The sequence below is a fragment of the Dipodomys merriami genome, unplaced genomic scaffold (assembly GCF_024711535.1).
Source record: "Dipodomys merriami isolate MVZ:Mamm:240054 unplaced genomic scaffold, mDipMer1.0.p SCAF_1811, whole genome shotgun sequence".
NCBI classification, from domain to species: Eukaryota; Metazoa; Chordata; class Mammalia; order Rodentia; family Heteromyidae; genus Dipodomys; species Dipodomys merriami.
The window spans coordinates 30,066-102,154 of record NW_027203173.1 but is presented as its reverse complement, the minus strand read 5'-3'; the positions used below and the strand labels follow the sequence as shown (position 1 = coordinate 102,154).

General features: G+C 51.1%; 1 protein-coding gene, 2 long non-coding RNA genes and 1 pseudogene across 4 annotated transcripts; 3 read left to right on the top strand and 1 right to left on the bottom strand.

The window, feature by feature from the left end:
- Window positions 1-20,079: 20,079 nt before the first annotated feature.
- On the bottom strand, window positions 20,080-26,354 carry LOC138830064 (uncharacterized). Of its 2 annotated transcripts, none has more exons than XR_011372850.1 (3): window positions 26,193-26,354; window positions 21,871-22,140; window positions 20,080-20,365 (listed from the first exon to the last, which is right to left on the bottom strand). It is a non-coding gene; the product is annotated as an uncharacterized lncRNA (long non-coding RNA). The 2 variants fall into 2 exon arrangements; XR_011372849.1 differs by having other exon boundaries at window positions 21,905-22,140.
- Window positions 26,355-26,763: 409 nt separating this feature from the next.
- Window positions 26,764-29,863, top strand: LOC138830067 (uncharacterized). The gene is made up of 3 exons (XR_011372852.1): window positions 26,764-26,894; window positions 29,120-29,238; window positions 29,762-29,863. It is a non-coding gene; the product is annotated as an uncharacterized lncRNA (long non-coding RNA).
- Window positions 29,864-57,866: 28,003 nt separating this feature from the next.
- LOC138830065 (steryl-sulfatase-like) lies at window positions 57,867-61,296 on the top strand. The gene is made up of 4 exons (XM_070026494.1): window positions 57,867-57,879; window positions 58,888-59,052; window positions 60,467-60,588; window positions 61,211-61,296. Coding segments are annotated over exons 1-4 (297 nt in total). The 5' UTR covers window positions 57,867-57,877; the 3' UTR covers window positions 61,219-61,296.
- LOC138830066 (arylsulfatase L-like) lies at window positions 61,259-67,889 on the top strand (annotated as a pseudogene).
- The last annotated feature ends 4,200 nt before the right edge of the window (window positions 67,890-72,089 follow it).

Below are 72,089 nucleotides of genomic sequence, written 5' to 3'. Positions count from 1 at the left end.
ATATCTAAATGTTAATTTGTTAAATTGACCTCTGGAATTCAAATAATAAGAAATTTATTTTATTCTTAGATATATTATATCTGTGCTGAATATGAGTGTCTCAAGCTTCTAATCCTTGCTATTCTGGAAGCTGGACTTCAAAGCCAGCCTTGGCAAGAAAGTTTGTGAGACACATCTCAATTAATCACACACACACACACACACACACACACAGAAAGCCAGAAGTGGAGTTGTGGATCAAATGTTAGGGCACTATCCTTGAGTGAATAAAAGTAAAGGATAGGCCTTGAGTTCAAATCACAAGAACAAAACACTCACACACACACACACACACACACACACACACACTCTCTCTCTCTCTCTCTCACACACACACACAGACATGTACAATATTATGTCTAAATTCTTATTTTAGTTTGAAGAAATAAACAATGACATGAAAAGTAATATTTGTTACATATCCTGCATTTTTGTGAAGTGCTTTTTAGTGGTTTTTAGTTTTTTTGTTTTAAGATATAGCTTAGGTTATTAAAATTAATATTAATCTATTTAATAGTTATAATTCCTCATAACACATTGGAGTAAAACATTTGGTATTTTTTCTATAGTGTTAAGAAGTATTCTGAGTAAAAAAAAGAAATGAAGAATGGAAGAAAAAAGAAAGAAAGAAACAAAGAAACAAGAAAGAGAAAGAAAGAAGAGAGAAAGAGAGACGTAGCGATGGAGGGAAGGAGGGAGGAAGGAAAGAAGAAAAGAAGGAAGGAAGGAAGGAAGGGACAAAAACAATTTAATTTATAAAATCTGATATTTAGCAGAACATAAATTTCATGTATGTTAACTCTTTAGTAAATGCAAGGTTTCAATTGCCACTTCTCTGCATGTTCTCTATGCATGAATGAAACCAACAAATGAGGGATCATAAATAACCACCTGAATCTGTTTGCATCTGTAGTAAATATGTACACAAATCTTTTTCTCATTTTTTATACATCATTAAATAACTATTTGCAAACAATTTACATTTAGTTATAAATATTCTAAAAATTGATGTAACCAAAGGATGTCAATGTATTATATAATGTGAACTCTGGTATTTATAATGCTAATAATATTACATTCTTCATGTTATATTAATTATAACAATTACATTATGTATTTTTTCAGAGAAATTAGCATCCTCTAATTTTGGTGTCTGTGGGAGTCCTAATAGCAGACGGTAATTAAAATCAAAGGAGATCTGTATTTCTGAAAGCAATTAACTCATTGGAGATTGTTCAAATACATCAGAAGGGCCTTAGAAATATTGCACCATGTTTACATGATTACCTATGATGTGATTCAAGAGCCACTAAACAATCGTACTTCACTTTGCCATTACTATAATTATTCCCATTGTTAAGAAGAATCATTCACATAATTTACACGATATAGGTTTGTCCTTAAGTTATTATTTCTTATGAAATAATATCCAAATGATACACTACACTAAGAGTTAAAGCAAAAGTTGCAAAATATATTGGACGATGTAACTACTTCCAGATACACATCTTGAAATTGTATTCCCTGTCTGGTGACATTAGAATCAACTTTTCAGAGATGACCCTGAAATAATGATCCTGATAAAAGAAGCCCAATATAACTACTCTGCCATGTGAACGTCCAGCAAATAAATTATAATGAACCAGAAAGTAGACCCCCCATAAGACAAGGAATTGCTTTGAATAACCATTTTTATAACCAATGTTCAAGCTTCTAGAGTATGGGTAATATACTCCTGATGTTTTTAAGCCACTTACATTGAAGTATTCTCTTATAGCAGCCCAATAGCTGACAAAAAGCAAAGGAATTTTTATTTAAATTTCAAATTTTCAGAAAAAAGATTCATAATGTTTTATTATTGGAATTTGATTCTCCAAACCTCCAGGTTAAAAATATTTTTAAATGGGAATTGACTTGAGGTTAAACTCTCTATTCAACAATCATAATTAAATTTTTGAATATTTTAATATCTTTAACTACTTGTACAAAGGAGTTGCCATTCACTGAAACAGTTTATGGATACAGAGCATCTTGATCAATTTCACCCATTTCAACATTCTCATCCATCCCTCCCAATCAAGCCCAGTCTTTACGTATCTCAATATTATGTTATGTATGGAATTACTTGCCATTTAACAAAGCAGTTTATGTGTACAATGCACCTGGAAATGTGTTACCACTAGAACATCTTCACCCCAATTTCACACTACCCCTTGCTTTGTATATTTCAATTCTGGGAAGTATGCAATGGTTTCTTGCCTCTCCTTTTCCCCTTCAATTTCCTACCCCTCTCACATTGCCCCCCACTGTCCTCTCTTGCACTACACATTTACTGGCATTTATTTTGTTGGGCTTTGACTTAATCTTTTAAGAGAATGATATTTTCACACTACATAGACTCTGACACTTCAGATAATTCATTTGTATCTGTTTGCATACCATCCAGTATGTTTAATAAATGTTTATAAATTTACATTTAGAAGCAGCTGCTATCTACCACAAGTGAGGAAACCTAAGTTTCTCTGGGTGCAGTTAATTTCACTTAACATTATTATTTCTGCGTGTTTCATTTTCCTTAAGAATGGTACAATATTATTGTCTCTGATGGATGAATGGAATTTGAATATTTATGTGTATATATGTATGTATACATACATACATACATACTTGTAAATAGCGATTAATAAAAGTATATATGTCATATAAATATAATTGTTTTTTATCATTAAGTCAATTCAGGGATTAAGGTGTGATAACTTATAATGTTGCTTTCTATTTAATAATGCTCTTTATTTTAACATTAAAGTTGTAAGTAACACAATTCAAGTCCTAGTGAAATTTGTTTTTTTGTTTTTGTTTTTGTTTTTTTTTTGTCGGTCATGGGGCTTGAACTCTGGGCCTGGGCGCTGTCCCTCAGCTCTTCAGCTAAAGGCAAGCGCTCTACCATGTGAGCTACAGCACCACTTCCGGTTTTCTAGTGGTTTATTGGAGATAGGAGTCTCACGGTCTTTCCTGCCTGGGCTGGCTTTGAACCGCGATCCTCAGATCTCAGCTTCCTGAGTAGCTAGGATTACAAGCGTGAGCCACCAGTGCCCGGCGTCCTAGTGAAATTTGAAGGTTCAAATTTAAATTTAAAATTTCAAAATGTCTAATACTTCCACTTTGGCAACCAAAATGAAAAACAGGGATGTTTTATCCTCAAGAATGTAATTATTTCATGTGCAAAAAAATAAAATAAATGTAATATTAATTCAGTGGAAATAATATATCAAATACTTATGCAATGCATCAATTCCATAGATTATGAGATCTATTGATAAAATTAATAAAACTTGTAAAGTTGGTTTTTCGACATAACATCTTGTACATCTCATTGTTGCAATGGGTCCACCTGTATCCCTATTTAAACAATTTATTTTTCCCTTCCCCTCCACAAATTATACCAACGAGGAGATTGGAAGGAATGGGAAGGGGAAACAAAGGAGCAGGCAACAATGCTTGATATGAAATGTAGTCATTACCTTGCCCATGTAATTGTAACCCCTCTGTATGGTATTTTCACAATTTAAAAAATAATAAATAAAGAAAGAAAAATAAATAAAACCCAGGATTGGCAAAAATTTATTTTAAAAGAAAAAAATGATTAAAACTCGTATTAAGTAGATTACTTAAGACATGAACCGAGTGATAATTTTCTTTTCTAGGTGAAGTTGATATAGAAATCAAAATCTAAAGATTCCAGAGTTCTGTGTGCTTATACATGTCAATTTATACATATGCTTGACTCACCTCGACATTATATGAAGATAACTGAGAACAGGACTAGAATAAAAAAAAATCACTCAAATGTTTAGCTTTATTTTGTGACTAAATATGTATTTTTTATCTCTTTATTTTATTTGAAAAATCTGGTAATTTATTTAAGTCACATCAACAATAATGAGAAATACACAGCTCCTAGCTCCTTAAAAGACAATCAATAAGACAAAAAGAAAACAACAAAGAAAAAAATTGAACCTCATTTTGCATGTAGTCTTTGTATATTGTGGTGATTTGTAACTGTAGATTATGTGACTATCCCATGAATCTGGGCTCAAATCACTAGGGCTACTGGAAGAAAATTTCAAATTCTAGAGCAGCTAACACAGCTGTGCAGTTGTTTGTGGGTTTCACTGCAGTAGTAGCTGGGCCTGAACTGTACAAAGGAAATAATTTTAGTGCTTTGAAGGCAAAAATGTGATGAAAAGCATACTTTTATCTTCTTAGATGAAATAATAAGACCACACTTTAAAGCTTACTAAATGATCAGCCCTTTAAAGAACAGTGCCATTTTTAAGGAACTCTAGATCATTCAAGTCCTTCATTCCATCCACAAGCATTGTTGCCATTCACAAATCATTGTCAAAGTGAATTTCCAGTTCTTTTTGATATTTCAAATGGTTTAGGAGTAACATAAACAATAATTCAAGTTGTTGAGAAAATTTAATTTAGAATAAGCAAGCAAATCAGATTCAACTCCATAGCATAACCTTTAGGAAAAATGAACGGAGGAATATGGCATGTCCTTTGTAATTTAATATTAGACATTAGGGCAAAATGCCAGAAGCAGACTCTACAAGGAAACCGAAGTCTTTGATAATATATATAAAAGATTACCCAGGGAAAAGTAATTTTACTTACATTTCCTATTGTATGATAACATTTTTGTCTGCTAATGAGAGACTCAAAAATATTTTAATTATGATATGAAAAATGTATTGACATAAATGAATGAAATCAGGGCGTAGATGGTACAGGAGCTGGGTGATTCTTTAATTATTTTCATTATTTTGAATGATCTGGTATTTTGTATTGTGGAAGTATGAATGTGTAGAGAGCCCTGCAGGGAGTCTATCTGCATGATAGGCTTGACTATCTCACTGGAACATCAGGAGGCTGTTCACAGAATCCGGTCTTTTCATCCTGCCCCATACAAATACCAGTAGCTGCAAACAACCACCTTTTCACCCCCTAGTAGCTGCTAACGACCACCTTTTCACCCCCCATACAAACATCCAGTTGTTGCTAACAACCACCTTTTCACTGCCCTAAACAAGCATCCTGCAGCTGCTATGCCCAATGAAAAAGCTTCCTTATTCTAAACATATAAATACCCCAGTGTGAAAAAATAAAATTTGGCAGCTTGATCAGAATCCTTGTCTTGCTGTCCTTCTTCGTGTCTCTTGTCCCTTCATTCCTTCTCGCTTAGGTTCACTGCCCTCGTTGACGTCCTGCGGGTCGGGACATGAATGTATTTTATATCTGTGCAGGAAAGGTTGATTATTAGATAAGTGTCTGATACCCAATGTCAGGAATCTAACCTGAGTCAGAGTGGTAAATACATGTGTGTGTGTGTGTGTGTGTGTGTGTGTGTGTGTGTGTGTGTGCCTGCAAGCATGTATTTAGAAGGAAGAATCTTATTTTCCTCAAGGTATATACTTAATTGTATTAGTTATATTAAATTAATGACAGCAGATTAAGGTAATTAACATTTTGACACATATGTTTATATTCCTATGATTGCATGAACAAACTAAAAAGTTATTTTGGTGTATGAGTTTTGTGGAAGGTCAGCTGAAAGTATAAACATTTGGAATCTTGAGAAAGATACCAATGGCAATCATTTCAGTGTAGATCAGTTTTAGACAACACTTGCAAGGATATATAATCATATTTGAAAGTGCAACATTGGTTTATTTTCAAAAGCTACACTATTCTATAACTTTGTAGGAAATTTAAATTATGGAAACATAAAAGTAATGTGATTATTTATTGCATACAGTTTTACACTTTAGTTTTGTCAAATCAAAATACCATTTATTTCTACTGTATAGGAGGAAAACCCTAAATATTACAGTTTAAGCCATATTTCATTTTGGGAAGCCTTGTCTGTATGAATAAGTTTATTTCTTTTGTTTCTGCTTTCCTATTCATAATTCTGTTTCTCATAGTATTATTCTAAGGACAAGTTCTTTATCCCAATTTGGGGCTTGAATATAACTCATGCTCAGTTTGCTAACAGTAGTCAGTCTACCATTTGAACCATGTCTCCAGCCCAGAAATTTTTGAAGTTAATTGGAGATAGAACCTCATGAATTTTCCTACCATTCTGAAAACCATTATCCCCCAAGTCTCATCCTTCTTAATCATTAGGATTATAAATTTGAGTCATGGACCCCAAGAGTCAATGACTTTTCATGTCTTATAGATTCCACATGTTTGCTAGTAATTGTAATAATAAACTACCACAGATTGGGTAGCATTAACACTGTAAATACATTCCCTCTGAGTTGGTGGAACTAAAACTCCAAGATCAGAGTTGGCTCCTTCTGAGTCCTCTTTCCTTGGAATATTCAAGGCCTTCTGCTTCTCTTGGAGGAGAGTTCAACTTAAATGCTACCTTTGAGATTCTCTTTCCCAATGCAGTCACTTTCTAAGGCAATGGGTTTTTGGTCTTTAGTGTGATTTCAGTAGGACAGTATCCAACACATAATATATTACTTAATGGATAGGAGAAAATCTCTAATAGGAAATTATTTGGTTTGGGCATGGAAGTTATGCTATATTTAAAAAAAATAACAAAAGAGGCAAAGGTTTTATTAGAGCTTGTAAAATGAGTATGAAGTCTTGACCTCAGACATGCCAAATTCTTACCCTGACACACACTTAAATGCCTAGGAATACTGGATGATTGAACCCAAAATCCTATACTTGTGAAACAGCATCTCTTTTATTGCCATACCAGCAGATTGTAATTTGGTTGCTTATTTTGAGGTAGTATCACTATGCCTGGGCCTGCTTGGACTGCGGTCCTCCTAACACAAGCAAAACACATTGCACCCAGCAAATGGTTAGAGTTTCTGAAACTTCTTTTTTTTTTGTCTGGGCTTGCCTGGAACTGCAATACTCTAATCTCTGTTTTCTAAGTAGATAATATTGCAGGTTTGAGCCACTTTATCCAGTAAAAGTATACAATTTCAAGATATCTTGATATTGTGTATATTTGTGCTTGACATATATTGCTAACCTTAATTTAATTTTCTCCCTCTTTTGTTTAGTACTCTGAGTTGAAAATATTGACTTTCTTGATATACATGGCTTTGTTTTGGGTGGAATCCCATCACAATCCAAAAAATCTCCCAAAAAGTTTATGTCAAGAATCATGGAAAAAAGGCTTCAGGTTGAAAAAAAAAACACTGATCCTTAACTTATAATTGCAGTATATTTATAATGTTAGTCAATGCTTTCTGAAGTATGAGAAGAGAAGGAAGACAGAAATGTGAAAGGTGTCATCTCTGTAGAATTTCTGTAGTTGTCACTTCATGTTATCTTTCTTCCTTAAGGCTTGCTTTATTAAAACCCTCTGGGGACTGGGAAGGTGGCTAGTGGTAGAGCGCTTGCCTTGCATGCCTGAGGCCCTGGGTTCGATTGCTCAGCACCACATAAGTAAAAAGAAAAAAGCCAGAAGTGGTGCTGTGGTAGAGTGCTAGCCTTGAGCTGAAGAGCTGAGGGACAGCACCCAGACCCAGAATTCAGGCCCCACGACTAGACCCAAAAAATAATATAAACTGAATAACAACAACAACAGTAATAATAACAGGAATAACAATAGTAATAACAATAGCAACAACCACAGTAGTAATAATAGTAACAATAACAGCAATGACAGTAACAATAACAACAGTAACAATAACAATAATAACAACAATAGCAATAATAGCAACAATAACAACAACAGTAATAATAGCAATAACAGTAATAATAACAGCAGTAATAATAGTGTTAATAATAGCAACAACAACAATAATAGTCACAACAAGAGTAATAATAATAACAATAACAACCATAAAAGTAATAACAGTAGTAATAAGAGTAACAATAACAACAACAATAACAGTAATAATAGCAAGAACAATAGAAATAATAGCAACAACAACAATAACAGTAATAGCAATAGTAATAATAACAGTAATAACAATAGTAATAACAACAGTAATAATAACAATAGTAAAACAATAACAGTAATACTAGTACTAATATAGTAATAACAATAGTAACAACCACAGGCATAATAATAGTAACAATAACCGTAACAACAGTAACAATAACAGTAATAACAACAGTAATAACAATAGTGACAACAGTGATAGTAACAATAACAACAGTAATAATAATACTAACAAGAGCAATAACAATAGTAACACCAGTAACAATAACAACAACAATAATAACAGTAAAAACAACAGTAAAAACAATACTAATGATAACAGTAACAACTGTAATAACAATAGTTTTAATAATAGTAATAACAATAGCAACTACCCCAGTAGTAATAACAGTAACAATAACAACAATAACAATAATAGTAATAGTAATAACAACAGTAACAATAACAGTAATAATAACAGTAACAATAACAGTAATAATAATAGTAATAACAACAGTAAAAACAATAGTAATGACAACAGTAATAATAACAGTAACAATAGTAATAACAATAGTATCAATAATAGTAATAACAACAGTAACAACAATAGTAATAATCGTAACAATAACAGTAACAATAACGGTAACAACAGTAATAATAACAGTAATAATAGAAATAATAGTAATAACAACAGAAATAACAACAGTAATAACAACAGCAATAATAATAGTAACTAATAGTAATAACAGTAATAACAACAGTAACAATAGTAACAACAAGAGTAATAATAACAGTAATAACAATAATACTAATAATAGTAACAATAGCAACAATAGTAATAATAGAACTAACAGTGATAATAACAGTAATAACAACAGCATTAATAATAGTATTAATAATAGCAACAACAACAATAACAGTAACAACAACAATAGTAATAATAGAATTAATGGTAATAACAACACTAATAATAGTATTAATAATAGTAATAACAATAGTAATAACAGTAACAATAGGAACAACCACAGTAGTAACAGTAGTAATAACAACAATCATAATAGAAATAAGAGTAATAATAATAGCAATAACAGTAATAACAATAATAGCAACAGTAACAATAACAATAGTGATAATAGAAATAATAGTAATAACAACAGTAATAATAGTAAATAAAAATAGTATTAACAACAATAACAGAAATAATAGCAAGAACAATAGGAATAATAGTAACAATAACAACAAGAATAGTAATAATAGAAATAACAGTAATAACAAAAGTAATAACAATAGCAATAATAATAGTAAGAACAATAGTGACAACAACAATAGTAACAATAACAGTAACAACAACAACAACAACAGTAATAACAGTAATAAAAACAACAACAATAACAGTAATAGTAACAAGAACAACAATAGCAATAATAGAAATAACAGTAATATCAATAGCAATGTTAAGAGTAATAATAGCAATAACAATAGCAACGACCACAGTAGTAATAATAGTAACAATAATATCAATAATATCAATAATATCAATCATACAAATAATAGTACTAACAACAGTAATAACAATAGTAATAATACTACTAATAGTGGTAACAATAACAACTATAACAATAATAACAGTGATAACAATAATAATCTTAACAACAATAACAGTAACAATAACAATAGTGACAACAGTAATAGCAAAAAGAACAATGGTAATAATGAAATAACAGTAATAACAACAGTAATGATAATACTAATAACAATAGTAATAATAATAGTAACAATAGTATCAAAAACAACAATAGCAATACTAATAACAGCAATAACTATAGCAATGCCAATAACAATAATAGAAGTAATAATAGTAATAATAACAGTAATAACAGTACCAAGAGTAATAATAGTAAAACTGAGAGTAATAATAACAATAATGGCAATAATCGTAACAACAATGTAGACATAGGAGTAGGAACTATGTTCATAACCAAAACAATAGGAGTAATAACAATAGTAACAACAATAACAGTAAGAGTAATAAAAATAGTAACAATAGTAACAATAATAATAATAGTAATAATAGTAAAAACAATAGCAACGACAATAACAGTAACAGTAATAACAATATTAATAACAATAGTAACAACAGCAATAACAGTAACAACAACAACAATAGTAATAATACCAATAAGCATCATAGGAAAAATAGGAAGAGGAATAGGAAGTCAGGTGCCTGGTATCCAAGGAAACCACCAGGAAACCAGAAGTGGCACCATCTTGGTATCTCTATGGCTCCCAGGGGCCCAAGGCCCCACCCCAGGGACAGGAAACTCCATGAGGAAACTCTGAGCTCCACCAGCAAACCGGAAGTGGGGCCATCTTGGTCTCTGGGGCTCAGGGTCACTCAGGGGTCCAGAGAACCCAGGGTGCTGAATTCAAGAACCAAGAGAGCCTGCCCCCCTTCCCTACCCCCACCCCAATAACAAACAAGAGTGGATGGATGGATGGATGGATTGGGTTGATGGATGGGTTGATGGAGGGATGGATGGATGGGTGGATGGATGGATGGATGGATGGATGGGTGGATGGATGGATGGATGCATGCATGGATGGATGGGTGGATGGATGCATGGATGGATGGGTGGATGGATGCATGGATGGATGGGTGGATGGGTGGATGGATGGATGGATGGGTAGATGGATGGGTGGATGGATGGATGAATGGATGGATGGGTGGATGGATGAGTGGATGGATCGGTGGCTGGCTGGGGAGATGGATGGATGGATGGATGGATGGATGGATGGATGGATGGATGGATGGATGGATGGATGGATGGATGGATGGGTGGATGGATGGGTGGATGGGTGGATGGGTGGATGGGTGGGTGGATGGACGGGTGGATGGGTAGATGGATGGATGGATGGAAGGATGGATGGGTGGGTGGATGGATGGATGGATGGATTGACAGACAGATGGATGGATGGATGGGTAGATGGATGCATGGATGGATGGGTGGATGGATGGATGGATGGATGGATGGGTGCATGGGTGGATGGATGGGTGGATGGATGGATGGATGGGTGGGTGGATGCATGCATTGATGGATGCGTGGATGGATGGATGGGTGGATGGAAGGATGGATGGGAGGGTGGATGGATGGATGGATGGGTGGACAGATGGATGGATGGATGGGTGTATGGATGCATGCATTGGTGGATGGATGCATGGATGGATGGGTGGATGGGTGGGTGGATGGATGGATGGATGGGTGGATGGATGGGTGGGTGGATGCATGGATGGATGGGTGGATGGGTGGGTGGATGGATGAATGGATGCGTGGGCGAATGGAAGGATGGATGGATGGATGGATGGATGGATGGATGGATGGACGGATGGATGGATTGGTGGATGGATGGGTGGGTGGATGGATGGATGGATTGATGCGTGGGCAGATGTAAGGATGGATGGATGGATGGATGGATGGATGGATTGGTGGATGGATGGATGTGTAGATAGAAGGGTGCATGGATGGGTGGATGGATGGATGGATAGATGGATGGATGGATGCATGCATGGATGGATGGATGGGTGGATGGAAGGATGGATGGGTGGGTGGATGGATGGATGGGTGGATGGATGCATGCATGGATGGATGAGTGGATGGATGCATGGATGGGTGGATGGATGGCTGGTTAGACGGATGGGTGGATGGGTGGATGGATGTGTGGATGGATGCATGGATGGATGGGTAGATGGATGGGTGGATGGATGTGTGGATGGATGGGTGGTTGGGTGGATGGATGGGTGGATGGATGGATGGGTGGGTGGATGGGTGGATGGATGGATGGATGGGTGGGTGGATGGATGGGCGCATGGATGGATGGATGGAATGGTATTATTTTTGTTGTTACTGTTATTGTTCTTGTTACTATTGTTATTACTATTATGGTTATTGCTGTTGTTGGAATTGTAATTGTTAATACTTATTGTTATTGTTCTTATTGTTTGTTGTTAATGTTATTGTTATTATGACTATTATTACTGTGATTGCTGTTATTACTGCTATTATTATTATTGCTGTTATTGCTCTTACTTTTATGATTACTGTTATGGTTATTATTATTGTTACTATTGTTACTGTCATGGTGATTGATGTTGTCTTTGTTCTTATCACTATTGTTTTGCTGTTATTGTGATTCTTGCTGTAATTGTTATTATTGTTACTGTTATTGTTATTATTGCTATTGTTACAGTTATTGTTACTGTTATCATTATCGATGTTATTGAACTTATTATTGTTATTGTTATAGTTATTGTTATTATGGCTACTATTACTCTGGTTATTGCTATTATTGCTTCTATTGTTATTGTTACTCTTATTAATGTCATTGTTATTGTTATTTGGTTGTTATAATGGCTATTATTGTTATTGTTATTGCTATGATTGCTGTGATTGTTGTTGCTCCCATTGTTACTGTTCTTGTTATGGATGATGTGTGATTGTTATTCTTACAGTTATGATCGCTGTTATTGTTACTCATACTATGATTGTTGTTATTATTGCTATTGTTATTCATGTCATTGTTGTTGTTAATACTGTTATTGCTCTTATTCTCACCTTGACCCAGTTGATTCCCAGCCTTCAGCCCCACCCTGGCCTTGAAGAGCAAGAGACTAAGCTATTCTCAGCACAGCCTGATATTTTTAGACCCAAGGCTGATCACCCACCATCTGCAGCACCAGAGGACACAAAACCAAATGGAACAAATCCCACAGGCAGAGGGGGAGAGGAGGGGCCTGGGCAGGATATAACAGCCATCCATCCACCCACCCATCCATCACCCATCCACCCACCCATCCATCCATCCACCCATCCACCCACCCATCCATCCACCCATCCACCCACCCATCCACCCATCCATCCACCCATCCATCCAATCATCCACCCATCCATCCAATCATCCACCCATCCATCCACCCACCCATCCATCCATCCATCCATCCACCCATCCATCCACCCATCCATCAACTCATTAATCCACCTGCCACGCCGACCCCAGTAGAGTCTGCTTAGCATGGGAAACCATCTATCAGACCATGATAGGGGCCTCGAGACCCATCTCTGAGTTTTGGGACTTCACCGAAGTCTACCTCAGAGAATGGGGCTTTACAGAAACCTATCTCCAAGTTTTGGGACTTCACCGAAGTCTACCTCGGAGAATAGGGCTTCTAAGAGGCCTACTCCTGGGAAAAGGCTGGCAAAACCCCTGGAAAAGATGTGTTTCTGCCTATCTTTTCCTCATAAGAGTGCCTATTAATCTTTTACTGTTTCTACTGCTCATTGTACTTACTCATTGTCAACGTTCCCTTATTCAAAGCTCTTAAGAGTGTTTGACGACTCCAATATATGAGTGTCTTAAAAATATGACTAACTCACCAGAGTTCAGTGCTACCCTGAAACCCCTCTTATGGAGGCTAGTAGACAAGTTATAAGTAAATATAAAAGTATTGGGGGTTTCACAAAGTCACTCCAGAAGGAATTGTAAGATTTACAAAAAGTTGTAGGCGCGGCTAGAACAGAAAGAATGTATGGCAATTGCTGAGATAACTACTTAGGAGAAAGAACTTCCTCATTTACTAAGAGACTTGCTAAATCTAAGTCTCCTTGGTGCTTACTATTAAAGAAGGAACAGGAAAGATCTTAATGGGACAGTTAAGGCCTCTATAGAAAAAAGTAGTGGTTAATTGGTGACAATCATCAAAACCAATTGTATTTCTTAAAAATAGAGGTGAAGCCAGAAACAAGTGCTTATCAGGCGACCAGTTGGTGACCACCCAAGGACGAAGCCCTGCAGCAAGATTATGTAACCTTTTGCCCTTTCCTATGGAGACTTTTTGTTATAAAAGTTTGTTATCCACTGCATTAAATCGCACTCAGCACTCAGCACTCAGCATCCACTCCTAATGTGTGTGAGTTGTCTGTTTGCCATCTCCCCGTCCTATTCCAGGTTCCTCCCCTAGGTATCCTCCGTTGTCCCGACAGAACCCGGTCCGCGGCAGGTGGCGCCCAACGTGGGGCTCAGAGCGGGGCACGAAGCAGTTTCTTCAGTCAAGGAACCTTGGGAGGTAAGCATCTCTCTCTCTCTCTCTCTCTCTTTTCCTTTCACCTGGAATAGTAGTCAGAAGCTCGTTGGGGTGCTGCAGGCCCCTCAGTTGTGACTGAGAAAGATAACGAGTAAATCATGGGGAGTTCATCTTCTAAGAATAAGGATAGTTTGTCTCTATTTTAAAACATATACTCCACAGCAGCAGTGGGAGAACAAACTAATCCTTGGTTCCCGCAGGAAAAAGGAAACCATTGAAAAAGTGAATGTAATTCTAAGTTCCATAAAGACGGAACTCCTCCTTCGAGAGGAAACAAAAAACGGAAAAAGGGAACCATTGAAAAAGTGAATGTAAATCTAAGTTCCATAAAGACGGAACTCCTCCTTCGAGAGGAAACAAAAAACGGAAAAAGGGAACCATTGAAAAAGTGAATGTAAATCTAAGTTCCATAAAGAGGGAACTCCTCTTCAAGAGGAAACAAAAAACGGACAGAGGGGCAACCAGCCCCTCCCCAAGAGAATAAGAAACAGTTAGATCATTTGATACAATTTTCACATTTCAGGAATGGTGAAAGCCTGCAGGTGTGGTCTTGGGGCTGGCGGAGAGTCTTGGCGGACGCGCTATAAGACTGCCAGCGGGGCCAGTGGGAGACATCCCCTGGAACCCCTGTGTGGGGCTGTCCTCAAAATAGGGTAGAGGGGGTTCTAGTCCCCTGGTAAGTGGTGAGATGTCACCCCATTCACTGAGACCTGATTTTGTCTTTGTGGCCACTTGTTTGTCTTGTTTAGTGTGTGTGTTCGTTTTATGTTTTCTGAGGTAGGGAAGATTTGGGTGAGTGTGACAGGCTCACTCTGCAGACTCTGGATTCAGTTTGCTGAATGAGAACAGCACAGAGATTCAAAAGACTAATTAGTGAATTGCCTTGCTAGATAAGCAAGCTCTGGGAAAATTAAGCCCAGCAAAGGTACCTATTTTAAAAGAACTACTGTCTTAAATTTTTGTTTAAAAACTTTAAATAATGTACGTACAACTGATTTTTATTTTTGCGCGCTTTAAGATCTGTGTGTTTTGTGTGTGTTTGTGAACGTGTTCAAAGATAAAAAATTGTCAGCATGCTGTAACAATTGCGTGAGTTTAAATTTAAAAAATTCAAAAGGTTATGAGGTTTGGACATTACCAAAAAATTTTAAAAAATCTTCACATTGTTTTAAATGGCTTTTTAAAAGGTTCTTTAACTTGCAAATTAGAAAATCTGGTATTTTAAAATGCATAAGACTGTTTATACTGTAATCAAGTTATCTGGCTTAACAAAAATGCATTGGCTGTTTGGGGTCTAATTCCCTTGGCTAAAATTTGGGGATAAATATTAGAAATTTAAATGTAAAGGTTAGTTTAACACTGTCAAAGATGTTACCTGTTCTGTCTATCTAAAACTGTATTTCATTTGAGAACCAAGAGAAGAGACAGGGAAAAACTTAGAAACCAACAGAAGACCTATCTTTAGAGGTGAAGGGTGAACAAGCAGAAGTGCAGTTCAGCTGGTCATGCAGTGGGACAGGCCCTGGGAGGAGTCCACCCATGGTGAGGCAAGCTGGCACAAACGCAGTTCATCTAACCCTAAAGAGTCAGATTGAGTGTGTGGCCATTCCATAGGAGGGGCCAAGTGGCCCATCGTTATTCTGTCTCTTTTCCCTGCAGATAGACACTGAAAACATGATGGTTAAAATGAGTGGTGTGATGATCTGATTAGTACTGGAAAAACTTTCCCTTGGATGTGTTAACATTAAAATTAGGAAGGCCTTAAAAAGAGGGCAAAAAGTTATTTGTATAATGTGGCTTACTTTCAATTATGTTCTACAATTAGGATGTTTTTAAAAGTTATAAAGATGTTAAATCTAGCTTTGTGGTATAGTAAAGGTGACTGTAATTCTTGCATTAAGGAAAATTGTCATTTGAGTTTAAAAATCTTAATGTGTGTCTGTTTTAAAACAAGCAGCCAAGAGGCAATGAGTGACACTTGGCCTCAAGATTTCAAGGGATCTTTTCAAAATGCAAATGAAAACTAAAGTATAAAATATTAAAGGTGATTAATAAGAGGTTTAAAAAAATAGGGAATGGATTTTTGGATATATAGTTTAAATGTAAAATCATTCTTGACATTGGCCTCAATGTGCAAAAAAAAAAAAAAAATAGGATTATCAAAATGATTGCTATTCTAGTTTGCTCTTATAGGTTTTTTAAGTTTCCAGCAAGCCCAAAGCAAAGCACAGAGGATTCTTACAGTTTGTCAGATGTAACTTTGACTCTTAATAAGTGTCAGGTAAGTGCATGCTTAAAAGCTACTTCTATGTTGACCACCTTGTTGCTTTTAATTGGAGTAAAATGGCCTTTTATAAGACTCAGTGATCTGCAAACTGGTTCAAAGCCAGCCCGGGCAGAAAAACGTCCCTGAGAGGCTGTCACCTCTATTCAGCCAGCAGAGTACTAGCCCTGGACTGAAGAGTCAGGGGACAGTACTCAAGCCCCAAGCTGGAGACTCACAGTGGCAGAGTACTAGCCCTGGACTGAAGAGTTAGGGGACAGCATTCAAGCCCCGAGTCTGGGACTCAAAGTGGCAGAGTGCTAGCCTTGAGCTGTAGAGCTGAGGGACAGTGCTCAGGCCCCGAGTTCAAGTCCAGCAACCAGCTAAGGAAAATGCCAATGAGGCATTTATCCAGTGTAGAGAAGACACTCCTGGGACAAAAACAATGGTGGAGCATCCAGAGGCAGTAAGCCACTGCTTGGATGGCAGAAATGTCAGATCCTAGAGTCATTTGTGCATGGCCCTTCAAAACCGGTCAGAGCCGGGAGGTCATGGGAAGAGTTTATAAGCATGCCTAATGTTCATGACTACCTTGTAAGGGACAAGAACTTGCCAGTCCTCTGTGATAGTAAAAAGCTAATGTTATAAAATGTGGGAGATAGTTTAAATCTTAACCCCTTTATGTGCCAAAAGCTCTAATTGGCAGTTACTATTGAGCTGACACTAGTTACATGAAATTCATCTTCTCAGGAAAAAGTTTGTAAACCTGAGAGTGTGTTTCTATTGATATCTGTCTAAAGGCCTGCAAAGGTAACTCAGGCATTGTGTTAGGGTTACTAGAGATCACATTCCTAAGTCATCCAGAAAGATGCTTTTACAAACCAGAGTGCTAAACAAGCTATACTGCTATAGATGGAGAAAAGGTCTGTGCAGTTGTCAAAAGTTAAATATTGTTCTTAATGACTTCTAACCCTGATGGCCTCTTTGTAAGGTTATAGGCTCCTGGCTAGGTAAGATCAACGCCCCTAAAGTCAGCTTGAAGAAGTTACAGAAGATGGACCTTCGCCCTTCTACCCCCATTTTAAGATCAAGAGTCCAGAGTCAGTTTTGAAAAAATGAGGCAAAATAGATAAAATAATTTTTTTTTAGAAAAAGGCATAAAGAATAGTGTTAACAGCTGTAGGTGTGCAAGTGTGGAGACTGCATTTGTCAGAGATGGTTACAAGACTAAGCCTTCTGTGTCTATTTATAAAAAAAAAAAAAAAAATCTGGTTAGTAAAAAAGTTATTTTGGTAAATTGTCCTGGGCTATTGTCTAAATGTTCTTAGAAACCAACGGAGTCATGGCCTGCCAAGCCTATGTATTACTTGCATCCTTAACCAGTCTGTGTAGGAATTTACAGCCCAGCATGAGGTGTGACAGTCCCTTGGAGCCACTGAGAGACCCAGCTGTTGCGGTTGCTGCTGCTGTTGCTGCATACCTTAATGGGTAAAGTTCAACGACGGCCTGACAGTCAACCGGAGATACTCCTGCTTGATTCCATCACCTGAATCTGCTTCCTGGTTGAAAGCTGCTAAATCTAAGATCTTGTGGGACATTCTTTTGGGTGATATCCAGAAATCCTCTCTATTCCCACAGTGGATATTGGGGACAAAGATATCACTGGCTTGCTTGTCTTAGGCACTTCAGTGCATAGTGACTGAAAATCCACTCTAGGGTCATAGCCTAGTTTGACTCTGATATGGTAATAACCTGAGTGTGTTATCAATAGAGGTAATACTCTTAGCCTTAAAATCTAGCAAGCTTCTGCATCATGGTGGTGCCTTAAGGCTGTTCTAAGATAAAGGTTCCGCAAGCCAAAGGAAAATTGGGCAGTTTTAAACTACAGCCACAAAGATGGTCAAGAGATTGTAAAGAAAGAGGGTGGTAAAGAAAGCCTTGGAAAGAGAATTGGGGAAATTTGAAAAGTAAGGATTGTCTTTAAGACAAACCTCAGAAAGTTTAAGTATGTCGCAAATGGTATGAGTATGTCTTAAAATTGGAGCTTACAAGGACAGCTGGTATAAAATTGATACACGGAGTCAGGACTGGTGAAAAAAAAAAAAAAAAAAAAAAAGGGGCAAATGCCACGCCGACCCCAGTAGAGTCTGCTTAGCATGGGAAACCATCTATCAGACCATGATAGGGGCCTCGAGACCCATCTCTGAGTTTTGGGACTTCACCGAAGTCTACCTCAGAGAATGGGGCTTTACAGAAACCTATCTCCAAGTTTTGGGACTTCACCGAAGTCTACCTCGGAGAATAGGGCTTCTAAGAGGCCTACTCCTGGGAAAAGGCTGGCAAAACCCCTGGAAAAGATGTGTTTCTGCCTATCTTTTCCTCATAAGAGTGCCTATTAATCTTTTACTGTTTCTACTGCTCATTGTACTTACTCATTGTCAACGTTCCCTTATTCAAAGCTCTTAAGAGTGTTTGACGACTCCAATATATGAGTGTCTTAAAAATATGACTAACTCACCAGAGTTCAGTGCTACCCTGAAACCCCTCTTATGGAGGCTAGTAGACAAGTTATAAGTAAATATAAAAGTATTGGGGGTTTCACAAAGTCACTCCAGAAGGAATTGTAAGATTTACAAAAAGTTGTAGGCGCGGCTAGAACAGAAAGAATGTATGGCAATTGCTGAGATAACTACTTAGGAGAAAGAACTTCCTCATTTACTAAGAGACTTGCTAAATCTAAGTCTCCTTGGTGCTTACTATTAAAGAAGGAACAGGAAAGATCTTAATGGGACAGTTAAGGCCTCTATAGAAAAAAGTAGTGGTTAATTGGTGACAATCATCAAAACCAATTGTATTTCTTAAAAATAGAGGTGAAGCCGGAAACAAGTGCTTATCAGGCGACCAGTTGGTGACCACCCAAGGACGAAGCCCTGCAGCAAGATTATGTAACCTTTTGCCCTTTCCTATGGAGACTTTTTGTTATAAAAGTTTGTTATCCACTGCATTAAATCGCACTCAGCACTCAGCACTCAGCATCCACTCCTAATGTGTGTGAGTTGTCTGTTTGCCATCTCCCCGTCCTATTCCAGGTTCCTCCCCTAGGTATCCTCCGTTGTCCCGACAGAACCCGGTCCGCGGCATCCACCCATCCACCCATCCATCACCCATCCATCCATTCACCCATGCATCCATCCACCCATCCACCCACCCCTCCATCCATCCATTCATCCATCCATCCATCAACCCATCCACCCATCCATCAATCCATCCACCCATCTACCCATCACCCACCCATCGGTCCCCCATCCACCGTCCACCCATCCACCCATCCATCCACCCATCCATCCATCCACCCACCCATCCACCCATCCATGTATCCATCCGTCCACCCATCCACCGGTCCACCCATCCACCCATCCATCCACCCATCCATCCATCAACCCACCCATCCACCCATCCATCTATCCATCCGTCCACCCATCCACCAGTCCACCCATCCACCCATCCATCCACCCATCCATCCATCCACCCACCCATCCACCCATCCATCCATCCATCCACCCATCCATCCATCCACCCATCCATCCACCCATCCACCCATCCATCCCCATCCATCCACCCATGCATTTACCCATCCATCCATCCATCCATCCACTCGTGACTCAGTGAGGCACTTCCTGTGTTCATTCCCTTTATTTCCAGAGGTCAGGGAGGCCCTGGGATGGGTCAGGTCTTGGCCTTGTGTCCAGTGTCCTTCTGTCTGTCTGTCTGTCCGTCCGCAGGTCAGTTGAAGGCGGGCAGGCTGAAGAGCTCGGGTTGTATGTCACCCAAGGAGGGCAGCAGCAGGGTGGCCCCGGCCGTTGAGTTCGGGGTCGAGCTGGACGCTGGGCACCATGACCACCTGCATCCCCTCTGCCTGGGCGACCGCCATGCCGTGGGGCGTGTCCTCCAGCACCAGGCACTGCAGGGTCAGAGGGCGAGAGAGACACGCGGAGTGAGAGGTCGGCCGGGGGGTGGGCCGGGTGCCCAGTGTTGGAGGGAAGGAAGGGGGGAAGGAAGGAAGGAAAGAAGGAAGGAGGGAAGGAGGGAAGGAAGGAAGGAGGGAAGGAAGGAAGGATGAAAAGGAAGGATGGAGGGAAGGAACAAGAAGGAAGGAGGGAAGGAAGGAAGGAAGGAGGGAAGGAAAGAAGGATGGAGGGAAAGAAGGAAGGAGGGAGGGAAGGAGGGAAAGAAGGAGGGAAGGAGGGAAAGAAGGAGGGAAGGAGGGAGGGAAGGAAGGAGGGAAGGAAGGAGGGAGGGAAAGAAGGAGGGAGGGAAGGAAGGAAGGAGTGAAGGAAGGAAGGAAGGAGGGAAGGAAGGAGGGAAGGAAGGAGGGAAGGTGACCGTCGAGCCACGGCGTGCCTACTGGCATGTTCTGTGTGTGATTTCGAGGCCTCCCCCACCCAGGGCCTGGTGTGGGCCAGGTGAGCACTGTGCCAAGGAGTCTCCCTCCCTGTTCCCCTGGGGCTGTCTGTCCATCCGTCTCTCCATCCGTCCATCCGTCTGTGTGATTGTGTGTCTGTCCGTGTCTCTCTGTCTGTCTCTGTGTGTCTGTCTGTCCCTATATCTGTCTGTCTGTGTCTCTGTGGTCGGTCTGTCTGGTCTGTTCTGTGTATCTGTCTGTCTGGACTCTTATGTCTGTCTGTCTGTCTCTGTATGTGTGTCTGTCTGTGTCTGGCCAAGTGTCTCTGTGTCTGTCTATCTGTGTGTGTCTGTCTCTGTATCCGTCTGTCTGTCTATATGCCTATTTGTGTGTCTCTGTAGTCTGTCTGTCTGTGTGTCTGTCTGTGTATGTATGTCTATCTCTCTGTCTGTCTATCGGTGTGTGTCTGTCTGTCCGTGTCTCTGTGCTCTGTCTGTCTGTCTGTCTGCCTGGTCTGTGTATCTGTGCGTCTGTCTGTGTCTATCTGTCTGTCTGTGTGTCTATCAGTGTGTCTGTCTGTGTCTCTGTGGTCTGTCTGGTAGGTCTGTGAATCTGTGTGTCTGTCCCGTCTCTTGTGTCTGTCTGTCTGTCTATCTGTCTGGTCTCTGTGTCTGTGTGTCTGTGTGTCTATCTCTCTGTCAGTGTGTCTGTCTGTCTATTGGAGTGTGACTGTCTGTCCGTGTCTCTGTGGTCTGTCTGTCTGTCTGTCTATGAGTCTGTCTCTGTGTCTGTGTCTCTATCTGGTTTGTCTGCCTGTCGGTCTGTGTGTCTATCTGCCTGTCTGTCTGTCTGCATGTCTGTCTGGTTTGTCCATGTGTCTATCTGTGTCTCTGTGTCCGTCTCTGCATCTATCTGTGTGTTTCTGTGTCTGGCTGTCTGTCTGTCTGGTCTGTGTATCTGTGTATCCGTCCATGTCTGTCTGTATGTGTGTCTCTCTGTGTGTGGTGTGTGTCTCTCTGTGTGTGGTCCATGCAGTGGACCCGAGGCCCGAGGCCTCGGTTTACCTGGTTGACGGGGGGGGGGGGATGAGGAGAGAACCTGCGGGTGCAGGCCAGGAAGATGTCCGGAGAACCTGTGGGCGCAGGCCAGGAAGATGTCCGGGGCGGGCTTGCTGGCCTTGACCTCGGGGTCATCACCCAGCACCACGTGGTGAAAGGCACTGAACAGCTCCCGGTGTGCGCTGGTCTTCGCCTGGTAGGACTCAGTCCCTGAGCTGGTGGCCAGGGCAAAGAGGATGCTGTGCTTCTGTATGTGGAGGATCAACTTCTCTGCACCTGGAGATAGAGAGACAGGAGGAGAAGAACTTAGGTCTTTGGTGGCCTAGGGGGGAAATCCACAAATCCATCCATCCACCCATCCATCCATCCATCTACCCATCCACCCATCCATCCACCCATCCATCTATCTATCCATCCATCCATCCACCCACCCATCCATCCACCCATCCATATATCTATCCATCCATTCATCCATCCATCCATCCATCCACCCATCCACCGATCCATCCACCCATCCATCAATCCATCAATCCATCAATCAATCCATCTACCCAGCCAGCCACCCATCCATCCACCCATCCATCCAGCTACCCATCCATCCATCCATCCATCCATCCATCTACTCATCCATCCACCCACCCACCCATCATCCATCCATCTATCCAGCAAGCCACCCATCCATCCATTCATCCATCCACCCATCCATCCATTCATCCATTCATCCATCCACCCACCCATCCACTCATCTATCCATCCATCCATCCATCCATCCATCCATCCATTGACCCATCCATCAACCCATCCATCCACCCATCCACCCACCCATCCATCCATCAATTCATCCATCCACCCATCCATCCACCATCCATCCATCCATCCATCCACCCATCCATCCATCCACCCACCCATCCATCCATCCATCCATTCATCCACCCATCCATCCATCCATCCATCATCATCATCATCATCATCATCATCATCATCATCATCATCATCATCATCATCATCATCATGGTGACCCTGGAAGGATGTGAACTCCGGGCATCATCATCATCATCATCATGGTGACCCAGGGCATTTCCCAGGGCGACCGGCCGGGCCACATGCACGCACACGCACGCACACACGTGTATGAGCAGATGACATCTTGTCCCGAGCACTGGGCAGCGAGTCCTAGATAGGGTGGTGGAGACGGCACCGCGTTCTAGAAGGTTCTGAATCCAACGGTCATGGCAGATGGACCGGTGAAGTCTAGGATGTACACACAGACAGACAGACAGACAGACAGACAGACAGACAGACACACACACATACACACACACACACACACACACACACACACACACACACACACACACACACACACACACACACACACACACACACACACACACAACGGCCCGGGGAAAGGAGATGGTTCTAGAAAGTTTGTCCCTTTTCAGAGTTCTTCACCCAGACAGACAGACTGACAGATGGATAGATGGATGGATAGACAGATGGGTGGATGGATGGACAGACAGACAGAGAGATGGATGGACAGATGGGCGGAAGGATGGACAGACAGACAGACTGATACATGGATAGACGGATAGACAGATGGGTGGATGGATGGACAGACAGACAGACTGATAGCTAGCTAGATGGATGGATTGATGGACAGACAGACAGACTGATACCTAGATAGATGGATGGATGGATGGACAGACAGACTGAAAGATGGATAGATAAGACGGATAGACAGATGGGTGGATGGATGGACAGACAGACAGACTGATAGATGGGTAGATGGATGGATGGACAGACTGACAGATGGATAGATGGATAGACAGATGGGCAGATGGATGGACAGACAGATAGATGGATAGACAGGCAGACTGACAGATGGATAGATGGATAGACAAATGGGTGGATGGATGGACAGAAAGACAGATGGATAGATGGATAATAGATGGATAGATGGATGGATGGACAGACAGACAGATTGACAGATGGACAGATGGATGGATAGACAGATGGACAGAAGGATGGACAGACAGGCTGGTAGGTGGATAGACAGACAGACGGATGGATAGATGATAGATAGATACACAGATAAGATACATGAATAGATGGATAGATGGATGGATGGTTGGACAGACAGAGAGATGTATAGATAGACACACAGACAGACAGATAGGTGGATAGATATAGTAGATAGATAGATAGACATGTGGATAGACAGATGGATGGATGGATCCATGAATGGACAGACAGACAGAGAGTAAGTAGATAGACAGACACCTGGATAGACAGAGGGATGGATGCATAGATGGACAGACAGACAGATAGACGGATGGGTGGATGGGTGGATAGATGGGTGGATAGAAGGGTGGATGGATGGATGGGGGATGGGTGGGTGGATGGGTGGATGGATGGGTGGGTGGATGGATGTTGATTGAATATGGATGGGATTAACATTTACACACTTGAGTGACTTGGACCCAAGTCCTGATACAATATGGGTGGGATTAACGTTTGCACACTTCAGTGAGTTGGACCCAAGTCCTCATCTGGATGGAGGAGAGACGGAAGGGATTAACATTTGCACAATTGAGTGACGGACCCAACTCATCTCCATGGAGGAAGGAGGGAAGGGATTAACATTTGCACACTTGAATGAGTTGGACCCAAGTCCTGCTGTTGATGGAATATAGAAGGGATTAACATTTGCACAGTTGAGTGACTTGGACCCAAGTGTTCATCTCAATGGAGGATGGATGGATGGGTGGATGGATGGATGGATGGGTGGGTGGATGGATGAGTGGATGGATGGGAGGGTGGATGGATGGATGGATGGGTGGATGGATGGATGGGTGGATAGATGGGTGGATGGGTGGATGGATGGATGGATGGATAGATGGGTGGATGGGTGGATGGATGGATGGGTGGATAGATGGATGGGTGGATGGATGGATAGGTGGACGGATGGGTGGATGGATGGATGGGTGGATCAGAGGGTGGATGGGTGGATGGATGGATGGATGGATGGATGGGTGAATAGATGGGTGGATGGATAGGTGGATGGGTGGGTGGATGGATGGGTGGATGGATGTTGATTAAATATGAGTGGGATTAACATTTTCACACTTGAGTGACTTGGAACCAAGTCCTGACCTCAATGGAGTAGGTCAAGCTCTGTCTCTGTCTCTGTCTGTCTGTCTGTGTCTTCTTCTGTCTGTGTCTGTCTTTGTCTCCTCTGTCAGTCTGTCTGTTGGTCTGCGTGTCTCTACCTGTCCATGTCTGTGTCTGTCTGTCTTTGTCTCTCTGTCTCTGTCTGTCTCCTCTGTCAGTCTGTCTGTGTCTCGTTCTCTCTTTCTTTGTCTGTCTGTCTGTGTCTGTCAGTCTACTTCTGTCTCTGTCTTTCTGTCTGTCTGTCTCGTCTGTGTCTGCCTGTTGGTCTGCCTGTCCATGTCTGTCTCACTGTCTGTCTGTCTCTGTCTCATTCTGTCTTTGTCTGTCTCGGTCTGTCTGTCTGTCATCAGTCTACTTCTGACTTCTGTGTCTGTCTGTCTCTTTGTCTCTCTGTTTCTGTCTCCTGTGTTTGTCTGGGTCTCGTTCTGTCTTTCTTTGTCTGCCTGTGTCAGTATCTGTCTGTCTGTGTGTCTGTCTGTCTGTGTCTCTCTGTTATTCTCTGTCTTTCGTGTCTGTCTGTCATTCTCTGTGTCTGTCTGTCTTTCTCTGTGTCTGTGTCTGTCTCTGCCTATGTCTGTCTGTCCATCTGTCTGTGTCTCTCTCTGTGTCCATCTGTGTGTCTGTCTCTGTCTGTCTTTGTCCCAGTGTCTGTCTGTCTTGCTCTATGTCTGTCCGTCTCTGTCTGTCGGCCTGTGTCTGTCTCTCTCTGTCATTCCCTGTCTGGCTCTGCCTCTGTCTGTCTGTCTCTCTGTCTGTCATTCTGTGTCTGTCTGTCTATGCCTGCCCATGTCTCTGTCTTCTCTGTGTCTGTCTGTGTCCATCTATCTGTCTGTGTCTCTCTGTGTCCATCTGTGTGTCTGTCTCTGTCCCAGTGTCTGTCTGACTCTGTTTCACTGTCCCTGTGTCTGTCAGTCTGTCTCTGGGAACCGCGCATGCTTGTTGCAGGGCAGCGCAGCCCAATCCCGCGCATGCGCAGATCCGTACCTCGCAGAGCCCGGGGAGCACACGCATGCGTGTTCCTGCTCGGCGGGGGGGGGGAGGGACGGGGCGTGCTGGCTCATGCATGCGCGGTACAGCGCGGAGGACCTCCCCCCCCAGGTGGCACGCATGCGCAGTACCAACCAGACCAACCGAGGGAATCCCACGCATGCACGCACCACACGCTCGGCCCGGACGGTGCCGGACGACTCAACCAGTGCGCATGCGCAATGCGGACGGAACCTCGATCCTCCGGAGTCCCCTAGGCACCTCCCGGCGGACTCACGCTGTGCGCATGCGCAACTCGACCCTCCAGGGTCCGCTCTGCGACTCCCTGCCGATTCAACCTGTGCGCATGCGCCGTGGGTCCACACGCGGGAGGGCAGTGGGAACAAGCAGCCAAGGGACGCGCATGCGCAGCGGCGCTCCGCCGGGAGCGCTAGGCCCCTCCCTGCTGACGAACCCTGTGTGCATGCGCATTGGCGCAGGCTGGCTCAGCCCCTCCCAGCTGCCTAACCCTGTGGGTAAGCGCAATGGCGCTCCGCCAGGCCGGCTCAGCCTGTCCCCGCTGAAGAACACTCTGCGCATGCGCAATGGCTCTCCGCTGGGAGCGTTCGGCCCCTTCCCCGCTAACCCTATGTGCATACGCAGTGGCGCTCCGCCGAGAGCGCGAGCATGCGCGCCCGCGTCTTGGCGCCGGCTGATGACATCGATGCGACGGCGCCGGCGGCCGCGCCCGGAAATGCAGCCGTGGCGGGGCCGCGGAGCGTCGCCGCCGCCGCCACCATGGCCACCACTATGCCGTCCGGATCCGGAAGCGGAAGCGGAAGCGCGCAGGAACCCCGAGGACGCCGACCCGGGCGGCCCCCGGGTCACCGTCGGTGCGTGGAGGCCTCCAGGACGAGGCGCCTTTAAGAGGCGGGGACGCTGGAGGGCGTGGCTTTCTGATGGGCGTGGCGTCGCGGTGGGCGTGGCCTGCAGGGCGTGGAGCTGACAGGAGAGTCAGTGGGGGGCGTGGCCTGGAACAGAGGCCATTGGGCCGCTGGGGTTTGGGGGCGTGGCCTGGAAAGACGCCATTGGGCGCCTGGACGTAATGCCATTGGTCGGCTGGGCTGGGGGGCGTGGCTTGGAAGTAAGGCCATTGGGCCGCTGGGCCTAGGGGGCATGGCCTGGCAGGAACTAGGCTATTGAGGGTCCTGGCTTTGGGGGTATGGCTTGGAAGTAAGGCCATTGGGCAGCTGGTCCTGGAGGGGCGTGGCCTGGCAACAGTGATGCTATTGTGTAGTCTGGCTTTGAGGGCGTGGCCTGGGTGTGCTGCCATTGGATGGCTGGCCTGGGGGGCGTGGCCTGGCAGGAACCAGGCCGTTGGGTGCCCTGGCTTTGGGGACTTAGCACCCACCACCTCCCCATGGTGACTCAGGGACTGAGCACCCAGCACCTCTCCATGGTGACCCAGGGCAGGGACTGAGCACCCAGCACCTCCCCATGGTGACCCAAAGTGGGGACTCAGCACCCAGCACCTCACCATAGTGACTCAGGATGGGGACTGAGCACCCAGCACCTCCCTAAGGTGCGCCAGATCCAGCAGTAAGCACCCAGCACCTCCCCATGGTGACCCAGAATGGGGACTGAGCACCCAGCACCTCCCCATGGTGACCCAGGATGGGCAATAAGCCCCCACTACCTGCCCATGGTGACCCAGGACCAAGACTAAGCACCCAGCACCTCCCCATGGTGACCTAGGGCCAGGACTAAGCACCCAGCACCTCCCCATGGTAACCCAGGATGGGGAATAAGCACCCAGCAACTCCCCATGGTGACCCAGGGCCAGGTCTAAGCACCCAGCACCTCCCCATGGTGACCCAGGGCCAGGACTAAGTACCCAGCACCTCCCCATGATGACTCAGGGGAGGGACTGAGCACCCAGCACCTCCCCATGATTACCCAGGGACTGAGCACCCAGCACCTCCCCATGGTGACCCAATGTGGGGACTAAGCACCCAGCACCTTCCCATAGTGACTCAGGATGGGGACTGAGCACCCAGCACCTCCCCATAGTGATTCAGGATGGGGACTGAGCACCTAGCACCTCCCTATGGTGCCCCAGATCCAGGAGTAAGTACCCAGCACTTCCCCATGGTGACCAAGGGCAGGGACTAAGCACCCAGCACCTCCCCATGGTGACCCAGGACCAGGACTAAGCACCCATCACCTCCCCATGGTGACCCAGGGCCAGGACTAAGCACCCAGCATTATCCCATGATGACCCAGGGCTGGGACTAAGCACCTAGCACTATCCCAGGGTGACCCGGGGCCAGGACTAAGCACCCAGCACCTCCCCATGGTGACCCAGAGTGGGGACTAAGCATCCAGCACCTTCCCATAGTGACTCACAATATCCCCCAAGCACCCAGCACCATCCCATAATGACCCAAGACAGGAACTAAGCACCCAGCACCTCCCCAGGATGATCCCCAAGCACCCAGCACCACCCCATAGTAACCCAGGGCTGGGACTAAGCACCCAACACCTCATCATAGTGACCTAGGATGATTCCCAAGCACCCAGCACCATCCCATGACAACCCAGGGCTGGGACTAAGCAACCAGCACCTCCTCAGAGTAACCCAGGACCAGGACTAAGCACCCAGCACCATCCTATGATGACCCAGGGCTAGGACTAAGCACCCAGCACCTCCCCATGGTGACCCAGGGGAGGTACTGAGAACCTAGCACCATCCCATGATGACCCAGGACAGGGACTAAGCAACCAGCACCTCCTCAGAGTAACCCAGAACTGGAACTAAGCACCCAGCACCACCACCTGGGGAACAAGGACTGAGCCTAAGCATTCAGCACCTCTCCATGGAGACCGAGGATAGGAACTAAGCACCCAGCACCTCCCCATGGTGACCCAGGAACGGGACTTCACACCCAGCACCTCCCTACTGTTTACATGAGTCAGGTACCAAGCACCCAGCACCTGCCTATTACTAACTCAGGACAGGTACCAAGCACCCAGCACTTCCCCACAGGGACTCTGGATAATCAGCAAGCACCTAGCACCTCACGTGTGTGTCCTTTCCCTCCCCCTGACCCCATCCCAGGTTCTCCACGTGGCGCGATGACCGCTGGTTGTACAGGATGATGGACTATGTGCCTGGTGGCCAACTCCTCAGCTACCTGCGCGCCCACCAAGATCCTGTGCGCACTGGCCTACCTGCAGGTGAGCGGACCAGCAATGATGGGGGCCGCCCATCCATCCATCCATCCATCCATCCACCCATCCATCCACCCATCGATCCTTCATCCATCCACCCACCCATCCATCCATCCACTCATCCATCCATCCACCCATCCACCCATCCACTCATCCAGCCACCCATCCACCTATCCATCCATCCACCCATCCATCCACTCATCCACCCATCCATCCATCCACCCATCCATCCATCCATCCATCCACCCACCCATCCATCCACCCATCCATCCACCATCCATCCATCCAGAAAGTTCCAGAAAGTTCTCCCAAGGTTCCAGAAGGTCCCAGAAAGCTCCAGGTTTCAGAATAACTCAGCACATTCCCCAGGCAGGTGATCCCTCCACCCAGACACACCCCAACCCTCCCACCCCCCTTCCTTGGCCCAGGAATGATTTTGGGGGGGAGGGGGGGAGGGAAGGAGGGTATTGATGATATTGGTATTGGTGTTGGTATTGATACTGATCCTCTCATGGTCTATTGATGATAGGTTTTCCCAGGGGATCTGTTTGATCTAAGGACTTGAGACGCTTCCAGGACAACCCATGGAAGGTTCTAGAAAGAAGCCAGGGCTGGGGCTGGTTTCTATTTCCTCCCCACCCCCCCCATTCTCCCCAACATCTGGGACCCAGTTGCGTTCATCCCTTGGGATTCTCCTCCATGGGAGAAGTTGAGGATGGATGATGACATCACCCCTTCCCATGATCCTTTGCGGTGACTGGTCCAGGGTCCCTTGACTATTCTTGTTGTTGTTGTTGTTGTTGTTGATTTATTATGATGATTAGCTCATGTGCATGGTCTTGTCTTTCCCTTCCCCCCGCCCCAACCAAGCTTCTAGAAGCTTCTGGAACAAATTGCTGATGGATTTCCTATGTGTGTGTCAGACTCAACCAGAACCCAGCCAATGGCTTCCTCTTCTCAACGCCTGGAAATCTGCCCAACACTTCCTGGAAGGGGGGAGGGGGAGGGGGAATGGAGGAAATGAATAATGAATGAATGAATTCCCTCCTTCCTTCCCTCCTTCCAATCCTTCCTTCCCTCCATCCTTTCTTCCTTCCTTCCCTCCTTCCTTCCTTCCTTCCTTCCTTCCCTCCTTCCTTCCTTCCTTCCTTCCTTCCTTCCTTCCTTCCCTCCTTCCTTCCTTCCTTCCTTCCTTCCTTCCTTCCTTCCTTCCTTCCTCCTTCCTTCCTCCTTCCTTCCCTTCTTCCTTCCTTCCCTCCTTCCTTCCTTCCTTCCTTCCCTCCTTCCCTCCTTCCTTTCTTCATTCCTTCCCTCCTTCCTTCCTTCCTTCCTTCGTTCCCTCCACTCCTTCCTTCCTTCCTTCCCTCCTTCCTTTATTCCCTCCACTTCTTCCCTCCTTCCTTCCTTCCTTCCCTCCTTCTCTCCTTCCTTCTTATGTCTTTCTGTCTGTCTCTGTGAGTCTCTGTATTTCTGTCTCTGTCTGTCTCTGTGTCTCTTTCTGTTTTGCAGTCTGTTTGTCTGTCACTCTGTCTCTGTCCATTTGTCTCTATGTCTCTGTGTGTCTGTCTCTGTATCTGTCTGTCTGTCTCTGTCTGTCTGTCTCTGCCTCTGTTCATCTGTCTGTCTGGCTAGCTATGTCTGTCTCTGTCTCTTTCTGTCTCTGTCTGTCTGTCTGTCTGTCTGTCTCTGACTCCATTTTTCTGTCTGTTTCTGTTTGTGTCTGTTCATCTGTCTCTGTGTGTCTGTCTGTCTGTCTCTGTGTTTCTCTGTATTTTTCTGTGTCTGTCTCTGTCTGTTCGTCTGTCGGTCTCTCTGTGTGTCTGTCTGTCTTCATCTGTCTGTCTCTGTGTGTCTCAATCTCTATCTGTCTCTGTCCGTTTGTCTCTCTGTCTATGTCTCACTCTGTATTTGTCTCTGTCTGTCTGTCCATCCGTCTGTCTGTCTCTGACTCCTTTTTTCTCTTTTACCGTTTCTCTGTCTCTATGGTTCTGTCTGTACGTCTGTCTGTCCCTGTCTGACTCTGTGTCTCTCTGTGTCTGTCCATTTGTCTGTCTCTCTGTCTGCCTCTGTCTGTCAATTTGTCTGTCCATCTGTCTCTGTCTGTTTCTCTGTCTATTTCTCTGTCTGTCTGTCTGTCTGTCTGTCTCTGTTCATCTGTCTCTCTGTGTCTGTCTGTCTGTCTATCTCTATTTCTGTCTGTCTCTATTTCTCTTTGTGACTTTCTGTCTGTTTCTCCGTCGGTCTGTTTATCTCTGTGTCTGTCTGTCTGTCTCTATGTCCATTTGTGTCTTTGTCTGTGTCTGTCTGTCTCTGGTTATCTGTCTGTGTCTGTCTGTCTCTCTGTCCATTTGTCTGTCTCTGTCTGTGTCTGTCTGTCTGTCTCTTTCTGGGTCTGTCTGTCTGTCTCTGACTCCATTTTTCTGTGTTTGTGTCTGTGTCTCTGTCTGTTTGTCCCTGTATCTGTGTGTTTGTCTGTCTGTCTCTGTCTTTCTCTATCTGTGTGTCATTCTCTCTCTGTGTCTGACTGTCTCTGTTCATCTGTCTCTCTGTGTTTCTCTCTATATATTTGTCTCTGTCTCTTTGTCTATCTGTCTGTCCCTGTCTGTGTGTCTCTCGGTCTCTATTTGTCTCTTTGTCTATCTCTATGTCCATGTCTGTCTCTGTATGTCTGTCTCTGTTCATCTGTCTCTCTGTGTCTGTCTGTCTGTATCTCTCTGCCTATCGCTCTGTGTCTATTTTTCTGTTTCTGTCTGTGTGTCTGTCCGTGTTCATCTACCTCTCTGTGTGTCTGTCTGTCTCTTGTGTTTCTCTGTATTTGTCTCTGTCTCTCTGTGTCCATCTGTCTGTCTATGTCTGTGAGTCTGTCTGTCTGTGTTCATCTGTCTCTCTGTCTGTTTGTCTCTGTCTCTGTCTGTCCATCTGTCATTCTCTGTGTCCGTCTGTCTCTGTATCTGTTTGTCTCTATCTGTGTCTGTCTGTCTCTGTGTCTGTCTCTCTGTCCATGTCTGTCTCTGTTCATCTCTCTCTCTCTGTCTCTGTGTCTGTCTGTCTCTGTCTCTGTCTCTGTCTCTCTGTCTCTCTCTGTCTATCTGTGTGTCTGTCTGTGTGTCTGTCTCTGACTCCATTCCTCTGTCTTTCTGGCTGCGTTTCCTCTCTGTCTGTCTGTCTGTCTATCCCCCCTCCTCCCCCGCCCCCCCACACCCCCTCTTTCTCAGCTCTGTGCCCCCCAGCCCACAGGTCCGGCCTTTTCCCCTTCCTCTCCCCTCCTCCTCCTCCTCCTCCTCCTCCTCCTCTTCCTCCTCCTTCTCCTCTTCCTCCTCCTCCTCTCTCTTTCCTTCCAGAACTTTCTCTTCGGCCATTTCTCCCTCCCCCTCCCCAGCATCCCCCCCTTCCCCGCCTGGCCTGGTGGGGGGATTCATGGTCTCCCCATCCCCCTCTCATCGACCCCCACCCCCTCTTTTTCTTCCCTGATTCCCCTCCCTCCTTTTCCCACTGACACCCCCCCCTCAGCCCAGGCTGTGTGGGGCGGAGCTGAGGCTCAGGCCGCAGCATGGCGGGGTGGGGACATCTGGGCCTGGGCGGATAAAAGAGGAGCCCGCAAGCTGTGCTGTGCTGTCTGGAGATACAGGACAGAGAGACAGACAGACAGACAGACCAGGTGAGGGGGCCTGGACGAGGGGTGGAGGGGGGTGAGGGGATCTTGGGGTACAGGGGATCCTGGGAAGGGGGAAAGGGGGAGGTGTAGGGATTTGGGGGTTCTGGGGGTCAAGGAGGAGAGGTTAGGGGTCAGGGAGATGCAGGGGGAAACATGGTCAATCCTGGGGTTCCCAGGACCCCAAAGTTCATTGGGGGGAAAGCACAAGGATTCCTGGGAAGAGGGGGTCAAAGGCCCAGAGAGCAAAGGTCCTGGGGTGCAGCCAGCAAAGGAGTTCAAAGGTCAAGGAGGGGGGAGACAGGTCAGGGGAGGGCGGACACCTGGGACATGGGCAAGATCAGGGAGCCAAGGTCCTGGGGTGCAAAGTTCAGGGGTGAGGGAGTCAGGAAGAGGGGGAATGGGAAGTTCAGGGGTGCAGGGATCAGAGGTCACCAATCTGGGGGGTGAGGGAGGGCATCTGTCACGGGGGTCCTGGGTCCTAGGTTCCCCCAAGTTCAGAGGGGAAAAGCCCAGGGAGCAAAGGTCCTGGGGTGCAGAGTTCAGGGGGTGCAGGGGTCACAGGTCACAGGAATCTGGGGTACCAGGGTCCCAGGTCCCAGAGGTAATGGAAAACCCACCTTAGGGGTGCAGGGTGTCATGGTCCTCCTCCTCCTCCTCCTCCTCTTTCTCCTGTCCTCCTCCTCTTTCTCTTCTTCCTTCTCCTCTTCCTCTCTTCCTCCTCCTCTTCCTCCTCCTCCTCTTCCTCCCCATCCATCCATCCATCCACCCATCCATCCATCTACCCATCCATCCACCCATCCTCCCATCCATCCATCCATCCATCCACCCATCCATCCATCCACCCACCCATCCACCCATCCATCCATCCATCCACCCACCCACCCACCCATCCACCCATCCACCCACCCATCCACCCATCCACCCATCCATCCACCCATCCATCCATCCATCCATCCACCACCCATCCATCCATCCATCCATCTGCCCCTCCACCCATCCATCCACCCATCCATCCATCCACCCATCCATCCACCCATCCATCCATCCACCCATCCATCCATCCACCCACCCACCCATCCATCCACCCATTCATCCATCCATGAAGCCACGCCCCCTGTGGCTGGTCCAACCCATTCTCTTCCTCCTCCTTTTCCTCCTCTTCTTCCTCCTCCTCCTCCTTTTCTTCCTCCTCATTGTTATTACTATTATTCTCATCATAGTTATTATTATTACTGTTATTGACATTGTTGTTTTTACTATCATTGTTGTTACTGTTATTGTTAATATGATGGTTATGATCATCATTATTGTCATGGTTATTACTATTATGGGTGTTGTGGTTATTATTGTTATTGTTGTCATGATGTTTGGGTTATTGTTATGATTGTTATTGTTGTTATTGTTACTATGGTGATGGTTATTATTATGGTTACTGCTATTGTTGTCATGATGGTTATTATTGTTATTGTTGTTGTCATTGTTATTATTATAGTTATTATTGTTGCCATGGTTATTACTATTATGGGTGTTATGGTTATTATTGTTATCGTTGTTATTATTGTCATTGTTATTGTTATTATAGTTGTTATTGTTGTCATGGTTATTATTGTCATTGCTATTGTTATTATAGTTATTATTATTGTCACAATGGTTATTGTTATTGTTGTTCTTGTTACTGTGGTGGTGACGGTCGTTGGCATATTCTTCGCCAAGCCTTCCTTGTTGCTCAGGAGGCTGAGATCTGGAGGATCGTGGTTCAAAGCCACCTCCACCCCCTCTCCCCACCCCCCCCAGGACCAACCGAGAGACCCGGATCTCCAGTGAACCCCCCAACCTGGAAAGGTAGGTGAGGAGCTCCGGCCCCGCGTTCGCGTCCCGGGGAGGGGGGGCTGATGGAGGTGGGAGGAAGAGGAGGAGGAGGAGGAGGAGGGTGATGGGTGATAGGAAGCCAGGGGGAAATGGGGTGCTGAGTACTTAGTACTTAGTCCTGGGGAGGGGGGAGGGGGGATGGACAATGACAGAAACAGACAGACAGACAGAAGAGACACACAGACAGATGTAGACACACAGACAGACAGACAGACACAGACATGACAGAGAGAGAGAGAGAGACACAGACAAACAGACAGACCAAGATGTGCAGACAGACAGGGAGAGACAGAGACAGGACAGACAGACACACAGACAACCATACAGACATACAGAGACACAGAGACTGAGAGAGAGACAGAGACAGAAGAGACAGACAGGCACAGACAGTCAAACTGAGCCAGGACAGATAGACAGAGACACAGAGACAGGAAGTGACAGATGGACACAGGCACAGACAGAGACAGAGACAGAGAGACAGAGATGGACATGAGAGAAACTGGCACAGACAGACACAGAGAGACAGACAGACAGACAGACAAAGAGACAGAAGAGAGACAGACAGGGAGAGACAGATGCACCGAGACAGATAGACATAGAGACAGACATACAGAGGCACAGAGAGACGGGCAGACAGACACAGACAGACAGACAAGTGACAGATGGAGAGAGGCAAAAGAGACAGACAGAGACAGGAAGATAGAGACAGACAGACAGACAGACACAGACAGACTAATATGAGACAGACAGATGTAGACATGGAGACAGGGAGAGACCGACAGAGGTAAATGGACAGACACAAGAGACAGACAGATGTTAACAGAGACAGACAGGAAGACACAGAGACAGAACAGACAGACAGAAGAGACACACAGACAGATGTAGACACAGAGACGGACAGACAGAGAGAGACACACACAGACAGACGAAGATGTGCAGACAGACAGGGAGAGACAGACAGAGACAGGACAGACAGACAGAGACACACAGACAGAGACACAGACAGACAGAGACACAGACAGACAGACAGGGAAAGACAGATGGCAGAAACAGAAGAGACAGACAGGCACAGACAGACAAACTGAGCCAGGACAGATAGACAGAGACACAGAGACAGGAAGAGACAGACAGACACAGGCACAGACAGAGACAGAACAGACAGACAGAGATGGACATGAGAGAAACCGGCACAGACAGACACAGAGAGACAGACAGACAGAAAAGACAGAGAGAAGTGACAGATGGAGAGAGGTAGAAGAGACAGACAGACAGAGACAAGAAACAGACAGACAGCTGTAGACACAGAGACAGGAAGGGAGATGAACAGACATGGAGAGACAGCAACAGACAGAGATAGACACAAGCACAGAGAGACAGAGACAAGAGACAGACACAGAGACGGACACAGACAGAGACAAACAGACAGAGACAGAACAGACTGACAGACAGACAGATGGAGACAGGGAGAGACCGACAGAGGTAGACAGACAGACAGACTGAGACACAGATGTGAACACAGAGACTGACAGGAAGAGACAGAGACAGGACAGACACAAGAGACAGAACAGACACAGACAGACAGACAGACAGACAGAGATAAGAGACAGACAGACTCAGAGACAGACAGAGAGAGACAGATGGACAGACAGAACAGATAGACACAGGGGCAGACTGACTGACAGAAGAGTCAGACACAGACTGAGACAGACAGACATCAACATACAGACAGACATGAGACAGAGACAGACAGACAGACAGAGACAGAGACAAGTGACAGATGGAGAGAGACAGAAGAGACAGAACCAAGAAGACAGAGACAGACAGACAGAGAGACCAATGGACAGATAACAGACAGACAGAGAGGCAGACAGACAGAGACAGACAGAGAGAGACATGGAGACAGGGGGAGACCAACAGAGATAGACGGACAGACAGACAGGGAGAGACAGATGGATAGAGACAGACAGACACAGACAGAGACAGAGAGACAGAGACAGAGAAAAGACAGATGGACAGAGACAGGAAGACAGACACAGACAGAACAGACAGACAGACAGAGGCGGATGTGACAGAAACAGGCACAGACGGACAGAAAGACACAAGAGACAGACATATGAATACAGAGACATACAGGAAGAGATAGAGATAGAACAGACAGACAGACAACAGAAGAGCAGACAGATGTAGTTACAGAGACGGAAAGACAGACACAGACATGAGACAGAGAGAGACACACAGACAGACGAAGATGTACAGACAGACAGAGACACACAGAACACACACACACAGAGACACAGAGACAGACAGATGGACAGAGACAGAAGAGACACAGACAGAGAGACACAGACAGACATGAGCCAGAGACACAGACATGACTGACAGACAGACGGAGACAGTTAGACAGAATCAGAAGAGACAGACAGGCACAGACAGACAAACTGAGCCAGGACAGATAGACAGACATAGACACAGAGACAGGAAGAGACAGACAGACACAGGTACAGACAGACAGAGAGACAGACAAAGAGAAGAGACAAAAGACAGACAGACAGACAAACAGATGTACACAAAGAGACATACAGGGAGAGACAGATGCACCGAGACAGACAGACAAAGAGAACAGACAGACACAGGCACAGAGAGACGGACAGACAGAGAGAGACAAGTGACAGATGGAGAGAGACAGATGAGACAGACAGACAGACAGAGAACACAGACAGATGTAGACACAGAGACAGACAGGAAGAGACAGACAGAGAGAGACAGACATGTAGACACAGAGAGAAGAAACAGACTCAGACAGACAGACAGACAGACAGAGGACACAGATGTAGACACAGAGACAGACAAGAAAAGACAGACAGTCAGAGACAGACATGTAGACACAGAGATAGAGAAGAAACAGACAGACGCAGGCACAGACAGACAGATGGGCAGACACAGAGGAGACAGATGGACAAACAGACACAGATAGAGACAAGTGACAGATGGACAGAGACAAGAGTCACACAGACAGACAGAGACAAAAGACAGACAAGTACAGACAGAAGAGAAAAGAGACAAACAGACACAGACAGGAAGACAGACGGGGACAGACAGACAGACTGAGACAGAAGAAACCGACACAGGTACAGAAAGACAGACTGAGAAGAGACAGACAGACACAGAGAGACAGAGGCATGAGAGCCAATGGACAGACAAGAGACAGAAGAGACACAGACAGACAGACATATACACAGAGACAAAGACATGAGACAGGCAGACAGATGGAGACACAGAGACAGACGGACAGAGGGAACAGACACAGACTGACAGACATGAGACTGATGGACAGACAAGAGACAGACACAGAGATGAGAGACAGAGCCAGACGGAGACACAGACACAGACAGGGAGAGATAGATGGACAGACAGAACAGACAGACAGACAGATGTAGACAGGGAGAGACCGACAGAGGTAGACGGACAGACAGACAGACTGAGACAGACAGGAAGAGACAGAGATAGAATAGACAGACAGACACAAGAGACAGACAGAGACAGAACAGAAACAGACAGAGATAAGAGACAGACAGACAGGGAGACAGACAGACACAGGCAGACACAGAGACAGAGAGACAGATGGACAGACACAGAACAGATAGACGCAGGGGCAGACAGACCGACAGAGAGAAGAGTCAGATACAGACAGACAGACAGACAGACGTCAACACAGAGACAGACATGAGACAGAGACAGACAGACACAAGTGACAGATGGAGAGAGGCAGAAGAGACAGACAGACGAGCCAGGAAGACAGAAACAGACAGACAGACAGACAGACAGACAGACAGACAGACAGACAGACAGACAGAGGACACAGATGTAGACACAGAAACAGACAGACAGACACAGATTGAGACAGAAGAGACCCAGACAGACAGACAGACAGATGTACACACAGAGACACACAGGAAGAGAAACGGATAGAGACAGACACAGGCATAGACAGACAGACATAGAGACAAGAGACAGATGGACAGAGACAGAAGAGACAAAGAGACAGACAGGCACAGTCACAGACAGACAAACTCAGCCAGGACAGATAGACAGACATAGACACAGAGACAGGAAGAGACGGACGGACACAGGCACAGACAGACAGAGACAGAACAGACAGACAGACAGACAGACAGACAGAGATGGATGTGAGAGAAACTGGCACAGACACAGAGAGACAGACAGACAAAGAGAAGAGACAGAAGAGACAGACAGGGACAGACAGACAGATGTACACACAGAGACAGACAGGGAGAGACAGATGCACAGAGACAGATAGACAAAGACAAGAGACAGACAGACAGACACAGACAAAGACAAGTGACAGATGGAGAGAGACAGACGAGACAGACAGATGGAGCCAGGAAGACAAAGACAGACAGACAGAGGACACAGACAGATGTAGAGACAGTGACAGGAAGAGACAGACGGACACAGGGACAGACAGACAGAGACAGGGACAGACAGACAGAAGAGACAGACATGTAGACACAGAGACAGAGAAGAAACAGACTCAGACAGACAGACGCAGGCACAGACAGACAGATGGGCAGACAGAGGAGACAGATGGACAGACAGACAGACACAGAGACAGGCAGGAAGGGAGATGGACAGACACGGAGAGACAGACAGACAGAGACAGAGACAGACAGGAAGAGACACAGACAGACAGAGACAGGAAGACAGACAGACAGACAGAACAGACCAACAGAGATAGACACAGGCACAGAGAGACAGACAGACAGAGACAAGAGACAGACTGGGACAGACAGACTGAGACAGAAGAGACACCAAGACAGATAGACAGAGACAGACGGACAGACAGAAACAAAAGACACACAGAGACAGACTGAGACAGAAGAGATCCAGACAGACAGATGTACAAACACAGACGGACAGGAAGAGAGTCGGACAGAGACAGAGACAAGAGACAGATGGACAGAGACAGACAGACATGAGACTGGTAGACAGACACAGGGAGAGACAGAGATAACAGACAGACAGACGTCAACACAGACAGACAGAGACAAAAGACAGAGACAAACAGAGATGTGGAGACAGACAGATGTCAACACAGACAGTGATGGAACAGACAGACAGACAAGATCGATGGACAGACAAGAGACAGAGATAGAGAAACCCAGACAGACAGACGGAGATGTACAGACAGATGGAGACACAGAGATAGACAGGGAAAGACAGAACAGACAGACAGAGAGACATGAGACCAATGGACAGATAACAGACAGAGACAGAGAGACACAGACAGAGACAGACAGACAGACAGAGACACAGAGACAGGGAGAGACTGACAGAGGTAGATGGACAGAGACAGGCAGATGTCAACACAGACAGAACAGACAGACAGAGATAAGAGACAGAGACAGACACAGAGACAGACAGAGACACAGACAGACAGACACAGACAGACAGACAGACAGGGACACAGACAGACAGATACAGACAGACAGAGATAAGAGACAGACAGAGGGAGACAGACATAAGAGACAGACACAGACAGACAGACACAGAGGCAGACAGGAAGTGACAGACCAGACAGACAGACATGAGACCAATGGACAGATAACAGACAGAGACAGAAAGGCAGACAGACAGACAGATAAGAGACAGACAGACAGATGTCAACACAGAGACAGACAGACACAGACAAAGACAGAGAGATAGACATGGAGAGACAGATGGACAGAGACAGACAGACAGAGCAGGTCTTCCCGGTCTCTTTTTCCTTGTGTCTCTCGACTTCCCGATCATATTCCTGTTGGTTGGTGTTTTCCTTCTTCCTCTTCTGTCTCCTCTTCCTATTCCATCTTCTCTTCCATCTCCTCTTCTTCTTCCATTTCCTCTTCCTCTTCCATCTCCTCTTCCGTCTCCTCTTCCATCTCCTCTTCCATCTCCTCTTCCGTCTCCTCTTCCCTCTTCTCTTCCTCTTCCGTCTCCTCTTCCATCTTCTCTTCTGTCTCCTCTTTCTCTTCCATCTCCTCTTCCTCTTCCGTCTCCTCTTCTGTCTCCTCTTCTGTCTCCTCTTCCATGTCCTCTTCCGTCTCCTCTTCCGTCTCCTCTTCCGTCTCCTCTTCCATCTCCTCTTCCATCTCCTCTTCCTCTTCCATCTCCTCTTCCTCTCCTCTTCCATCTCCTCTTCCTCTCCTCTTCCTCTTCCATCTCCTCTTCCTCTCCTCTTCCTCTTCCATCTCCTCTTCGATCTCCTCTTCCTCTTCCATCTCCTCTTCCTCTCCTCTTCCTCTTCCGTCTCCCCTTCTGTCTCCTCTTCCTCTTCCATCTCCTCTTCCGTCTCCTCTTCCATCTGCCCTTCCGTCTCCTCTTCCTCTTCCATCTCCTCTTCTGTCTCCTCTTCCTCTTCTGTCTCCTCTTCCATCTCCTCTTCCATCTTCTCTTCCATCTCCTCTTCCGTCTCCTCTTCCATCTCCTCTTCCATCTCCTTTTCCTCTTCCATCTCCTCTTCTGTGTCCTCTTCCATGTTCTCTTCCTCTTCCATCTCCTCTTCTATCTCCTCTCCGGCCTCCTCTTCCATCTCCTTTTCCTCTTCCATCTCCTCTTCTTCTTCCATCTCCTCTTCCTCTTCCATCTCCTTTTACTCTTCCATCTCCTCTTCCTTCTCCTCTTCCATCTCCTTTTCCATCTCCTCTTCCTTCTCCTCTTCCATCTCCTCTTCCTCTCCCATCTCCTCTTCCATCTCCTCTTCCATCTCTTCCGTCTCCTCTTCCATCTCCTCTTCCTCTCCTGTCTCCTCTTCCATCTCCTCTTCCGTCTCCTCTTCCATCTCCTCTTCCATCTCCTCTTCCGTCTCCTCTTCCATCTCCTCTTCCTCTCCCGTCTCCTCTTCCATCTCCTCTTCCTCTTCCGTCTCCTCTTCCTTTTCCATCTCCTCTTCCGTCTCCTCTTCCATCTCCTTTTCCTCTTCCATCTCCTCTTCTGTCTCCTTTTCCGTCTCCTCTTCCTCTTCCATCTCCTCTTTCATCTCCTCTTCCTCTTCCATCTCCTCTTCCTCTTCCCCTTCCTCTTCCTCGTTTCCATGTCCTTCTTCCTCTTCCTGTTCTTCTGATACATCTCCTTCCTCTTCCCATTCTCCTTCCTCTTCCTCCCCGTTGTCTCCCTGACCCCCACAGGTCGCCTCACATCCTTGAACCTCCATCCCCGGGCCTCCAACTTCCAGCCTCCATCCCTGGCCTCCATCCTTGGGCCTCCACCCCCTTGGACCTCCATCTCCAGCCTCCACTCCTGGCCTCCATCCCCAGCCTCCACCCCATTTGGCCTACTTTCCTCTATCCACAGGGCCTCCATCCCTAGCCTCCACCCTCCTGGGCCTCCTTCCCTGGGCCTCCAACTTCCAGTCTCCATCCCCAGCCTCCACCCCATTAGGCCTCCATCCCTGGGCCTCCATCCCCAGCCTCCAATACCTCTGGGCCTCCTTCTCTGGCCTCCAACTTCCAGTCTCCATCCTCAGCATCTACCTCTGGCCTCCACCTTCCTGGACCTCCATCCCCAGTCTCCATACCTGGCCTCTAACCCTGAGGCCCCCATCCCTGGACCTCCACTTTCCTTAGGCCTCCATCCCTGGGCCTCCAGCCCCTGGGCCTCCAACTTCCAGTCTCCTTCCTCAGCCTCCACCCCATCCTCCACCCTGTTGGACCTCCATCCCCAGTCTCCACCCTGGCCTCTAATCCCTAGGCCTCCTTCCCTGGGCCTCCAACTTCCAGCCTCCATTTCCCTGGGCCTCCACCCCTGGGCCTTCATCCCCAGCCTCCCCCCCTCCATCCCAGCCCCAGGATGGGGGGCCCCCGCCCCTGGGCCTCGCTGCTGCTGCTGCTCCTGTGTGGCCCCCACCCAGCCCCTGCCACCCGCTGCCCCAGGACCTGCGCCTGCTACGTCCCCACCGAGCTCCACTGCACCTTCCGCAGCCTCAGGGCCGTGCCCCACGTGCTGGACCCCAAGATAGAGAGCGTGAACCTGGGGTGAGGCCTGGGGGGGGAAGGGGGGAAGGAAGGGAAGGAAGAGGAAGGAAGGAAGGAAGGAAGGAAGGAAGGAAGGAAGGAAGGAAGGAAAGAAGGAGGGAAGGAGGGAAGGAGGGAAAGAAGGAAGGAGAGAAGGAGGGAAGGAAGGAAGATGGAGGGAAGGAAGGGAGGATAGAAGGAAGGAAGGAAGGAGGAAAGGAAAGAAGGAAGGAGGGAAGGAAGGAGGGAGGGAAGGAAGGAGGGAGGGAGGGAAGGAAGGAAGGAAGGAGGGAAGGATGGAAGGAAGGTAGGAGGGAGAGAAGGAAGGAAGGAAGGAAGGAAGGAAGGAAGGAGGGAAGGAGGGAAGGAAAGAAGGAAGGAAGGAAGGAAGGAGGGAAGGAGGGAGGGAAGGAAGGAAGGAGGGAGGGAAGGAAGGAAGGAAGCGAGGGAGGAAAGGAAGGAAAGAAGGAAGGAAGGAAGATGATGATGAGTAATGATTCATTATTCTTGACCCTGACCCGGAAACAAAAGTCCTGCCCTCCCAGCGCTGGTTTTCAGGCTGGTTTCCTGATTTCCTCTTCCTGTCCTCTCATCTGTTGAATTAGGTTCAACCACATCCGGGTCCTGACGCACGCTTCCTTCTCCGGTCTCGCGAGACTTCAGCTGCTGCTGCTGCACGGAAACGAGATCGCGGACATCACCGAGGGCGCCCTGAGCGACCTGGGTGCACTGCAGGTGCGCAGGGAGCGGGCGGAATTGGAAGGAAGTGGAAGGAAGTTTGGCAGGAAGTGGGGCAGAAATACGCAGTGAAGTGGGACAAAGTAGGGGAGGAAGTGGGGTGGAAGTTTGGGGAAATAGATACGGAAGTGGGAGGAAGTAGGGCTGGAAGTGGGAAGGAAGTTGGAGGAAGAAGGAAGTGGGAAAAGAGTAGGGAGGAAGGAGGGGGGAAATGCGGAGGAAGACAGGCAGAAATGGGGATCAAATAGCAAAGGAAGTGGGGAGGAAGGAGGGAATCAATGGAGGAAGTAGAGACGGACATGGAAGGAAGTCGAGGCAGAAGGGAGGCGGAAGTGGGGCAGAAGTGAGACGGAAATGGATAAGGACCTGGGAAGAAGTAGGGCCGGAAGTGTAGCCGGATGTTGAGTGGAAATAGGGAAGGAAGTGGAGCAGAAGTGGGTCGGAAGTAGTGAGGATATGGATCTGGAAGTGGAAGTAGGGCCGGAAGTGGGGTGGAAATCGGGAAGTAGGGAGGAAGTGTGAGGAAGTAGGGACGAAAATAAGCCGGAAGTGGGGAGGAAGTGGGAGGAACTAGGGGTGGAAGTGGGTCGGAAGTGGTTAGGATAGGGTTCCGGAAGTGAGAAGTGGGTTGGAAATAGGGAAGGAAGTGGGGAGGAAGCAGGACGAAGTAGGGGCGGAAGTAAGGCGGAAGTGGGACGGAAGTGGTGAGGATATGGATCCGGAAGTGGAGTGAAAATAGGGAAGGAAGTGGGGAGGAAGTGGGGGCGGAAGTGACCCAGAAGTGGGGAATGATATATAGCCGGAAGAGTGGAAGAAAGTGGAAATAGGACCATGGGTAGGATCGGAAGTGGGGCAGAAATAAGGAAGGAAATGGATAGGAAGTGGGAGGAAGTCGGGGCTGAAGTGAGGCGGAAGTGAGCCAGAAGTGGGGCAGAAGTGGTGAGGATATGGATCCAGAAGTGACAGGAAGTAGGGCCATAACTTGGAGGAAGTAGAGGCGGAAGTCAGCCGGCAGTGGGGAGGAAGTGACCCGGAACTGGGGCGGAAGTAAGGAGGAAGTGAGACTGGGGCAGAAGTGGGAATGGAAGAAGTGAGGAAATGTACTCGGAAGTGGGAGGAAGTAGAGGCAGAATTCGGGAGAAGCCGGATGTGGAGCAGAAGTGTGACAGGAAGTGGTACGGAAATAGGGCAGAAGTGAGACCGGAAGGGGGTGAAAGAGACCGGAAGTGGGGCGGAAGTGACCCCGAAGTGGCCCTTCGGATCCCAGAAATGCCCTCTTTGACCCACGCAGGTGCTGAAGCTGAGCTACAACCAGCTTCGAGCACTGCACACGGGCTCCCTGCGGGGCCTGCGGCGCCTGCCCGGCTGTACCTGGACCACAACCGGCTGGGGTCGGTGCACCCATGGGCACTGCTGGGGCTGGCATCGTTGCGGCTGCTGCGTCTGGATGGGAACCGGCTGGCGGCGCTGGCGCCTGAGGGGCTGGCCACGCTGCATGTGCGCGGGGTCCCGGCCTGCACGCTGGGCATGCTGCACCTGGCTGGGAACCGCCTGGCAGCGCTGCCTGCCGGCACCCTGGCCCGCGCACCCGCGCTGCGTGCGCTGCATCTGCAGGATAACCCCTGGGCCTGCGGCTGCCGCGCGCGCTGGATGGAGGGCCTGCAGGGGCGGGGCCGAGGTGAGCAGAGGGGGCGTGGTCATGTGCAGGCCAATGAGAGGGCGGGGCGGGGCTGAGGCGATGCAGAGAGGGAGCGTGACCAAGATACAGCCAGTGAAATAGGACGGGGTCGTGGCTGGGCGTAAGTGAGTAGCCGAGCTCCCCTAGTCACGTGGGGCAGAGGCGTGGCTGAGGTGCCCAGGGGGGCGTGGCCGAGCTCCAGCCAGTAAAAAACGGCAGCAGTGTGGCTGGGCGTGGCTGGGCATTAGTGAGGAGCTGCAGGGGGCGTGGCCAAGGTCTAGCCACTAAGGCGGGGCGGGGACGTTGCTGAGGCTCCACAGGGAGGGTGTGGCCCAGCTTCAGCCACTCAGGCAGGGGGAGGGTGTGGCTAAGACTCCACGGGGGCGTGGCCGAGGTCCAGCCAGTCAGGTGAGATGAGGACGTGGCTGAGGTGACACTGGGGCATGGCTGAGCTCCAGCCAGTCAGGCAGGGCAGGGGTGTGGTTGAGGCTCGGCAGGGGGTGTGGCCAATCTCCAGCCAGTCAGGCATGGCGGGGGCGTGGCTGAGAACCCCTAGGAAGGGCGTGGCTGAGCTCCAGCCAGTCAGGCGCAGCGGGAGCGTGGCCGAGGCTCCCCAGTGAGGCGTGTCCCATGTCAGCCGGCCCCTCTCCCGTCCCCCCCTGCAGGCATGCTGCGCTGTGGGAAGGAACAGGCGTGCGCGGCCTACGCCAGCCCCACTGACCGCCGCGGCCTGGACCTGCGTCGCCTGCCGCCACGCATGCGCTGTCGGTCGCCGCGCATCCTCACTGACCCGGCGGATGGCGAGGAGCCGCCAGAAGCGGAAGTGGAGGCAGAGGAAGAGGAAGTGGAGGACGGGGAGGATGTGGGCGAGGTGCGGCTGAGGCTGACAGACGCCCGTGGCCGCACTGCCCACCTTGCCTGCCGCCTGCGGCGCGCGCCCGTCGTGCGCGACCTCGACGTGCGGCCCGGCCTCGTCCCCGACACCCCTGCGCAAGTGCACCTGATGCTCAGTGCCGCCCTCGTCTGCTATGCCGACCCTGCCCACCTCGCACATGCCCGCCGCCTGGTGGGAGGAGATGACACTGATGACGTCGCGCTGATGCTGCGCTTGGACCCGGAGGCGCCGCGCCATGCCCACCTGGATGGGGACCTGGGAGATGGATCCGGGGAAGGCCACGCCCAACCCTCGGGCGGAGACCCTGATGGGGATGAGCTGTATCAGGACAGGCACCCGGATGTAGGCCACGCCCACCGTCAGGGCGGAGACCCGGATGTGGACCATATGTATCAGGCCACAGACTCAGATGTAGGCCAGGCCCACCATCGAACCAGGAACCCTGATATAGGCCACGTCCACCAGGGAGCCAGAGACCCTGATGTAGGCCCTGCCCATGCTCAGGACAGAGACCCGGTTGTAGGCCACACCCATCTGCAGGACAAATACCCGGATGTAGGCTATATGTATCAAGCCCGAGACCCGGATGTAGGGCCCTCCCGCCAGCAGGACAGACACCCGGATGTAGGCCATGAATATGATCAGGACATAGGCCCCGCCCACCCTCAGGACAGAGACCCTGATGTCAATGACCCGGATGAGGGCCCCGCCCACTCTGAGGACAGAGACCCGGATGTAGGCCCCGGGTATGACCAGGATGGAGGCCACGCCCAGCCTGAGGCCAGTTTCCTGGATGTCCATGACCCGGATGTGGGCAAGGCCTACCGCCTGGTTCGTGGCCTTGGTGCGTCGTCATCGTCGCCGATGTCACTTCCGGGCGTGGTGGCCCGGCTGTGGGCGCGGCCTGCCTGACTTCTGCAGCCCGAGCTGACGCTGCGCTGGGCCGGGCTGCGCGGGCCACACATACATCTGACGTGGACGGTGTGCGTGCGTGGCCCCGAGGACCCGGAGGACGCGCCCTGGGTGACCCTCGACCCCCGTGATGACCCCGATGACGTGCATGTGGTGACCCCGGGGCAGACTCTGCGGCTGCACTGTGCGGCGCAGGGCTCGGAAACGCCATGCGTGGCCTGGACGCGGCCCGACGGCTCCGTCCTGCTGGGTGATGAGGACGGCGGCCATGACGGGGGGACAACGCTGGAGATCCGCGGGGTGCACCAGGATGATGCTGGATGGTACCGCTGCGAGGCCCGAGTGGGGCGCCGCGGGGAAACCGAGGCACGGCACGTGGCCTATGGCGGGGACGGAGCCACGGGGTCCGGGGGCCTACATGGAGGAGGAAGCCATGGAATCTGAGGCCTATGGTGTGAATGAAGCCATAGGATCCAAGGCCTACGCTGAGGAGAAAGCCACGAGATCTGAGGCCTACGCTGAGGAAAAAGCCATAAGATCCGAGGCCTACCCTGAGGAGAAAGCCACAAGATCCGAGGCCTACCCTGAGGAGAAAGCCATAGGATCCCAGGCCTATGCTGAGGAGATAGCCATCAAATCTGAGGCCTATGACATGAATGAAGCCATAGGATCTGAGGCCTACACTGAGGAGAAAGCCAAAGGATCCAGTGCCTATGGCTCAGATGAAGCCATGAGATCCGAGGCCTACACTGAGGAAAAAGCCACAAAATCTCAGACCTATGGTGAAGAAAAAGCCATAGAGTCCAAGGCTTACGCTGTGAATGAAGCCATAGAATCCGAGGCCTATGGTGCAAATGAAGCCATAGAATTCGAGGCTTTCACTGAGGAAAAAGCCATAGGATCTGAGGCCTACACAGAGGAGAAAGCCATAGGCCCCGCAGCCTACACCGTGTCTGAAGCCACAGGCCATGCAGCCTTTGACACCTCTGAAGCCACAGGCCCCGCAGCCCCGTCTGCAGCCCCAGGCCCCGCCACCTTTGATGCCTCTGAAGCCACAGCCCCCTCGGCCTACGCTCTGTCTGCAGCCCCAGGCCCCGCAGCCTTTGATGCCTCTGAAGCCACAGCCCCCACGGCCTATGCCCCAGCTTCAGCCCCGGGCCCTGTGGCCTACGGTGGCTTTGAGGCCGCCATGGCAGGCCGGGCGCAGCGTGTGTTCGTGGTGGCGTCGGGGGCGCCAGCGGCCACGGCTCTGGCGCTGCCTGTGGGCGCTGCGCTGCAGCTGGGCTGCCGGGCAGAGGCGGAGCCGGCGGCGCGCGTTGGCTGGCTGCTGCCCGGTGGGCGCTGGGCCTGGGCGGGGACGGAGCTGGGGATGGACGGCGTCGGGGACGGGGCGGACGGGACACTGACGCTGCCCGCGCTGGGTCCGCAGCACAGTGGACGCTATGTGTGCGTGGCCGCCAACGCGCTGGGGATGGCGCGCTGGGATGCGGACGTCAGCGTGGGCGGGGCAGCGGGGGACAAGATGGCGGAAGCCAAGATGGCGGAATCAAAGATGGAAGAATCCAAGATGACGGAAAGCAAGATGGCCAAAAACAAGATGGCGGAAACAAAGATGAAAGGCAACAAGATGGCAGAAAACAAGATGGAGGGAATTAAGATGGCGGATTCCAAGATGGTGGACACCAAGATGGCGGAATCCAAAATGGAGGGGAGCAAGATGACCGAAAACATGACAGAATCTAACATGCCCGACGCCAACATGGCGGATTCCAAGATGGCCAAAAACAAGATGGTGGACACCAAGATGGCGGAATCAAACATGGAGAGAAACAAGATGGAGGAATCCAAGATGGAGGGAACCAAGATGGCCGAATACAACATGGCCGACACCAAGATGGCGGATTCCAAGATGGTGGACGCCAAGATGGCTAAATCCAAAATGGATGGAAACAAGATCGTGGAAAGCAACATGGCGGAATCCAAGATGGAAGGAATCAAGATGGCAGAAAACAAGATGGAAGGAATAAAGATGGCCGAAAACAAGGTGGTGGAATCAAAGATGGAGGGAACCAGCATGGCGGAATCCCAGATGGAGGAATCCAAGATGGAGGGAATTAAGATGGCGGATTCCAAGATGGTGGAGGCCAAGATGGCGGATTCAAAAATGGCGGATTCCATGATGGTGAGCGCCGCTGCGGAAGCGGCCGCGGGGGCGTCGCGCGGCGCTGACGTCGTTGTTGATGCACCAAGCTCGGGCCTGGGCACCGGGGAAGCACGGCTGTGGCGTCGGCGTCTTGCGGGCGCCCCTGGGCGTGGGCGGCAGCGGCGTCCGCCGCCTCCGCCTCCCCCTCCCGCCCCACGCGCCGCCCCCGCCAGCCGCAGGTTCCAGCCCGCCTTACCGCGCCGCCCGCGCCCACCAGTGGCTGCCGAGCACATCCGGGCCCCGCCCACCCTGCTTCCGGTCTCCATGGAGACCTCCCCGCTTCCGGCGTCCCCACTTCCGGTTTCCACACTTCCGGTTTCGACGCAAATATCCCCACTTCCGGTCTCTGTGTCTTCTGTCGACCCACTTCCAGTCTCTACTCAGACCTCACCACTTCCGGTCTCCACTCAGACCACCCCACTTCCGGTCTCCACACTGCCGGTTTCCACTCGAACATCACGACTTCCTGTCTTCACTACTTCCGCCTACCCACTTCCGCTCTCCCCACGGACCTCCCCACTTCCAGTCTCCACTCGGACCCCTGCACTTCCTGCTTCCACACTTCCAGTTTCCACTTGAAAATTCCTACTTCCGGTCTCCTCTCGGACCACCCCACTTCCGGCTTCCACACTTCCGGTTTTGTCTCGAACATCCCCACTTTTGGGCTCCACTCACAAATCTACACTTCCGTTCTCCACGCGGAGATCCCCACTTCCGATCTCCATTCGGACCACCCCACTTCCTGTTTCCCCACTTCCGGTTTCCACTCGGAAATCCCCTCTTCCGGCCTACACTACTTCGGCCTACCCACTTCCGTTTTCGACTGAGAGATCCCCACTTCTGGCTTCCACACCTCCGGTTTCCCCACGGACCTCCTCACTTCCGGTCTCCAGTCGGACCACCCGTCTTCCGGTTACCACTCGGAGATCCCCACTTCCGACTTCCACACTTCCGGTCTCCCCACGGACCTCTCCACTTCTGGTTTTGACACTGACATCCCCACTTCCGTCCTCCACCCCTAGAGCATCCGCTGCTCCGACCTCTGCACTCCCGTCCTCCTCACTTCTGTCCTCCTCACTTCCGGCCTCCTTACTTCCGGCCCCCAGGAGGCCTGGTGGCGGCCGCAGGCGGGGACGACAGCACAAAGCCCACCGCGCCTGGCTGGGCCCCACGGCGAACCCCCGTGACCCCGTGGTTATAACCCTGCACGGCCGTGGCCCGGATGCCCTCCCTTCCTGTCCTGCGACTTCCCCTGACAGTGATCCTGGGACCTTTGACCTGCGACCCCTGGCCCCGCCCGCTGTGACCCCGCCTTGTTGCACCTGGAACGAGCTGGACACGGGTGAGCCTCCGTTTACCCATCTGTTTCCTGCAGGCTCTTGGCGTGGGGGCAGGGGACTGAGGGGAGCCAGATAGGAGGTGGAGGTTAGCGGTCACAGGGAGGATACAAGACAGTCAGAGGTCACGGGGAGGTTAGGGGTCATGGGGGGTCAGAGGTCACAGGGAAGTCAGGGGTCACAGTTGGGTCAGTGGTTGCAGAGAGGTCAGAGGTCATGAAGAGGTCACGGGGAGGTGAGAGGCCTTGGGCAGGTGAGAAGTGGAGGGGAGGTCAAAGGTCATGGGGAACTCAGGGGTCATGGAGAGGTCACGGGGAGGTCTCGGGAGGGTCACTGGGAGGTCAGAGGTCATGGGCAAGCCAGGAGTCACAGGAGGTCAGAGGTCACAGAGTAGTCAGAGGTCATGGAGAGGTCACAGGGAGGTCAGGGGTCACTGGGAGGGCAGAGGGCATGGACAGGTCAGAGGGCATGGGGCGAAGTCCTTCACTCTGTCTGTCTGTTGTCTGTGTTCCTGGCCGTGTGGGGCACAGGATGACTGGGGAGACAAACACACACGCACGGACAGACAGGCAGACAGACATAGAGCAGACAGATAGAGGGACGCATGGAATGGATGCGATCAGGTCTCTTCTGCATAGCCCTGATACTCTTGGACCGCACATGCATGGATCTGACACGCGTGTAAATGTCACGCATGAATCTGACACTCACACAATGGTCACACGTGGAAATATCACTCGTGAAAGGGACACGATCACATCCCTTCCACACTCACCTGATACACATGAAGCGCGCATGCGTGGCTCTGACACACGTGGAAATGTCATGCACGCCTCCCCCGCTCCCCCCGTGCTGCATGAGGCGCCCACGGAGTTGGTGTCGGCCCACGCGGGCCTCACCCTGCACCTGCCCTGCACAGCCCAGGCCTGGCCCCCTGCGGCCCTACACTGGCGTCTGCCTGAAGGGACCCACGCGAGACCCGTGCATGTGCACACGCACCCTCGACTCAGCGACATCTACGTCCTCCCCAATGGCACGCTGGTGCTGCGCTGCCTGCAGGCCCCGCGCCATGCTGGTGAGTACGAGTGCGTGGCCGTCAACACGCTGAGCATCGCGAAACGCACTGTGCACGTCGAAGTCACGCACGCGCACGCGCGTCTCCCTCCCAGCGTCCGACCCCGAGGCCCGCTCGCCACGCGCATGCCCCACGGCGCTGACCTCACGCTGCACTGCCATGCCCACGGGGACCCCGCCCCACGCGTGTTCTGGAGGCTGCCAGATGGGCGACTGGTGGATGCTGGGAGCAGGTGAGTGTGGGAAGTGGGGGGCATCCATCCATCCACCCGTGCATCTACCCATCCACACATCCATCCATCCACTCATCCATCCACCCATCCATCCACCCATCGATCCATTCATCCACCCACCCATCCATCCATCCACCCATCCATCCACCCATCCATCTACCCATCTATCCACCCATCCATCCATCCACCCATCCATCCACTCATCCATCCACCCACCCATCCACCCACCCATCCATCCACCCATCCATCCATCCATCTACCCATCCATCCACCCATCCATCTACCCATCCATCCACCCATCCATCTACCCATCCATCCACCCATCCATCCACCCATCCATCCATTCACCTATCCATCCACTCATCCATCCACCCATCCATCTATCCACCCATAGTTGGGATAAAGATGATACCCCTTGATAGATAGTTAATTGATAGAGGATGGATTAGACAGATGACATAGACACAGTAGACCATAGATAACAAATCGATTATCGATTAAATATTGATAGAGATGAGGTGGGGATGGTAGATCCATTAGCAGTGAATAGGTAATTGATAGGTCCTGGCTTGCCAGATCGCAAGGTAGAACCCTAGTGATCGATCATAGATGATCGATCAGGGATCGATACAAGATGAGTATTGGATGCATATGTCACATGTGCGAATAACTAACATTGGCTTCAAATTTGTCTTCCCTTCCTTATGGTCTTTCCTCCTATTACTTTCTTCCCTCCTTCCTTCCCTCCTTCCCTCCTTCCTTCCCTCCTTCCCTCCTTCCTTCCCTCCTTCCCTCCCTCCTTTCTTCCTTCCCTTCTTCCTTCCTTCCCTCCTTCCCTTCTTCCTTCCTTCCCTCCGATCCTTCCTTCCTTCCCTCCAATCCTTCCTTCCTTCCATCCTTCCTTCCCTATATTCCTTCCTTCCTTCCCTCCAATCCTTCTATACTTCCTTCCCTCCAATCCTTCCTTCCTTCCCTCCAATCCTTCCATCCTTCCTTCCCTCCAATCCTTCCTTCCCTCCAATCCTTCCTTCCTTCCTTTCTTCCTTCCCTCCAATCCTTCCTTCCTTCCCTCCAATCCTTCCATCCTTCCTTCCCTCCAATCCTTCCTTACTTCCCTCCAATGCTTCCATCTTTCCTTCCGTCCAATCCTTCCTTCCTTCCGTCCAATCCTTCCTTCCCTCCGATCCTTCCATCCTTCCATCCTTCCTACCCTCCAATCCTTCCTTCCAATCCTTCCCTCCAATCCTTCCTTCCCTCCTTCCTTCCCTAAATTCTCTCCTTCCTTCCCTCCAATCCTTCCTTCACCCTTCCCTCCTTCCTTCCTTCCTTCCCTCCCTCCCTCTCCCCTCCCCAGCTCTGACATCCGGGTCCGCGCCTTTCCCAACGGCACGCTCTCCGTGCGTCCGGTGACGTCACACGACGTGGGGGAGTATGTGTGCGTGGCGCGCAACGCGGCAGGCGATGCGCCTGCACGGCTGCGCGTGGAGTTGGCGGCTGGGTCAGGCGCCTCCTATCTGCAACCCCAGCTTCCCGTGACCACCGTGACCCCCGTGACCCAGGACGCCGACCCCAGGGAGGACTGCACTGCCCACCACTTCCTCCATGTCCCATCCGGTGTCCTGGGAGACCTGGATGTTCGGGTCGCGAGGCCTGATGGGAGTGTGGGGATCTGGGACCTGGGGCCTGGGTTAGACCTTGGATGTGTGACCACGGATGGGGGGGCGGAGCCTGGGGCGGGTTCTTCCTCTTCCTCTCAGTCACTTCCTTCTTCCTCTTCCTCTTCATTTCCTGTTTCCTCTTCCTTTCCTTCCTCTTCCTCTCAATCACTTCCTTCTTCTTCCTCTTCCTCTCAACATCATTCAACTTCTTCCTCTTCCTTTCCCTCTTCCTCTTCCTTTCCTGTTTCCTCTTCCTTTCCATCTCTTCCTTCCTCTTCCTCTCACCATCCTTCATCTTCTTCCTCTTCCTCTGCTTCCTCCTCTGCTTCTTTTCCTTCTTCCTCTTCCTTTCCTTCTTCCTCTTCCTCTCATCCCTTCCTGTTCTCTTCCTCTCAATCTCTTCCTTCTTCCTCTTCTTCCTTTCCTTCCTCTTCCTCTTCTCAGTCTCTTCCTTCTCCCTCTTCTTCCTTTCCTTCCTCTTCCTCTTCTCAGTCTCTTCCTTCTTCCTCTTCTTCCTTTCCTTCCTCTTCCTCTTCTCAGTCTCTTCCTTCTTCTTCACATTCTTTTCCTGCTTCCTCTTCTTTTCCTTCTTCTTCCTCTTCTCCATCTCTTCCTGCTTCCTCTTCTTCCTCTTCCTTTCCTCCTTCTTCTTCTTCCTCTTCCTCTCAGACTCTTCCTTCTTTCTCTTCATTTCCTGTTTCCTCTTCCTCTTCACTTCCTGGTTTCTCTTCACTTCCTGCTTCCCCTTCGCTTCCTGCTTCACTTCAGACTTCCCCTTCACTTCCTGCTTCCTCTTCGTCTCCCACTTCCGCCCCGCTACCCCCCGAACTCTCTGTCCCCTACGGCGCCCCCGTGACCCTCACGTGCCCCGTGACCCAGGGGTCGCGCGCAGTGACCTGGCTGACGCCGGCCTCGCAGCCCGTGGCCTTCACTTCCGGCCTGGAGGACGCCCACTTCCGGGTGCTGCCAGATGGGCGTCTGCGCCTGCGGGGAGCACGGCGGGCCGACGCAGGCACGTACACGTGCGTGGCGGGGCAGGGCCGGCGCGCCACCGTGCGCCTACACGTGCAGCTGCGGGCGCCGCGCATCCGGGTCACGCCTGACGTCCATGACGACGTGAACGACGACATCCGGGTCTCCCCCGTGGTGCGTCTGCGCATGCGCTGCCAGGCGGATGGCATCCCCGAGCCCCACCTGCTGTGGGAACTTCCGGGCTGGCTGGTACTTCCAGTCCCGTATCGCAGTCGCATGGGGGGGAGGGATCAGCGTGGATGCGCGCGGGACATTGGAAATCCCGGATGTGCATGTGCTGCGAAGCGGTGGCAGCAACGCCGTGGCGTGTGTGGCGCGCAACCCGGCGGGCGAAGCCCGGATGTGGGTGCGGCTGCCGCCATGGTGGGCGCGGGCTCTGCCCACTGTGGCGTCGGCTCCACCCTCTGAGGCGTTTACTCCGCCCCCTGGCGCGCCAGCTCCGCCCCATCACACGCCTGCCCTGCCATCTTGGGCGCTGGCTCCGCCCCCTGGTGTGCTGGCTCCGCCCTCTGAGGCAGCTCCGCCCCCTGGCCCGCCTGCCCCGCCAACTTGGGCGCTGACTGCGCCCCCTGATGCGCCGACTCCGCCCTCTGAGGCACTGACTCCGCCCCCTGGGGAAGTGTCGGGAGCGGCGCTGCGTGTGGCGCTGGGCGGCAGCTTCCGGCTGCGCTGCCCCACCTCCACGCTTCCGGTGTCCTGGCGCCTGCCCGGCGGGCTGGTGCTGTATGGGCTGCAGAGGCGAGGCCGCTTCACGCTGGGCGCCGACGGCAGCCTGGAGGTGCGCGCCGCCTCAGAGCGCGACCGCGGCGCCTACGTCTGCCACTCCCACCCCGGGGCGCCGCCCGGACACGCCCCCCGCGTGCTGGAGACCCGGATGTTCAGCTTCATTCCCGCCACTAGGCCGCTGGGTGCCATGGCAGGGCAACGGACTGAGGGGACCCGGATGTGGGGCTTCATTCCCGCCGCTAGGCCGCGGCGTTCGGTTGCCAGGAAAGCGCGTGAGAACCAGATGTCCAGCTCCAGCAAGACTCCTGGGCCCCAGCCGGAAGATGCCTGGATGTGGGGTTCCGAACCTGCGCGCGCTGTACAGAAGCTGCGGTCCGACCAGAGGCCATGGAGAGGCTAGGACCCAGATGTGGACTGGGAGGGACCCAGATGTGGACTGGGAAAGACCCGGATGTCACCTATCTCTGGTTCCACTGAGGGGCCAGGACCCGGATGTGGGGACTAGAAGGGACCCGGATGTCACTTTCTTCCATGTCCACTGACCCGGATGTGGCATGGAGGAACCGGATGTCACTTTCCTCCAGATGCACTGATGGGTCAGGACCCGGATGTGGACTAGGAGGGACCCGGATGTCACCTTCCTTCATGTCCACTGAGGGGCCAGTACACGGATGTGGACTGGGAGGGGCCCGGATGTCACCCTCATTTGTGTCCACTGACCCAGATGTGGCCTGGGGAACCCAGATGTCACTTATCTCCAGGTCCACTGAAGGGCCAGGACCCGGATGTGGACTGGGGGACCCGGATGTCACCCTCCTCCATGTCCACTCACCTGAAGGTGGCGTCAGGGACCCGGATGTCACTTATGTCCAGGTCCACTGAGGGGCCAGGACCCGGATGTGGACTGGGGGACCCGGATATAACCTATCTGCAGGTCCACTCAGGGGCCAGGACCCGGATGTTGCGTGGGGAACCCGGATGTTATGTAAGTCCACGTCCATTAACCCGGATGTGGACTGTGGCACGGACCCGGATATATGCTGGATGGGACCCGGATATCACATCCATGGGCATAGCTGTGGCGTGTTGAGTCCCAGATGTCACGCTCCTCTCCTTCTACTGACAGGGTCTAGGACCCGGATGTGGTGTGGGGATCCCGGATGTCAGGTCCCACCACATCCACTGATGGTCCAGGAACGAGATGTGGAATGGGAACTACCCGGATGTTAGGGACCTCCAGGTCCATGAACCCGGATGTGGGCTGGGTACCCGGATGTTAGGGACCTCCAGGTCCGTGAACCCAGATATGGGGTGGGTACCCGGATGTTAGGGATCTCCAGGTCCGGGAACCCAGACGTGGAGGCGAGTACCAGGATGTCACTTATCTCCAGGCCCACTGGGAGGCGCCAGGACCTGGATGTGAGGGGTTTGGACCCGGATGTGAGGGTTGGGACCCACATGTGAGGGGTTGAGACCCAGATGTGAGAGGTGGAACCCAGATGTGGGCGGAGCAGGTGCTCCACACCTTGGCTCCGGGCTCCAGCTGCGCTTTGGGCCGTTGGGGTCCTTTCCCAGAATCGGAGGCAATAAAGCAGCCGTGCTGCTTCTGGATGGAATTCTTCCTCACTTCCGCCCCAGCGCAGGCCACGCCCTCCTGAAACCCTCACTTCTGCCCCAGCACAGGCCACACCCTCCTGAGACCCCTCATTTCGGCCCAGCACAGGCCACACTCTCATTTCCGCTCCTAGCACAGGCCACGCCCTCCTGGGGCCCTCATACATTCCCAGCACAGGCCACGCCCTCCTGAGACCCTCACTTCCTTCCCAGCACAGGCCACGCCCTCCTGAGACCCTCACTTCCGCCCCAGCGCAGGCCACGCCCACATAGGTCCCTCACTTCCGCCTCATTGCAGGCCACACCCTCCTGAGACCCTCACTTCTGCCTCATTGCAGGCCACGCCCTCCTGAGACCCTCAGTTTAGCTCCAGCACAGGCCACGCCCTCCTGAGTCCCTCACTTCCTCCCCAGCACAGGCCACGCCCTCCTGAGCACAGGCCACGCCCTCCTGAGACCCTCATTTTCTCCCCAGCATAGGCCACGCCCTCCTGACCACAGGCCACGCCCCCTGAGACCCTCACTACATTCCCAGCACAGGCCAAGCCCTCCTGAGTCCCTCACTTCCTCCCCAGCCCAGGCCACGCCCTCCTGAGCTCTGGCCACGGCCTACTGAGCGCAGGCCATGCCCCCTGGGCACAGGCCACCCTCCCTGACGGTCCTGACTATTATTGCAGCCTTCCATGTAGTTCTCGAGGTTTCCCGCCTCTCCTTCCTCCTGCCTCTGCCAGGCCTGGATATTTCTTGGCGCCCAGCCCAGCAACTCCGGGCTTTTCCCTTCCTTCCCCGCCTTCCCCTTCAGCACCACATCCTGTTCCTTTCTAAGGAACAAAGGGGACTTTTATTTTGGAGGGGGGGGGAATGTTGTGCTTTCCAAGGAACAAGGGGACTTTTATTTTGGAGGGATGTTGTGGAGTTCTGGCTGCTGGAGTGACATGGACATTTGAGCCCTGCGAGCTTCCTGGCTGGCAGGGAGAGCAGCAGGCCCAGGCACTGATGGCAGAGAACTGTGGATGTGAGTTCGTCCTCTGGGGAACACGGGGAGAGGTGTGGGGACCGGGGGTGGGAGGGCTTCGATTGTTCTATGAAGCCCCCCCCCGATGTTCCACCATGCCCCGGGGTGGGGGTTGCAGGGCCCCGCCACAGGCCTGGAAAGACGAGGTGAGGGGCTGATGTACTGGTGGGGGCAACAGCAGCCTGGCCCTGGGGTGGCCGGATTTTACTCAGCTCTTCCCCACTTCCTGCTTCCAGCATTCTCTTCCATGAAACGGGGAGCATCATGGGAAGGACGGGATCCTGGATGCCAAGTTGGTCAGGAGAGGGCCTGGAGGGAGGGGGAGTCCTTCCATCCCTCTTCCCATTCACCCATCCATCCATCCACCCATCCATCCATCCACCCAACCATCCATCCACTCACCCACCCATCCATTCATCCATCCATCCATCCATCCATCCACCCATCCATCCATCAATCCATATCCCCATCCATCCATCCACCCACCCACCTATTCATCTACCCATCCACCTATTCATCCATCCACCTATTCATCCATCCATCCACCCACCCATCCATCCACCCACCCATCCATCCATCCATCCATCCATCCATCCAACCATTCATCCATCCACCCACCCATCCATCCACCCATCCATCCATACACCCAACCACCCATCCATCCACCCATCCACCCACCCATCCATCCATCCACCCATCCATCCATCCACTGTGCATCCATCCATCCACCCATCCATCCATCCACCCATCCACCTATCCATCCATCCATCCATACATCCATCCATACATACATACATCCACCCATCCACCCATCCATCCACCCATCCATCCATCCATCCACCCATCCATTCATCCACCCATTCCCCATCCATTCATCCATCCAACCATCCATCCATCCACCCATCCATTCACCCATCCATCCATCCATCCACCCATCCACCTATCCATCCATCCATCCACCCATCCATCCACCCATCCACCCCTCCTCCTCCTCTCTCTCCTCCTCAGGTTGCACAGCGGCTGCGCAGCCCCACCCCTCGCCTTCCTCCTCCTCCTCCTCCTCCCCCCTGGCCCTTGCGCAGGCCCCACCCCCTCGCGCCCCAACTTCCTGCTGCTCTTGGCCGATGACCTGGGCCTGGGCGACCTGGACAGCTTCGGGAACCGCAGCCTGCGGTGAGCAGAGGGGGAGGCCCGGATGTGGGGCCTTAGTTACCCGGATGTGGGAGCTCAGATCCCTGGATGTTCCACCAGGAGAACTGTATAGACATCTAGTAACTCAGTTCCCCAGATGTTGGATGTTAGTGCCCCGGATGTTGGATATCATGTCCCGGGATGTTAAATCTTAGTACCCCGGATGTGGGAGATCATGTCCTCCGATATTGGACTTAAGTGCCCCGGATGTAGGAGCTCAGGTCCCCAGATGTTGGAGGTTAGTGCCCCGAATGTGGGAGCTCAGGTCCCCGGATGTGGGATGTTAGTGCCCCGTATGTTGGAGGACAGGTCCAAGGATGTTAGATCTTAATGCCCCAGATGTGGGAAATCAGGTTCTCGGATGTTAGGTTAGTGCTCCGGATGTTGGAGATCAGGTCCCTAGATGTTAGATGTTAGTACCCCGGATGTTAGATGTCAGGTGCTCGGATGTTGAAGATCAGGTCCCCGGATGTTGGAGATCAGGTCCCCGGATGTTGAATCTTACTGCCCCGGATGTTGGATATCAGGTCCCCGGATGTTACATGTTAGTATCCCGGATGTTCGAGCTCAGTTCCCCGGATGTTCCACCAGGAGATCTGTATAGACATCTAGTGGACCTCACATCCTCGGATGTTGGAAGGTAGGTCTCCGGATGTTGGAGTTCAATTCCCAGGATGTTGGATCTCAGTTCCCTGGATGTTGAAGATCAGGTCCCCGGATGTTGGATATCAGATCCCTGGATGTGGGATGTTAGTGCCCCGGATGTTGGAGATCAGGTCCTCGGATGTTAAATCTTAGTATACCCCAGATGTGGGAAATCAGGTTCCCGGATGTTACATGTTAGTACCCCAGATGTTGGAGATCAGGCCCCCGGATGTTGGACCTCAGATCCCTGGATGTTGGATGTTAGGTCCCCGGATGTTGGAATTCAATTCCCCGGATCTTGGATCTTAGTACCTCGGATGTTGGATGTCAGGTCCCTGGATGTTTGAGATCAGATACCCAGATGTTTGGCCCTCAGGTCCCCGGATGTTGGGCCTTAGACCCCGGATGTAGGAGCCCAGTCCACAGATATAGATCTTAGTACCCTGGATGTGGGATCTCAGGGCCCCAGATGTTGGATCTTAGATCTCCAGATGTTGGCCCTCAGGTTCCCAGATGTTGGATGCCAGGTCCCCAAATGTTGGACCTCAGGTCCCCAGATGTTGGATCTTAGTACCCCGGATGTGGGATCTCAGGTCCCCGGATGTTGGATCTTAGATCCCCGGATGTGGGATCTCAGGGCCCCAGATGTTGGAGTTTAGCTCCTGGGATTTTGGGCATTAGATCCCCGGATGTTAGACCCCAGGTCCCCGTATGTTCTTGGCTGTGACTCAGTTTCCCTCTCCCCACACAGCATCCCGCACCTGGACGGCCTGGCCCGCGATGGCGTGCGGCTGACCCAGCACCTGGCAGCAGCGTCCGTCTGCAGCCCAAGCCACGCAACCTTCCTGACGGGACGCTACCCTGTGCGCCTGGGTCAGTATGGGGGGGTGGGACATCCGGGGAATGGAAGGAGCGGTGGGGGGGGAGGCGGGGTCGGGACATCCGGGGATCTGAGAGCCAACATCCAGGGTACTAAGATCCAACATCCGTGGACCTGATATCCAACATCTGGGGATCTGAGACCCAACATCCGGGGATCTAAAGCCCAACATCCGGGGAACTGAGCACCAACATCGGGGTACTGAGCTCTAACATCCAGGGACTTCATCTCTAACATCCGGGTTACTAAGATCCAACATCCGGGGATCTGAGCACCAACATCCAGGGCACTGAACTCTAACATCCGGGGACCTTATCTCTAACATCCATTGTACTAAGATCCAACATCCGGGGATCTGAGGCCTAACATTCTGGGAATTGAACTCCAACATCCGAGGATCTGACATCCACCATCCGGGATACTAAGATCCAACAACCGGGAACCTGAGCCCCAACATCCGGGGAACTGAGCTCCAACATCTGGGGATCTGAGGGCCAACATACCCGAATCTGAGCTCCAATATACGGGGTAGTAAGATCCAACATCCAGGGAACTGAGCTACAACATTCGGGTAACTGAAGTCCAACATCTGGGGTCCTGATATCCACCATACAGGGCACTGAACTCCATCATCCGGGGATGAGGGCCAACATCCGGGATACTAACATCCAACATCCGGGGAACTGAGGCCCAACATCTAGGGCACGGAGGTCAACCAGAGGGAGGGGAGGACTTCTCTGAGGATCTCAGGTTCAAATCCCTGAGACTCTGGGACTTCCCCCCTGAACCACCAGGAAACCGGAAGTGATGCCATATTGGTTTCCCCCGAGGGCTCCCAGGGCTGGGGTCCTTTCCACCCCGGGTGGGCAAGTCCCAGGCTATCCCAGACACAGCAGGCCTTCCCCCTGAAGGTGCTAGATGCCCCCTCCTTACCCAGGACGCCATCATCACTGACCTAGGGTCCTTCTCCTCTCTCTTGGAAGGCATGGTGACCACCAACGGGGCGCGCGTGCTGCAGTGGGCAGCCGTGTCTGGCGGGCTGCCCACTTCCGAGATCACCTTCGCCAAGATCCTGCAGCAGCAGGGATATGCCACTGGCCTCATAGGAAAGAGAGAAGTCATCCATCCACCCATCCATCTATCCACCCATCCCCCATCCATCCATCCATCCACTCATCCATCCATCCATCCACCCATCCATCCACCCCTCCATCCATCCATCCATCCACCCATCCACCCATCCATCCATCCATCCACTCATCCATCCATCCATCCACCCATCCACCTATTCATCCATCCATCCATCCACCCACCCATCCATCCATCCATCCATCCATCCATCCATCCACCCATCCATCCACCCACCCATCCATCCACCCATCCATCCACCCATCCACCCATCCACCCATCCATCCACCCATCCACCCATCCATTCACTCATCCATCCATCTCTTCCCCTCCAGGCAAATGGCACCTGGGCCTCAACTGTGAGTCCCCCACTCACCACTGCCACCACCCCCTGAACCATAGGTTCGACTCCTTCTTCGGGGTCCCCTTCACCCTGATGGGGGACAGCCTGCAAGCGGAGCCCTCGGAGAAGCGAGTGCGTCTGCAAGGGCCCCTGGACCTGGGGGCGCAGCTGCTGCTGCTTTCCCTGCTCTGCCTGGCCGCTGGGAAGCTCACGGGCCTGCTGGGCCTGCGCTGGGTGCCCAGGGTGCTGGGCCCCGGATGTGGGGCCTTGCTCCTGGCCTGCACCTCCTGCCTCCTAGGTGTCTTCATCGTCCACGCCGACTGCTTCCTGATGAGGGATCACCAGGTCGTCCAGCAGCCTCTGAGGTTCGAGGCCAGCGCGGGGCTGTTCTTGCGGGAGGCTGAGGCCTTCATCCACAGGTCAGCCTGGGGCCGGGGAGGGGGACAGATGCCATCTACTAGTTCTCTATAGTCAACTGGTAGACCTTAGATCCCCGGATGTACATCCAGTAGATCTCTATAGTCAACTGTCAACCTCAAATCCCCGAATGTTCCACTAGGAGATCTCTATAGGCATCTGGTAGACCTCAGATCCCCGGATGTACATCCAGTAGATCTCTGTAGTCAACTGGTAAATCTCAAATCCCTGGATGTTCCATCAATAGATCTCTATAGACATCTGGTAGACCTCAGATCCCCTGATGTACATCTACTAGATCTCTATGGTCAACTGGTAGACCTCAGGTGCCCAGATGTATATCCAGTAGATCTCTATAGTCAACTGTCAACCTCAAATCCCCGGATGTTCCATCAATGGATCTCTATAGACATCTGGTAGTCCTCAAATCCCTGAATGTTACATCTAGTACATCTCTATAGACATCTGGTAGACCTCAGGTTCCCGGATGTTCCATCAGTAGATCTGCAGAGACATCTGGTAGACGTCAAATCCCAGGATGTTACATCCAGTAGATCTCTATAGACATCTGGTAGACCTCAGGTCCTTGGATGTTCCATCTAGTAGATCTGTAGAGACATCTGGTAGACCTCAGATCAGACCACGATCAATCATTGGTAGTATTGATCAGATCATGATCGATTATTGGTAATAACTGTTCAGATGATGTTCGATTATTGGTAATAACTGATCAGCTCATGTTCAATTATTGGTATTATCGATCAGATGATGTTCGATTATTGGTATTATCGATCACATCACGATCGAATATTGGTATTATTGATCAGATCCTGTTCGATTATTAGTAATATCTGATCAGCTCATGTTCTATTATTGGTCATATCGATCAGATGATGTTTGATTATTGGTAATAACTGATCAGATCACGATCGATTATTGGTATTTTCAATCAGATCACTATTGATTATTGGTATTATTGATCAGATCATGATCGATTATTGGTATTATCGATCACATCACGATTGATTATTGGTATTTTCGATCAGATCAGGATCGATTATTGGTATTTTCGATTAGATCAGGATCGATTATCAATCATCTGATCGATTATTGGCAATACCTGATCAGGTCGGTTATTGGTGAGGTTATTGATGATGGGGGCGGGGTCTGACGTGGGTCCGCAGGCACCAGGCCCGCCCCTTCTTCCTCCTTGTCTCCTTCCTCCACGTCCACGTCCCGCTGGTCACCTCACCCGCCTTCTGGGGCTGCAGCTCGCACAGCGCCTACGGCGACAACGTGGAGGAGCTTGACTGGATGGTGGGTGAGTGCAGGGGGGGAACTGAGGCACGGTGCGTGGGATGGGGGAAACTGAGCACGGGGGTGGGGTGAGCGGGATGGGGAAACTGAGGCACAGGGTCGGGGTGAGCGGGATGGGGAAACTGAGGCGCGGGGGTGGGGTGAGTGGGTTGGGGGAAACTGAGGCACGGAGATGGGGTGAGTGGGATGGGGGAAACTGAGGCATGGGAACGGGGTCAATGGGTTGGGGTAAATGGAGGCACGGTGCACTTGGATAAACTGAGTCACTGGGCATGTTGGGGGTAAACTGAGGCATGGTGCACTTGGGTAAACTGAGGCATGGTGCATGTTGGGTAAACTGAAGCACGGTGCATGTTCAGGGTGAACTGATGCACGGTGCATTTGGGTAAACTGAGTCACTGGGTATTGGGGTAAACTGAGGCACGGTGTATTTGGGTAAACTGAGTCACTGGGCATGTTGGGTAAACTGAGGCACTGGGCATATTGTGTAAACTGAGGCATGGTGCATGTTGGGTAAACTGAGGCACGGGGACGAGGTGAGTGGGTTGAGTAAACTGAGGCACTGGGATGGGGGTAAACTGAGGCCCAGTGAGCATTGGGTGTAAACTGAGGCACGGTGCCTGTTGGGTAAACTGAGTCACTGGGCATTGGGGATAAACTGAAGCACGATGGAAATTTGTAAACTGAGTCACGATGCATGTTGGGTAAACTGAGGCATGGTGCATGTTGGGGGTAAACCGAGGCACGGTGGACGCTGGGGGTAAACTGAGGCACGGATCCATTGCCCCCCCCCACAGGGCGACTGCTGGCGGCGCTGGACAGTGCAGGGCTGGGGCGCCGCACCCTTGTCTACTTCACGTCGGATCACGGTGCCTCGCTGGAGGCCCGGGCCTGGGGCGCCCGCCTTGGGGGTTCCAACGGCGTGCACCAGGGCGAGGGGGAAACTGAGGCAGGATGGGCGGGGCCTCCCACGCGGCCCGACCCCGCCATTGACCTTTGCCCTTCGCTCCCCCCTTGCAGGTGGCAAAGGCATGGGTGGCTGGGAGGGTGGCATCCGGGTTCCCGGGCTGGCGTGCTGGCCTGGGACGCTGCCTGCAGGGCGCCTGGTGCCTGAGCCCACCAGCCTCATGGACCTGTTCCCCACCGTGGTGCGCCTGGCCGGGGCTGGGTTCCGGCGGACAGGTAGTCGTTCGCCGGCCTGGGTCCCCACGGGGTGGGAGGGAAGGGAGGTCATCCGGGGCCTCAGGGATCCTGAGGGGGGGAGGCTGAGGCCTGCACATCCGGGTCTCTGGGGGCTCAGAAGCCTACACATCCGGGTCTCTGAGGGCTCAGACCTGTACATCCGGGTCTCTGGGGGCTCAGGAGCCTGCACATCCGGGTCTCTAAGACCCAAGACCCGGGGCTCAGGCATGGACATCCGGGTCTCTGAGGTCTCAGAAGCCTTTACATCCGGGTAACTAAGGGCTCAGGCCTGCAAATCCGGGCCTCTGAGCACTCAGAAGCCTGGATATCAGGGTCTCTGAGGACTCAGGCCTTCATATCGGGGTCTCTAAGGCATCAGGGCTGCACATCCAGGTCTCTGAGTACCTAGGCCCAGGTCTCAGTCCTGGACATCCGGGTCTCTGAGGGCTCAGGACTGCACATCTGGGTCTCTGAGGGCTCAGAAGCCTGCACATCCGGGTCTCTGGGATCTCAGGCCTGCACATCCGGGTCTCTGGGGGCTCAGAAGCATGGACATCCATGTCTCTGAGCGCTCAGAAGCTTGGATATTCGGCTCTCTGAGGCCTCAGGCCTACACATCCAGGTCTCTAAGACCAGAGGCCTGGGTCTTAGACCTGCACATCCGGGTCTCTGAGGGCTCAGAAACCTGGACATCTGGGTCTCTGGGATCTCTGGCCTGCACATCCGGGCCTCTGAGCACTCAGAAGCCTGCACATCCGGGTCTCTACAGGCTCAAGCCTTGACATCCGGGTCTCTGGGGGCTCTGGCCTGCACATCCGAGTCTCTGAGCGCTCAGAAGCCTGCACATCCGGGTCCCGCAGGGAGGTGGACGGCGAGGACCTGATGCCCGCGCTGCTGAGGACAGCGCAGGCCGCAGGCCACAACTTCCTGCTGCACTACTGCGAGGCCCGGCTGCACGCCGTGCGCTGGTTCAACCGCCCAAGTGAGTGCCTCAACCTCCACCGGGCCCCAGGGCGGGGGAGGGAGCTGCATGCGAGCGCGCAGGGACCCGGATGCAAGGCCTGGGGTGGGAGACCTGGATGTGGGAATCCTCGGATGTGGGAATCCCGGGATGTGAGGACCTGGATGGAAGGCATGAGATGGGAATCCCCGGATGTAAGGTCCCGGATGTGAAGTCCCCGATGGGAATTCCCAGATGTGAGACTCCAGATGTGAGGTAGTGGATGAGAATCCCTGGATGTGAGGCCCCGGATGTGAGGCCTCGGATGGGAATCCCCAGATGTGAGGCCCCGGATGTGAGGTCCCAGATGGGAATCCCTGGCTGTGAGGTCCCGGATGTGAGGCCCTGCATGTGAATCCCCGGATGTGAAGTACCACATGTGAATCCCCGGATGTGAGGGCCTGGATGTGAATCCCTGGATGTGAGGTCCTAGATGGGAATCCCCGGATGTGAATACCCAGATGTGAGGTCCTGGATGGGAATCCCGGATGTAAGGTCTTGCGTGTGAATGCCCTGATGTGAATCCCCGGATGTGATGTCCTGGATGTGAATTCCCGGATGGGAATCCCCGGATGTGAGGCCCCGGATGTTACTCCTTTCTCCCCACCCCCCGCAGGCTGCACGGTGTGGAAGCTGCACTTCGCCACTCCCTGCTTCCACCCGCCGGGCTCGGGCGCCTGCCTCGGTTTCCCTGCCTGCGCCTGCTCCGGGCGGCGCATGACCCGCCACCGGCGGCCACTGCTCTTTGACCTGACGGCGGACCCGGGGGAGACCCGCCCGCTGCGGGGCCCGATGGCGACGCGCAGGCGCGTGGAGGCCGCAGTGGCCTGGATGCTGCGCACGCGCCACCCCCGCGCGGCCCCGCCCCTCGCCCTGCACACAACACCTGGAGCCTGCGCCTGCAGCCCTGCTGCGTGCCCGGACCGCTCTGCGCCTGCGACCACCTGATCCCCGACCTCTGACCCCGACCCGACCCCCAACCCCCAACTGCCCGGGGCTATGGCAGATCCTGGCCTGCGCCTCTCACATCCGGGGACTCACATCCGAGTATTAAACATCCAGGTATACTCAAATACAGAGATTCCCACATCCGGGGATTCCCACATACAGACTCTGCACATCCGGGGATTCCTACATCTGGGGATTCTCACATCCGGGGATTCTCACTTCTGGGGACTCACATCCGGGGATTCCCGGGGATGTATTCACACATCCGGAGAATCCTACATCCGGGGACTTTTACACCCGGAGAGTCTCACATCCAGAGACTCTCACATCCGGGGATTCCCACATACAGACTCTCACATACGGTGATTCTCACATCCGGAGATTCTCACATCCAGAGATTCTCACATCCAGAGATTTCCACATCCGGGGATTCTCATATCCGGGGATTCCCACTTCCAGGGATGCTCAGACCAGGGAATTCCCACATCTGGGGAAATCTCACATCCAGGGACTCTCACATCCGGGGATTCTCACATTTTTGGATTTTCACATCCGGGAATTCTCAGATACAGGGATTCTCACATCTAAGGATTCCCACAGCCAGGGATTCTCACATCCAGGGATTCCCACATCTAGAGATTCCTACATCCCGGGATTGTCACATCCGGGGACTTTTACATCCAGAGACTCTCACATGTGGGGACTCTCACATCTGGGAACTCCTACATCTGGGGATTCCCACATCCGGGGATTTTCACATTCAGAGAGTCTCACATCATGGGATTCTCAGACCCAGGGCTTCACATATCCTGGGACTCTCACATCCTGAGCCTCTCATCCTTGAACTCCACCTCGGGCCTCCCATCCAGGGCCTTTCCCCAGCCTCCCATCCGGAGCCCTGTCACATCCGTGCCTCTCTCCTCTAGCTTCCCACACAATAAAACCTTGTGAGCACCGTACCGCACGGCAGGGTCAGCGGTCACGGGGGTCAGAGGCCGGGCACTGGTCCTGCCTTCCATTTCAGGTCATTTCCAGTTGTTGCTAGCATACAGGGCTGGTCCTGCCTTCCATTTGAGGCCATTTCCGGTCATTGCTATGGTATAGGACTGGTCCCGCCTTCCATTTCAGGCCACTTCCAGTAGTTGCTTGGGTATAGGACTAGTCCCACCTTCCATTTCAGGTCATTTCCGGTCGTTGCTAGGGTATAGGACTGCTCCCACCTTCCATTTCAGGCCACTTCCGGTCATTGCTAGGGTATAGGACTAGACCCACCTTCCATTTCCGGTCACTTCCAGTCGTTGCTAGGGTATAGGACTAGTCCCACCTTCCATTTCAGATCATTTCTGGTGGTTGCTAGGGTATAGAACTAGTCCTGCCTTCCATTTCAGGCCATTTCCGGTGCGTTGCTAGGATACAAGCTTGGTCCCGCCCTCCTCCAGGACGTCCCACCACCTAGATTCACACCTGATTGGCTTATTCCATGAAAGGCCCTCCCTCACTTTCCTAATTCCCTTGTCATTGATCCAGCTGTAAGACACGCCCCTTAGCCCCCCCACAAATCCAACTCGCTGCTGATTGGACCTCACACCACAGTCCTGCTCCTAACTACGTGAACTCGGATTCAGATTGGCCCAGCGGGATTGGAGATGTGGGGTACCTGGATGTTGGACCACTCTGGGGGGGGTGGTTGGGTGGATGGATGGGTGGATGACCAGGCCTGCAAACTCTTCCCCTTCTGTGCCTGTCCCAGGGGACCCCAATGACCTCTCCAGGGATTGACCCAGGTAGGCCTATAGCTCCTTATTGCAGTAGGATAAGTCGAGGTCGGAGGTCTGTGTCTCCCTAGGCCTAGGATGCATTGCACCTGCATGATATCCAGGTCTTCTCTGGAGGGAGGGCCCCATTGGCTTCCCCGGGGACTCCTCCAGCCGCACCCCCTGCTCTGATTGGCTGACACGCCTGTCTCCCACCCAGGGAAGCTGCGGGTCCAGTTCGGCCTCTTCCTTGGGTGAGGTTAAAAGGCAGGGGGTGCTGTCCATCATCTCTGGGCCCCATCCCCTGCCAAGCCAATAGCTGGAGACTCGATCTGTGTGAAGCCACGCCCCTTCGTGGCTAGTTCTGTGGACTCTGTTTATGCCCATCACCCAGAGGTCCCGCCCACTAGTGAATGTATGGGCGTAGGGGCTGTCCTTCACTTCCAGGTCCCGCCTCCTGGCTGTTGGAAGGCCACAGGGGCTGTCTGTCTCTTCCAGGTCCTGCCCCTGGCTGTTGGAAGGCCATAGGGGCTGTCTGTCACCTCCAGGCCCCGCCCCCTGGCTGTTGAAAGACCACAGGGGCTGTTTGTCTCCTCCAGGTCCCACCCTCTGGTTGTTGTGTGGACATTTGTCCTGTCTGTAACCTTCAGGCCACGCCCCCTTGCAATTAGATGGCCACACGGGCTGTCATTCACCTCCAGGCCACGCCTCCTACGCCATCTTACGTCATGTCAAGCCGAGGCCCCGCCCACAAGTGACTGACGGGACGCTCTAGCTGTCCATCACAATCCTGTCCCACCCAGCGCCTGTCTCCACACTGCACAGACGCCAGAGGGGAAGGAAACGCTGCCTGGGCGTGCGCACCGCGCATGTGCAGGGAGTGGCTCCAAAGGGGTGGAGCCTACGCATGCACAATGGAAAGATGGGTTGGGCAGACAGGCCTGACAGCGCGCATGCACACTTTATGTTGATTTTATTCGTCCTTCCCCCTCCAGGCTCCTTCGTCCACTTCTGATTCCACCTGCTGCTTGAGGCCCCAGGTTCGAATCCAGCCTCACACCGGGGAGGGGCCTGGTGGGGGAGGGGAGGCACAAGCTGCTGCCACCCGCGGGGGATCATGTGAGGCCCCGCCCCGCGCCTCTCCTCATCCGAGCACCCTGGGAGGGGGCGGTTCCCACCTGCATCCTGGCCCGCGCCCCGGAAGCAGCGTCTGCGACCTCCAGACTAGAAGTAGGTGATGGTGGCACCCACCAGGGCCACGACCACCACGGACACGATGGGGGACACGACATGGGCCAGCGCGCTGCCTGGAGGGGGCGGGACTGGATCCGGAAGTGCGGGGGAGAACACACCCGGGAAGGGCGGTGGGGCGTCTCCCTGCAACTTCCGGTCGGGAAGTGCCCAGAAACAGGAAGCGAGCCAAGGTGAAGGGGGGGGACAAGGGTGCCTGACCGGAAGTGCTATCACAGCCTTTACTGGAAGTGTCCATGAACAGGGACCGGAAGTGCCCATAGTCAAGACCAGAAGTTGTTATATACTAGGGACCGGAATTCTCCACAGTCAAGACCGGAAGTTCCTACACACTAGGGACTGGAAGTGCCCTTCCAATCAGGACCGGAAGTGCCTTTCCCATCAGGACCGGAAGTTTCTATACACTAGGGACCGGAAATCACCAGTCAGGATGGAAAGTTCCTATGTACTAGGGACTGGAAATCTCCACAGTCTAAGCCGGAAGTTCCTATACACTAGGGACCAGAAGTTCCCATAGTCAATACCAGAAGTTCTTATACACTAGGGACCGGAAGTTCCTCTACACTAGGGACTGAAAGTGCCCTTCCAATCAGGACCAGAAGTTCCTATACACTAGGGACCGGAAGTGCCCTTCCAATCAGGACTGGAAGTTCCTGTACACTTGGACCAGAAGTCCCCATAGTCAAGACCAGAAGTTGTTATATACTAGGGACCAGAAGTCTCCACAGTGAACACCGGAAGTTCTTATACACTAGGGACTGGAACTCCCCATCGTCAGGGCCGGAAGTGCCCATAGTCAGGACCGGAAGTTCCTATATACTAGGGACCAGAAGTGCCCAGTCAAGACCGGAAGTTCGTATATACTAGGGACCGGAAGTGCCTTTCCAATCAGGACCGCAAGTTCCTATACACTAGGGACTAGAAGTCCCTAGTCAGAACTGGAAGTTGTTATATACTAGGGACCGGAAGTTCCCAATCAGGACTGGAGGTTCCAATACTCTGGACCGGAAGTTCACATACTGTCAGGAGTGGAAGTTCTCATGCAGGCTGGAAGTCCCAAGACAATCTGTACTGGAAGTCCCCAGGAACTCAGAGACCGGAAGTTCCTTTTCTCTCCGGACCGGAAGTTCGCACTGAGACCGGAAGTGGAGGCGGCAGCGGTCCGGAAGGCTGTGGGTCACACCCGGGCCCAGATCACGAGGGAACGGAAGTGGGGCGGTCGAGGGGGCGGGACTTACCTTGGGGGGGGTCTCCGTGGATCACATGTTCATTGCCAGCACCTGGGGGAGAGGGGGAGGAGAGACGCGGCCCTGGGAGCTCAGCCTCCACATCTGGGTCCCTACATCCGGGTTCCCTACATCCAGGTTCCCTACATCCGGGTCCCCACATCTGAATTCCTACATCCGGGTCCCTCCATGCAGGTCCTTACATCTGGGTCCTTACATCCGGTCTCTACATCCAGGTCCCTACATCCGGGTTCCTTACATCCGGGTCCCTACTTCTGGGTCCCTACATCCGGGTCCTTACATCCAGGTTCCCTACATCCAAGTCCCTACATCCAGGTCCCTACATCCCTTCCTCCTCATTCGCATCTTCTACATCCGGGTCTCCTCCCCCTGCCTTGGTTTCCCCGTCTTACCGTGTGAGCCTCCATAGCCTCCACCGCCACCTGTGAACAGAGGGGGCGGGGTCAGCCCGGGTTCCCTACATCTGGGTCCTTACATCGGGGTACTCACATCCGGGTCCCTACATCCGTGATCCCATGTCTGGGTCCCTACATCTGGGCCTCTACATCCGGGTCTCCACACTGGGGTCTCCACATCCGGGTCTCTACATCCGGGTCTCCACACTGGGGTCTCCACATCCGGGTCTCCTCATCCAGGTCTCCACACTGGGGTCCCTACATCCGGGTCTCTACATCCAGGCTTCTACATCCGGGTCCCTACATCCGGATCTCTACATCTGGGCCTCCTCACTGGGGTCTCTACATCCGCGTCTCTACACTGGAGTCTGCACATCCGGGTCTCCATACTAGGGTCTCTACATCCGGGTCTCCACACTGGGGTCCCTACATCCGGGCCTCTACATCTGGGTCTCCACACTGGGGTCTCTACATCCAGGCTTTCATATCCAGGTCCCTACATCTGGGTTTCC

Excerpts from the sequence above, each read along its gene's own strand:
- LOC138830065 (XM_070026494.1), top strand. Across the intron at positions 59,053-60,466 it reads TTCGGGAACCGCAGCCTGCG|CATCCCGCACCTGGACGGCC; the intron begins GTGAGCAGAGGG and ends CTCCCCACACAG.